The sequence below is a fragment of the Homalodisca vitripennis genome, unplaced genomic scaffold (assembly GCF_021130785.1).
Source record: "Homalodisca vitripennis isolate AUS2020 unplaced genomic scaffold, UT_GWSS_2.1 ScUCBcl_1351;HRSCAF=4864, whole genome shotgun sequence".
NCBI lineage: Eukaryota > Metazoa > Arthropoda > Insecta > Hemiptera > Cicadellidae > Homalodisca > Homalodisca vitripennis.
Window position 1 is genome coordinate 1 of NW_025777462.1, and position 72,089 is coordinate 72,089.

The 72,089-nt window shown below is 34.2% G+C and overlaps 1 pseudogene; it reads left to right on the forward strand.

Moving 5' to 3' along the window:
* The first annotated feature begins 738 nt into the window (after positions 1–738).
* On the forward strand, positions 739–52,909 carry LOC124371385 (annotated as a pseudogene).
* Positions 52,910–72,089: the final 19,180 nt, after the last annotated feature.

The following is a 72,089-nucleotide window of genomic DNA, read 5'->3' on the forward strand; positions in this document are numbered from 1 at the left end:
TTCAATTATTTTTTGTATATTGGCCTTATCCGTCACATATGTGTTTAAATTAAGCCAACTTCAATCATTATAGATCGGAAGACCGAATATAACCTGTCCAAACGACTTTTTATTTACGTTAAACTAGTATATAATAGGGCAATAGCCTTTATTTTAATTTCCAATAAAACAATTGAATCGCTAAAAAGTCCAACTTCGAGCTCCCGGACCGGGAGTCGAACCCGGAATCTTCCTCAACTTGCCGGGTGAAATATGTGGTTAAACCAATTACAATCCAACAGAAGCGCTTACTTTTTCTGATTCAATTATATTTTTGTATTTGGCCTTATCCGTCAAAAAAACAAATGGGGGTTTTTTAATATAATATATATATACACATAATGTGGTTTTACAACACTAAGCCAACTAACATATTGATCGGAAGAACCAAATGACCTGTCCAAATCGCACGGACTTTTTATTTTACGTTAAATAGCATATAATAATGTGCTCTCATATAATTTGTTTAATTTTAATTAAAACACCCCCCCACCCCCTTTTAAAAAAGACATCCTTGTAATTTTTACAAGAACAAGTAATTCTAAAGGCTTCTCATCAAGTTATTTATAAGTTTCCATCAATTTTAACATCTTTCAATTCTAGAAATCTCGCTGTACCGAGAAAACCGCCTGGAAGAATAAAATAATTAGAAATCATCCAATACTAAAAATATGTATTTAAGTTAAACCTCACAATCAGTTATTAGGTACAGGAACGGTGTCCATCATAGTATCAGATATCAACGATATGCCGCCTGCCTTCACCAAAGATGAGTGGGTAACGGAGGTCAGCGAATCAGAAGACGGCAGGATACCAGACCACGCCATCCTGACCGTTAATGTTTATCGATTAAGATGAGACCAACGACTTCTATTACAAGGTTTCGTCAATAACAACGTTTTAATGTATTGATCTAACGCCAAAGTGTACAAAGAATACTTGTGTAGGTTTCCAGACCACTAAGTATACAAATATGATTACGTTATAATGGTATTTTATGTTAAATATTCCCTAAAATATCTTACTTTTAGAACAGTTGGTTTTTATATGGCGTATTGAAAACACTTATGAAAATAAAACATACGTTCCTACCGCTAATGTTAGATGACCTCAGGTGGTTGAAGGCAGGTGTCTGGGCACAGACAAGTTCATGATGGTGCGCAATCCTGATGGTACAGGTTCTCTCAGGGTTACCAACCCCCTGGATTACGAGGACCCGTTGCAGAGTTTCGGGCTTCCGGATTCAAATACAGGTGAATGACCAGGTGAATTGCCTCTCTGACTTTCATCGTGTTTCCACATCACTGTTTTGTACTGTAAGGTATTTGATAATGTCTGAATTATTAGTTAAACATTACCTAGTAATTTGTTTTATCCATACTAAAAACATATTTGTGGTTTGAATAAAGTATAATGCCGTTTAAAAATTACCTACGCAGTTTTCAGTAAAGAGGTTTGCATTATAAGCAATTAATCTAGGTTTTTTGTATAACATATATTTCTAATGTTATTTTAAAAACGTAGTTGATATATGATAACAATTGGATTTCTTATGTCCATACTAAGTAAAACCTATTATGCCAAATTTAAATATGTATAAGTTAACCATAATATTGGAGAAGTAAATTAGTAAATACAAATATGGTCTATAACATTTATTTTCTACCCTTATAAGTTAATTACAATTGCGACATTTATTTGTATACATAGACAACAATGACAATCTAATTTATTGCTCATAACTGGAAAACTTATCCGTTACCTATAGCATATTATTAAATATTATACACTTTATGGCTAGTATAATGACTAATATGAAGTTCATTGAGAAACATTAACTGGTCTAGGGACCGAACAGTACGGAAGATAAGAACCACGTGGCGAGCTCCTGGGTGGTTGTGAGGCTCCGTGACATTAACGATAACAGTCCACGTTTCGACAAGACGAGCTCGACTGTGTCGCTTCAGGAGGACGGGGAGGTGGGCACACCTGGTGGATACCTTCCTTGCTTGAGACCCGGACCAAGGAGGGCAGGGGAGAGTGACCTAACAGAATTCATCGCGAGAGCGATAGGAGGCGACACTTCCACGTCAGGGAGGACGGCAGAATCACTGTGCAGAGACCGCTTGACAGGGAGAGAAGTGCTATTCATAAGGTAAATACTGTGTTGTTTCTACTAAAATATCTTATTATTACAGCTAAAGTGAAAGATAGTGTGAAACGCAGACATGACAAAGAATGGTTATAACTAAACTTTTGACGTTCACGAGGGGTAAATTTCCTGACGACAGAAATGGTAAACACACGGTGGCTTGAAAGCGGTTTAGGGTTATAATAGGAATCTTTGATATCATAAGGAATTGAGTGGAGATTAGCATAATAAATGCAAGGGAACTGCATAATTTTTTTAGCAGAAGAGAGAGTGTTTGAGGTTTCAATTTTGAAACTCATAATCTTCTATAGGCGTGGGCCGAGAGTGTTCAAGCTTTTTATTTACCTGTGATAAAGCTTATCCAACAAATGTGCAGAAAGTACAGCTTTATTTGCAATAATTTTGCACTGCAAGTACTTTAAGACTAGAGGTATCTTTACCTTGAACGAATTAAAAAAAACAAGCATTGGCTTGACAGTTCCATCACAGATAGTATGGTGGTCTAGTATGTGATTCATAATGCAGGATAGTGAAGAGTCTAGATATAAGATACATTTCATGCAATGAGTTATACACTATTAAGTAAGCGGGCGCAGTTTTGTTTATATATCTCAGTAAATTAAGAAGCTGCTCTTTTAAGAAAGTCTAAACATACTGCCCTTATCAGGTGGATACTGCAATAAATTTGTGACAATGGTTAAACTAGAGTTCCGGTGGATACTCTAAACGTTTTTATGAACGATACACAGTGTATTGGACGTCCTTCAATGTAATATTAGATGTAATTTCCGAAGTTTAATATTACAACAGAATATAACAGTCAGCTCATGCTGATTCATGAAGTTTTCTTAGCATTATCTTTATGAACACTTTCATTCCTCTCAATCCTTGGACGTATAAATCATTCGTATGGTCATGTCCTAAGAGAGAACTGCTCCATTTTCGTCACATTAATTGATAAACGCCAAAAAATAGTCTCTAATTATCTACATCTTTTGGAAATTTTCGCATCGTAAGTCATAATTGTTTGAAGTGGAACTTGAGAGAGTTGCGGGTGCGAGACTTCAATCTTTGACACAACCTAGCTGCCCTTAGTAAGTCACCCCTAAATGCCGTCAGTTGACTTGTGGCAAGTCACAAATTTAAAATAACGTAGCATGGTCGCCAGTATTTAAGAACAGTAAAATACAAAACAATAAAACACAATGAAGCAAAATAATAAGGCGATTTATAACTCTGGCCAGTATACATGCAATAAGCAAAGGTAATACCTAAAAAATTATTAAATTCAACATACGCTAAAGATATAAGTTTGTCTAGTGCTGAGGTGTGAACGAAAAAATCTAATAATATTTCATTATTAAGGTTATAAAAAATTATAAAATCATATTGCCAAGCCATTCGTTTTAATTAGAATTTCTTTTTATTTATACTATTAGTCTCGTTTGGGTGATTGTTCTACAAAAATATATTTCTTTATTAACATATGTATAGTAAACCAACTGGGTCAGACTACAGAAGCAGTTAAATGTTTACAGTTATTTTTAGAAATAACTACTTAACTTTGATTATAGCAGCACCCTATTTAACCTGTCATGTTAGGAACTAAACTTTCTCAAATATATGAACAGTTATTTTTACATCAAGATATTTTGCCGCTTGTGGTTGATGAGAAACTAAACTCCAAAGGTCAACTTGTAATCAGCTTCTGCATCGGTAAGCTTTCTGCTCTTGTGAGCTTATGGAGGCTTTCCCTTGTCTGTCATACATGTTACTGTGACGGGCTTAAACAGTACAAACAGACCGGTACCTTATCGGAACTTTAATTCCACAACAGCTCTCTCAAAGCTTTGTGTGATGTTCAATATGTATAGGTAGTGTTCGATAAATATTTATAGATGCAGTATTTATAGGTATATAAAAGGAGTATATCTTTTACTATACTATGAACAAAAGCTTTCTAGCCAGTTATGTGTGGAATATTTGTAAATTATATACAGAAATAAAAACTTTATTAATAAAAGGGAAGGAGAATTATCTTATTCCCGGTTATACCCGTCTGGTTAAATTGATTTTCAAATTATTGGTATGCAATTTCAATATTTCTTAAATGAAAAAATAGTCCTTTTGAAGGAATTTAGAACTAAACGGCTGAAACAATTCTGTTGTTCATTTTGATTGTCCTTGGATCATATGAGCATTATAATGTTTACTCATAATGTTTACAAAAAAATCAAATTTATGATTGGTCAATGCTTACTAATAATGTATAATTTGGCAATATACCGTTTGGGAACTGAACCTCCAGGCTAGTTAATAAATTATTTTTATTTTCGTGCAATCAATGTTACTGACTTCGCGCTGTGCAACTTTAAAAAAATATCGATTTAAATTTTACATACTCCGTTATTACATAATACGAAGGTTTAATTTTATAAAACCCATTTTTAAATGCTAAGAAAAATTTTAGTAGAATACAATTTATATTTATATATTTTATGATACCTTAGTTATTGTACCTGTAAATAATGTTTCTGCTATTATCATACAAAATGTAAAATAATCATACTGGAATGTCAAAAATTGAGATGAAATCAACATATCGGTTTTATGATATATACAGAAAAAAATTTTAGGAGGCAACAAATTATATACTATAAACGTTACATTCTAGTGTTATGCCTCTGTCTGAAAATCATGAAAATCAATACAACCGATACTTAAATACTTTATAAATTAGCCTCAAATTTTACTATTGGAGTGGCCACTGCTATTTTAAAATTCAATAGGTATGGATTTATAAAACATATACTTTTTTTCAGATTCTTATAACGGCTTCGGATGATGGAGACCCACCGCGGACGGCGACAGCCACTCTGACCGTGAACGTTCTGGACGTAAATGACAATGCTCCCCGTCTGCTCGTAGGAATATCGTCCCATCCCTGCTGGAGAACACAGCGCCTCGCACACTGTTGGAGTTATTCGCACAAGATATGGATGACCATGCCAAAGGGAACGGACCTCCCTATACATTTCACTTGGACCCTGCCGCTAACCATTCCCTGAACCGGCTCTTCTCTGTCGATACTAAGCCGAGTTAGTCATGAAATTGGCTTTTATGAGTGAATTAATATTACATATAGTGCATGATATACACCATTTACATAAATTGTATCAATTATACGTTACACAATTTTTGTTAGATGAAAAATAACCCTATACTCATTAACTTGTAATAGCTGTATATTTATGTTCTAGAACCCAGGTTTTTAAAGGTTATTATATACGTTATAAAGTTAACCTTTTGAACAATTTGGTAACAAATATTACTTTCACTACCTTTCAAAGTTTGTTTGTTAAAGGCATTAACAGTTAAAGGCATTCTTACATACATTCTACGTTTATTAATTTGCTTGTCGTTTTTTATTCGAAGACAGAAATTTTATTCAAGATAGTTTTCTAATAATAGAGGACCACGTGCATGCTGATATACCTATATAAAATAATTACATGAAAGTATTTGCAAAATTATTATTTTAAATTATTATAATTTATGTATTCAGTCTTCCACAAATTTCAGGAGGAGACAATGGCCATGGCGTGGCAATTGTATCATCTCTTGTCAGTTTTGATCGTGAACGCCACAAAGAGTACCATTTACCCATCACCATACAGGACTCCGGAGATCCGTTAATGATAGGCAACATCTACTCTCACTGTAGTCATTGGTGATGTGAATGACAACAGAATGGCTGCCGGGGCACAGACATTCTTGTATATAAGTTAAAGGTGAGTAGGCCATTATGCATTATTGTATATCAATTATATGATTTCTTAATATTGAGAATTAGACCTTTGCCATTTGGGCATTAAGCTTATATGATTGCCCTCTCAGATCTCCGGATCACTATGGCTGTTCTCTTCGTCAGGTTTACCGATTGAACACTACGTCCTGGCCCTCAGCTAATTTAGTTACAACTTGAGGCCCTCGCTGATTTACATTTCAGTTTGTAAGGCTACTACTTGCAGCCTACCGTAATGAGACGAAAGTCGCTCATAAATGGCTTTTTTTGTGATTATCACTGTAGCCGTAGCTGCTATAGCGTATGTAATAATTTAGTTTAAATATTTTAGTGCAGTTAGTGGAGACGTAATCTCAAACTAATGGAATGAGTTTGTACTCTGTTAGTACTAAAAGACCCTACTGAGTTTTATTCTGAAAAAAATTTACGCTAAAAACAAATCGGCCTGTAACTTAAAATTTCATCCAAATAAAAAAATCATTAAATACCAATTAATAACGTTTTAATATTGAATCTGAACAAGTTTATTATTATTAGAAAATTTAATTTCTATTTACAGTTACTTAAAGATCCAATGGTAAAATAATGACTATTTAATCTAAGTTAATGGGACGTTACGTGGTTACAAATTGCCTCACAGAATCACAGCCAGACACCACCATGGTCTGGAGGGCTAACAGAACCACACATCTGAGAAAGTCAAGCTTCATGAGCGACAAGGTTCAGCCGAATTATCGGCCTCTGAGTCGATTAATAACCATCGTTGTTTTAGCTCTGAAATTTTGTAGCATTAGTTTTGGTTCAAACATTTTTAATCTATGAAAATATTGCACTAAAATCTAAAAATCTTGGTTGTACTATGCTGTAAGAGTAATTATTAGTATGTGTATCAAATTAAATCCTACTGATGGTCAGTGTATGTTTACGAACACATGAATAATAAATTAAACATGACCGATAATTATTTTCTAAATAAACTGAATTTAAGGGAAGCAGAGAAGACATGGAAGTGGGCCGAGTGTACGTAGAGGATAAGGACGATTGGGACCTGCCGGACAAGAGTTTCTACTGGGAGTCGAGTCCGTCTCCACAGTTTCACTTTGGACCAGGAGACTGGGACCCTCAGGATATTCCGGTGATACGGCGGAGGGGATTACCGGCTGAGGGTCAGGGTGCGGGACTCCAGACACTCCCTGGACACAGTCGTTTCCTCAGTAACTGTCATGGTGAGACAGATTACAATGGCAGACTGGTACCATTCAGAGGTCGTCACCTTCCAGGGAGTCACGTACCGAGATTTCATTGTGGTGAGGCGATACATTATTATTTGTAGTAAATAAATATAATAACTGTAATGTACATAAATATTTAGAACAACAATCTTTACAGTACAATACTTATTATAATTAATGAAGTTCCTTATTGAAAAATAAAACTTATGGGTAGAATAGTACTAATCATTTTATTATTCAAATACTGTGTTAATCTCCTACAGTTACAGCCAATCAAGCTTAGTCTTCAAAGGGATAAAGTAATGTTGAACCCGTACGTAAAGTATTAAACGGACTAATATGTGCCATCGTTTTATCTAAAAAGAAGAGAGCTTTATGAATTATGGATTGAAATTAATCCTCTTCTTTAGTTGTCAATAATAGCTATATCTTAAGGTGGAATAAAATGTCAAAAAATACATATAATAAATGTATGATCATTTAGCGCTGTTCCTGTTAAATTACTTATGCATGTATATCACGTCAAGACTAATCCAACTACGTTACTGCAGGAATAAGGATAAATAATACGTACTGCACACAAGACGTATTAGGTATGGAGACTGTAGGAAAATCATTGTAAACTGCCCTATACTGTCATATAAAACAAAAATTAATGTGATGCAATGATTCCGAGGAGGGATAACAAGCAGATGCATTAGGCCTTACGTTTATATTTTTGGTCTAAAAATCATATTTGGATTATTCCATTCACAGACGTCTAAAAGGTGTCACTGGAGGTAAAGGATAATAGGATTTACCGAATAAAGCTTGTGTATTATATGGGACATGGTAAACCAATCTCAGCCTTTAAGGGCTTTTAGGACTCTTACATGTTCACAGTTTCTTGATAATCCTTTTATTTTTTTACATATAACACCTCGCCTCTCTATATAGGCTTGGACTTAATGATTAATTGCGACAAAACACGCTTATATAATATTTAATAGTTAATGTTTCGTTACTTTTTAATGTTTTAAATGTTTTAAAATTCTAAAATTTTCAATTTCGCATGTAAGTTGTTAATATATTATATTGATACATATAGATGAGGGTAACAAGGCAAACTCAGCTGTGCCATCGGAAATCACGTATTATTTATTTTTAAACCAAAAATCTACGATAAAACGCCGAACCTTATATAAGAATTAGTCTAACCTTTGATCGTCTCACCATGAACACTGATAGATATGTGCCTCATTTTATGCCTATTTTAGTTTAAAAAAAATATCGCAGTGGACCATTATATTACATCATTAGTGCTTTTTACAAAGTACTTTACGGACTTGTATTAAAAAAATTGCTTGCAAAAATTTAAGGTAACAGATTTAGGAGTATAAGAATAATTTAAGTATCTCAAAAAGCATTCTTACTAAACTATAATCCAATATTTTTACGAAATTATCAATTGTATAACAAACCAAAACCAGTAGACTATTTCGTTACAAGAGAATCAACAAAACTACCATTTTAAATAAACTATAATTATTAATATTTGAAATAATATACAAACATGCACATAAACGTTTATTCTTTAAAATAATTCAGCCATAGAAGGATGAACGCGGTTTGAGGTTTAAAAATTCTATTTAACTTTTCCCGCTAATGATTACCATATAATTTAACTCAAAACCTGCAGTTATTTAAAAACTATAAAATACGTTCAACTAGGAAACTCGGCAATTATAAGCTTTGTTAGCAATAAAAATAAGAGTAAAATTATAAAGAATAAATCTTTTTATATAATTAGGAAGTTTATTTTAAATTATTTTTACTTCAAATAAGTTTTAAACAGATTTTCAAGCATGCAAGAAACGTAAACATGTTACTTGTTTATATTACAACTAGATTTATCATCTGTAAATAAAAAGTTTTATTATATTAAAAAGTCTGTTACATTTTGTTGCAAATGATCAATAAAAATTAACTATAAATCACCAGTAATATATTCAACAACAATATAATATTCGCGGTTAATATAGTTACATTGGAAACTTTTAATTAATTATTTAAATCTCAATCCTTTGGTTTGGAGGGTATTTCTTTTAGGATTCGAGAGCTTAATTACAAGGATAAGTGGCGTGATTGTATAAGTGTGTGAGAGGTTCCAAACCCCATAATAAACCGATAAAATGTTGGTTAAATTAAGTTTATATTCTTTTTATCATTTATTAATCACCACATTATCACATTATCATTTCTCAGGTTGTGATATGGTTGCCATCTTATTGTCAAACACTTGCTTTGTTGTAGCTATGATGTATTTGTTTTTTCTTATATTACGAGTATACATAAGTTGTATTTCATGTTGTTATTACATTGTTTTTTCCATTCGAAAGATTTTACGTACGGTACTTATTATGTTGATGAGTGCATATTCATGCTGCTGATCGCCGTCTCGATCTCCAAACACAGGCTACGCCCAATGTGGAAATCATTTTCCTGTTCGTGCATGTAGGTTTGAGATCTTTGTATCTATGCGGAAATAAATTATAACGTTTAATCGGGTCAGGGATAGTTTATAAAAATATATAACCCTAAGACACCGGATAGAACAGTCGAGAGGGGTAAAATCCAGGGTTTCGAAAGGGAGAGGTAGTTTCCAAGTTCAGCTCAGAAACCGAATTAATGTGAAACCAAAAGCCGAAGCAAATACAGCACCGATGATCAACGGATCAACATGCTTTCATCATCGCAGACTCGGAAACGAAAGGGAATAAAGGGAAGGCGTCAGCATTTGCTTTAGGATGACTGTTCCACTACTCTAAAACGTCCCCCTAATACGACAGTTGTTAGTTCAACTGAAGCTCTAAAAAAACGAGGAACGCTGGAGCCAACTTACGACAAAGCGACCCAGCGGCCAAAAAAGAGAAATTATAACTAAATAAATCTAAATGCGAACACTAGTTCGCTCGAAATCACACATAGCTAGCTCGACTAGAGCTCGAAACTAAGGAAACGCTGGTGCCAACGTACGTCAAGCGACCCAACGGCCCTCGAAAAGAATCGATGAACTGAATAAAAACTAAATGTAAAACACTAGTTCACTCAAAATTCGCGCCTAGATCGACTCGAGCTCGAAACTAAGGAACGCTGGTGCCAACGTACGTCAAGCGACCCAGCGGCCTCGAAAAGAATCGATGAACTAAATAAAACTAAATTAAATTACGCCTAGCCCGAAGCTCAGGAACGCTGGTGCCAACGTACGTCAAGCGACCCAGTGGCCTTGAAAAGAAACGATAAACTAAATTAAACTACGTTCAATCCTAGTCCAAAATTCAGGAACGCTGGTGCCAACGTACGTACGTCAAGCGACCCAGCGACCTCGAAAAGAAACGATAATTAAGTAAAACTAAATTAAAATTACGCCTAGCCCCTAAGTTCAGGAACACTGGTGCCAACGTACGTCAAGCGACCCAGCGGCCTCGAAAAGAAACGATAAATTGAGTAAAACTAAATTAAATTACGCCTAGCCCGAAGTTCAGGAACACTGGTGCCAACGTACGTCAAGCAAACCAGTGGCCTCGAAAAGAAACGATAAACTAAATTAAACTCTTCTTTACTAGTAATAGAATCTAATCCTAGTTCGTACTGATCTATTTTCTTGCTACACTTTATATCTATAATTATATTCTGTTAGCAGCTTAAGTACGTAATGTCATGTACTTATCCTATCGTTAGTGACTAGGCAAGTTCAGGTAAAAAGCGTGTTTTGGCAGGTAAATAAGTACCTACTTACTTGCACCTTATCGTGGCGTGTGTGGGGGCAGCGACTCCGACTCGACGACTTCGACTGCAATCACCGACCGAAAGACAGCGACCGAGAGACAGCGACCGAGAGACAGCGATCGAGAGACAGCGACCGAGAGAGCGAGCCAGCCAGGCACAGCGTACTTACGTACTGTAGTACATGAGTTGTCCGCTGTAAGGCGCTTCAGCCCTTGAAGCGAACTCAGGCGGATGTATCCTGAAACTCCGCCTTACCGGTCGAGTCGGACCCCGCCAGCTGACGTCTCCCCGCGATGGTGTTGAGGTATTGGAGTATAATTGTAGGTGGAAGAAATGAAAATCATAACATGTCATTAAACTAAAAACATATTTTCCTCTCAAAAAAATAAAAAAGCCTTATTTAAACCCCCTGTAAAAATGACGTGATACATCCCCCACCCACTTCGGGGAAACAAAATGAGAAAAAAGTTAAACTTTCGATTTCTATCAGTTGGATCCCGTATACTTTTTCACGTCTTTTACGTGGGCCGTTTGAGTTTTGTTTGTCGAACGGTCTTTCAAACTCGACGATATTTGGGCCTTTAAACCTAATTACTTCGAAAGGGCCTACAAAACGGGGCGCTAGCTTCGATGCATACGCGTCAGGAGCTGAAGATAGGGTGTGATGTCTTTTCCAGACCAACTGTCCAACACGGAGATTATGATCTCGTCGCCTGAGGTCATAATATCGTGACTGCCTCTGGAAGGCACGGGCTAAATTGCGATGACAGCTTTGATAAATCCTTTTAAATTCTTCCATTCGTTGTTCGTGTCGTTCTTCTCGTGTAGTCGTTTCCTGGTCGACGGAGTACTCAAATGCAGGTCCACATATTGCTTTAGGCAGTCTCAGCTCGCGTCCAAAGTTAAGCATGGCTGGCGTGAATTTTGTCGATTCATGGTTCGCTGTATTTAAAGCATACCTAAACTCACTTAGTTTAGCATCCCACGATCGGTGGTCTTCACCAACGAATTGCGATATCAAGGTTTTGATGACGCGGGTAGAACGTTCTAACTGGATTGCTCTGAGGACTATAAGGGGCCGTCAGTTGACAGTCGACGTTCCAGTCCCTACAAAGATCCCGAAAAAATTTTCGAAACAAATTGTGACCCATTATCGGTTATTAAAACGCTGGGTGCACCGTATCTGAACAAAATCATCTCTTTGAAATTCTTTACCACATTAGCTGCCGTGGCCGATCTAAGTGGACTAAATTCTAACCACTTGCTGTAGTAATCTTGACATACTAATATAAACCGATTTCCTTTCTTCGATCGTGGTAAGGGGCCCACTATATCTGCGGTAAACCGTGTACCACGGACCTTGTGGCTTACGAAAATACATCTTCCCGGCGGGCTTCGTTTGTTCAACCTTATATCGTTGACATATCAGACATTTTTTTACGTATGCCTTTACATCACGAAACCAACCTGGCCAGTAATAACATTGGGAGAGCTTTAAGGCGGTTTTTCTAACACCTAAATGACCTGCAGTTTCTTTATCGTGATTTTCTTGCAGTACTTTCGGGCGGTCTTCTTCGCGAACACACATTTTCCAGTGGGCTTGTCTGCGTCCGTTATTTCCTTTTACTACTATTCGACGATAGAGGTTCCCATCTTTTATAATTAGATTTGAGTCACCCTTTGTGGTCATCTTGTATAGCCTTTTATACCATAGGTTCCTATCAACTATCCCTACATCATTGGATTCATCCGTAATTTCTTCCTGACGTGGTCTTCTGTTTACCTGCCTTCTTTTCTGAGCTGAACAATTTTCAGCCGTAAAGGATCCTATATGTTCAATTGGTTGCTCATGGACCGGGTTCCGAGACAGAGCGTCAGCCACTTTGTTTAGGGCTCCTTTTCGGTATCGTATCTCCATATCGTGTTGCTGGAGTTCCAACACCCTGCGGGCCAGCCGACCAGAAGGAGTCTCTAACTTTTGTAACCATCTCAAAGCCTGATGGTCCGATTCTGCGAAAAAGTGATATCCCTCTAGGTATGGGCGAAATTTTTTTACGGCCCAGACTAGCGCTAAACATTCTTTTTCTGTGACTGAGAATTTGCGTTCATGTCCCGTCAACAATCTGCTACTGTACGCAATCACAACTTCTTTTCCGTTCTGTGTTTGTGTTAACGATGCTCCAAGGCCATCGCCCGAGGCGTCCACTCTTAAAACAAACGTTTGTCCAAAATCAGGACAGGCTAGGATAGGCGTAGTCGTTAATTTTTCCTTAAGAGTCTTGAATGAACTCTCCTGTTCTTCCGTCCATTGCCATCTAGTCTTTCTTCAACAGTCTCGTGAGGGGGGTGGTCAGAGATGCGAAGTTGGGGACGAACCTCCGATACCACGAGGCCATACCAAGGAAGCCTCTTAGAGTTTTCAAATTGGACGGCCTAGGAAATTCTACAATGGCTCGAACTTTCTCTGGATCTGTCTTAATGCACCCTGTCGTTCACAACGTGACCCAAATACTTCAGTTCAGTTTTGCAGAAGTGACATTTGGCAGGGTTAAGTTTCAGACCTGCTCTTCTTAGTCGTTGAAAAACCTCTTGAAGAAGCTCTAGATGAGCCTCAAAGTTAGGGCTCACGATAACCAGGTCATCCAGATAGGCAAACACTTTAGGTTCCAATTCTGGTCCTATAACGGTGTCCAAGAGGCGCTGGAAGGTAGCCCCAGCCGAATGCAAACCAAATGGCATGACGCGAAATTGGAACAATCCTTTTCCAGGTACAGTGAATGCTGTCAGCGGCCGACTTTCCTCTGATAAAGGGACCTGCCAATATCCATCTTTGAGGTCGATGGTCGAAATATAGCGGGCTTCCTTGAGTTTTTTCTAGAATGGGGTTGATTTGTGGCAAGGGGTAAGCATCCTTCACCGTGACTGCATTTAGACGCCGAAAATCGATACATACTCTGTATGCACCAGATGGTTTTTTGGTAAGTACAATCGGTGAGCTCCACGGGCTCGAAGACGGTTCGATCACTTCAGCTTCGATCATACGCTCTAACTCTTTTTCTAGTACAGCCTGCATTGCCGGATTTCTCGTATAGTACCTTTGTTAATAGGTGTATTATCGATCAGGCGAATCTTGTGTTCAACTAGTGCTGTTTTACCCGTAACATCATCGAATTTAGGCAACTCCTCTGTTAGAAATTTTTCTAAGACCTCTTGTTCATCTTCTGATAGCTGATTCAATCCGCTAACATCCCCTACATCACTCCTCTTTAAGAAGATATTACGTTCATGTCGCGTCTGGGAAGGGAAATCATATGTCAGCAACCCCAACGATTCAATCGAATCGACACCAACTATCAGGTCCGAAGTAAGTGACGGCACGCAAAGTGCTTCGAACGTATGCGTTCGTATCTCTATAGGAGATCAAGCCTTCGAACGTATAATATTCTTCTAACGATGTCTGTGAGCCATCAGCCATCCGGATTTTCATCGGGCGTTTAAATGGTACATTTCCGTTTCTTCTCAAATGCTCAGCTAGTCTCTTTCCCACAATTGAAATCGTTGCTCTAGTATCTATTAGAGCAGAAAATATGCTACCGTAGATTTCTATTTCGATGTGTGGTCTGCTGTCCATATTTCTGCTGCTCTGTACTGATCCAGAAAAATTCGCTATTGTGCGAAGCCAACTCTGCCAGTCTTCTGGGGTCGTTCTTAATTTCTTCGGTTGGGACTCAGGTGACCCCTTCTCGGCTGAGTCCACCGACCGTTTCCCGTCTGGCAATTGCAAGCGGTAGTTGCTATACCTTGTCGCTTACAATAAAAACACCTCAAGGTCTTGGGCCTCTGGCATTCTCGAAAAAAATGCCCCCTTTTTTCGCAGTTCCAACATATGGTGTCGTCGCGTATACGCCTCACCGTGTTAACTGGGGTTTGGAACCTCACGTTAAGCTCACGTTTATCTTTTTGAACGTTAGGTTTGACAATTTTGGTTTCTGTCGTCCGTCTTTGCGTGTGGTTCGCCTCGCCATGAATGGTGCAACTCATTTCATTTCCTACTTGAGCGGGTTTTGTCTTTGTAACGCCTTTATTGCTAACCGCAGACGCTTCGTGAGATTTATCACACTTCTTCTTTGCATAGTATGCCGTCTCTGGCACTAGGGCGAGTGATGGCAGTGGAGGAGGCCGGTAAGTGTTTCGGGCCCTCAAATATTCTTCATACTGCTCAGCCTGGTGAAATCATATCCGATATGGTCCTACATTCTTGTCGTTTCATCGTAAGTTTATACTCGGGACGCATGTTTGAATATAAAATATTGAGTTTTTCGTCTAATGTTAACGAACCTCTTCTGCGCATTAATGTCATTAAAGCTACGACAAAGTCTTTAAATTGCTCCTCTTGACCTTGTGTACGCTTCCGGATCTCGTCGTCAAGATTTTGTTTGTATCCAGGAGGAAGAAAACTGTGTTTCAAAGTCCCTCCGAAAATCCACATAATTTGTTCCAAAAGTCCTTATTGTTCCTATACCACAGAAGTGCAGAGTTTTGGAAAATCTCTGGCAAGGCTGTAAGGATATCGTTTCGTTCAATGCCGTACGGCGTCGAGTAGCTCATCCAATCTCTCTAAGAACGAGATCGGTCCTTTCACTCCGTCAAAACGAAGATTCCATTTCCTTACTAGGTTGCATAAGTTAGGCGAGTCATTCTGCAGATCGAAACAACCTGGTCGTTTTTGTAGTCCGACCGGATTCGTTTGTTTGTAAGTCGGAAGTGAATAGTCCGGTAACATCGATTGGTGGCTATGTACATTTGTGTGCGGAGTTCCCATCGTGCCATTAGCTGAAGGCTGGGATTCTCTAGTGGTTTTTAACGATTAAAATCATTTCTCTTAGAGTTTTGCTGTCAGCGTTAGGAGGGAGTCCAAGAATTTCACGAAGAGCCATGCTTTCGTTTTGCTCGTTGCCGCTCAGTACCCTGTGGGTGTGAGATACGGAATTGCCTTCTAATACGCCCGCATAGTCCATCCAATTATTTTCGTTCTCGACCTCACGCTCTGAAGTCGTTAATTTATCCGACCGTAAATATGCTACGTATCGTTTCCTTAATTCGTCGACTTTTCCCTCACTATCAAGATTGTATTTTAATAATTCGTTACGTAGTTGCGTTTTGTCTAAGCGATAGACCCATCCAACATATGGGTCATTTTCCGTTGGGGATTAATCTTTTATTGTTTTCCGGTTGCCTAGTGGGGACATTAAGTGTGGCCGAAGGTCGAGTTTCTGTTGACAATGGTACAGGGGTATCTTTTATCACCCTTAATATCGTTAGCCTTATCTAAATCGACCCTTTGTTTGTTTGAGGTTGGCAAGATATAAAATACTCCCAACAGGCCCAGCGTAAAACTGCAAAGAACTTGCAACATATAACGTTTTCAAACATTTTTTAAACTAATTTCCTTAAATAATCAGAAAACTAAATTAAATTTTCAAATAATCTATCGTTTAATTTCGTCCAATTGTTCGGGCGCGCCAAATTTATAACGTTTAATCGGGTCAGGGATAGTTTATAAAAATATATAACCCTAAGACACTGGATAGAACAGTCGAGAGGGGGTAAAATCCAGGGTTCGAAAGGGAGAGGTAGTTTCCAAGTTCAGCTCAGAACCGAATTAATGTGAAACCAAAAGCCGAAGCAAATACAGCACCGATGATCAACGGCATCAACATGCTTTCATCATCGCAGACTCGGAAACGAAAGGGAATAAAGGGAAGGCGTCAGCATTTGCTTTAAGATGACTGTTTCCACTACCTAAACGTCCCCTAATACGACAGTTGTTAGTTCAACTGAAGCTCGAAAACGAGGAACGCTGGAGCCAACTTACGACAAGCGACCCAGCGGCCAAAAAAGAGAAATTATAACTAAATAAATCTAAATGCGAACACTAGTTCGCTCGAAATCACACATAGCTCGACTAGAGCTCGAAAACTAAGGAACGCTGGTGCCAACGTACGTCAAGCGACCCAACGGCCTCGAAAAGAATCGATGAACTGAATAAAAACTAAATGTAAACACTAGTTCACTCAAATTCGCGCCTAGCTCGACTCGAGCTCGAAACTAAGGAACGCTGGTGCCAAACGTACGTCAAGCGACCCAGCGGCCTCGAAAGGATCGATGAACTAAATAAAACTAAATTAAATTACGCCTAGCCTGAAGTTCAGGAACACTGGTGCCAACGTACGTCAAGCAACCCAGTGGCCTCGAAAAGAAACGATAAACTAAATTAAACTCTTCTTTACTAGTAATAGAATCTAATCCTATTCGTACTGATCTATTTTCTTGCTACACTTTATATCTATAATTATATTCTGTTAGCAGCTTAAGTACGTAATGTCATGTACTTATCCTATCGTTAGTGACTAGGCAAGTTCAGGTAAAAGCGTGTTTTGGCAGGTAAATAAGTACCTACTTACTTGCACCTTATCGTGGCGTGTGTGGGGGCAGCGACTCCGACTCGACGACTTCGACTGCAATCACCGACCGAAAGACAGCGACCGAGAGACAGCAACCGAGAGACAGCGACCGAGAGAGCGAGCCAGCCAGGCACAGCGTACTTACGTACTGTAGTACATGAGTTGTCCGCTGTAAGGCGCTTCAGCCCTTGAAAGCGAACTCCGGCGGATGTATCCTGAAACTCCGCCTTACCCGGTCGAGTCGGACCCCGCCAGCTGACGTCTCCCGCGATGGTGTTGAGGTATTGGAGTATAATTGTAGGTGGAAGAAATGAAAATCATAACATGTCATTAAACTAAAAACATATTTTCCTCTCAAAAAAATAAAAAAGCCTTATTTAAACCCCCTGTAAAAATGACATGTTACAAAATAAATATTTATTTATTCATTTATAATAATTTTAGTCAATTTACGGAAACTGTTAAATAAACTATAATACAGTATAACTAAAACGTAATAATTAATATTTAAAAGTAAATGCAACATGTTATTCTCAATAAAGACAATATCACATTTTTAAAATTAATAAGTTCATGTTGGACTAAAACCAAAATATCTGTTCACTTAAAAAATTCCAAGAATTATGAATTAATTCAATTTCAATTGAATTGGAAACAATTTATATAATATATTGTATAATTTGATTAAATATCTGTTAAATAATACATGGAAAAAATCTTGTTATTGATTTTCAGAAAGGAAATTCCACCGTAAGCAGGCTGGAAAACATTCAGAGAGGTAGTCGGACAGTTACTAGAGACAGATACAGATAACGTGTTAGTGTTCAGTGTACAGCCCAGCCCTGGGGACAGTAGCGGAGGCGGCAAGCTATACACCGGAGTCCGCTTCTGTGTCAAGGAGCACTCAGAATACTTTAAGCCTGTCAGACTACTCGGGGAAATGTTGTTAAACAGAAACACAGTGAGTCGTTTAAATTTAATTTTACATATCTTAAAGTTTGCATGTACTCTATATCTAACAAATATAAAATGTCATGCACATTCTAGTACTTTGGTTGTTTATGAGTTGAGAAATATGTGCGATTTCTTTTAATAAATAGGAAGAAATCACTATTTATAGTCACTATCAATTGAATTAATAGAATCATTATTAATTCATAGTTAATTATCTTAAAAATGTTAAGCAATTTCGTAACAAATAATTGGTGTGTTAAGTTTACATTGAAGAATACGTTCTTATATAAAAAAATCCAGCGACTCGTTCTTATATAATCTATATTAAAGTAACCGGATTTAAGTTAACTTTATATGAAAAAATAACTACAGAAATTGTCATGAAAGTTTTATAAATGAATCCCATATTACTAATAACAGGCGTTAGTTTATACTTTTACATTTATTGAAAACCTATTTTATTTATTTCATGATTTATTCATTTATAGCATATAAATGACACACTACAAACAATGTGTAAAATCATTTTCTAAAAATTTTATAACTTATTAAATACGTCTTCTTGAATCGCTAGTTTCAAAATTAAATTTTGTTTATATATTTTTATGTTATATAGAAACATGTTTAAGTTAATATATGTATAGTTTTATAAAATTTGGGGTTTTCAAATCCGACATTTATCTGAAGCAGTGTTACTCACATAAATGTGTTTTTTTGTATTATTTCCATATTAAAGATATTCTCCTGTTAAAACACATAAATTATCATTGCAGATAGAAAGCGCACTTTCTGCGAACATATTTTCTATCGGAGAGGAGCAATGTCAAGACGAGGAGCTGTGTGAAGGAGACAGTGGATGTAGGACAGGGAGGACTATCCTGCCAGCTCTGCACATAGTGAACGGTAACACCACCGTCCTGGCGGGTCCGAGGGTCGAGGAGACGGCTGAGTGTGTTTGTGACGCCAGGGACTTCAGTGTCCCGGAGAGCTGCAGTACCCACTCTTGTCTAAACGGCGGCACGTGCTACGACGACACGAGGCAAGGACCGAGGTAAGGCTCAAGCATGTGAATTATTGTGTTAAAATAATGAAATTTGTATCAAATACATTTTAAATTATAAATCGTGCTATAATAAATACGCTTAGAAAAAAATCGTATATTACTAAAATAAAACTTTTTCATTAATCTTATAAAACAAAGTTCGCCCCAGGCAACTACCGTGAGGAACACCTTTTTTCGCTGAGTTCTCCCCATTTAATACGACGAGAATCCCTATAGCGAATTGTCATCTAAATGATAAAATATAAGCTTTGCTAACAACAATTAAGTTAACTTACTGAATCAAAAGCTTGAAAAATCCAAACTAGCAACCAAGCTCTAATATCTTTAAAATGTTTTGTGGTAGTCAAAGCTTTGTTTACATAATTGAAATACATATAGATAAATAATTAAATATGTCATAGGATACATTTTTATATTAGAAAATTAGCTTTAAAAATGTTTTATAAACACTTGAAACACGTTTTACTTTTAACATTACTGTAACATATTTTTTTATCAAATATCTCAATTAATATTGAAAACTATACTGTTATATAACGACTACTATTACGTCATCTTTTAGCATCAGAAAGTATTAAAAGCAAGAATTATCCTTCTGGGAACGTCATAGTTTAAAGTATAGAAAGATAGCTCAAAGCAATACACAAAAATCAAGTAACGCAACACAGAATATTAATTAGAATATTTTACATGGTATAAGATAACGCCCAGAAGAATGCACTAAAAATATATTTAGGTGATTCTCATTCCCGGAGTATCAACATGATTATCTGATCGGTTGGCGAGGCGTGGTTACGATGTAGTATTGTGTGTTGATCTGATAGTGGGAGCAGAATTGTTACTTCTCATTAAATCATAGTTCACCTAGTTAGTTAATTATTTACTTATATAATGCTTATACATTTCGTATTCATCAAGTATCTTTATTTTGATGCAATTCCAACATAGGTGAACATTTTCAAAATTGACATTAGTAAAATGAAACTAATAAATGTATTGTATGGTACTCAATTAGTATATATTCAACAGACAGTAAAATTTGTATTTTTATTTTAGGTTTTGAGAAACTCTCTTTAAAACTTGGCTTAACAACCTGTCTATTATTGTCCAATGTAAACACTAAGGCTGTCAGTAAAATATACAAGTAAAAATTGAAAAGTATATAATACAGTGAAGTTAAGGACAAACTAATTTTTTTTAGTTTGTTAATAGGCTATAATTTACTGTTATCACGGCAAAAGTGCACTCGCAAAAAACATTGTAAATGATAATCACCAAAAGGTTCTGCTCTCTCAGTCGATATTTACCGGAAAGTAAGTTTGACAGCTCTCCTTTGAAGTTCAATGCTTTTTGACGTGATAGACTTTAAAATTAATAAGTTCATGTTGGACTAAAACCAAAATATCTGTTCACTTAAAAAATTCCAAGAATTATGAATTAATTCAATTTCAATTGAATTGGAAACAATTTATATAATATATTGTATAATTTGATTAAATATCTGTTAAATAATACATGGAAAAAATCTTGTTATTGATTTTCAGAAAGGAAATTCCACCGTAAGCAGGCTGGAAACATTCAGAGAGGTAGTCGGACAGTTACTAGAGACAGATACAGATAACGTGTTTAGTGTTCAGTGTACAGCCCAGCCCTGGGGACAGTAGCGGAGGCGGCAAGCTATACACCGGAGTCCGCTTCTGTGTCAAGGAGCACTCAGAATACTTTAAGCCTGTCAGACTACTAGGGGAAATGTTGTTTAAACAGAAACACAGTGAGTCGTTTAAATTTAATTTTACATATCTTAAAGTTTTGCATGTACTCTATATCTAACAAATATAAAATGTCATGCACATTCTAGTACTTTGGTTGTTTATGAGTTGAGAAATATGTGCGATTTCTTTTAATAAATAGGAAGAAATCACTATTTATAGTCACTATCAATTGAATTAATAGAATCATTATTAATTCATAGTTAATTATCTTAAAAATGTTAAGCAATTTTCGTAACAAATAATTGGTGTGTTAAGTTTACATTGAAGAATACGTTTCTTATATAAAAAAATCCAGCGACTCGTTCTTATATAATCTATATTAAAGTAACCGGATTTAAGTTAACTTTATATGAAAAATAACTACAGAAATTGTCATGAAAGTTTTATAAATGAATCCCATATTACTAATAACAGGCGTTAGTTTATACTTTTACATTTATTGAAAACCTATTTTATTTATTTCATGATTTATTCATTATAGCATATAAATGACACACTACAAACAATGTGTAAAATCATTTTCTAAAAATTTTATAACTTATTAAATACGTCTTCTTGAATCGCTAGTTTCAAAATTAAATTTTGTTTATATATTTTTATGTTATATAGAAACATGTTTAAGTTAATATATGTATAGTTTTATAAAATTTGGGGTTTCAAATCCGACATTTATCTGAAGCAGTGTTACTCACATAAATGTGTTTTTTTGTATTATTTTCCATATTAAAGATATTCTCCTGTTAAAACATATAAATTATCATTGCAGATAGAAAGCGCACTTTCTGCGAACATATTTTCTATCGGAGAGGAGCAATGTCAAGACGAGGAGCTGTGTGAAGGAGACAGTGGGATGTAGGACAGGGAGGACTATCCTGCCAGCTCTGCACATAGTGAACGGTAACACCACCGTCCTGGCGGGTCCGAGGGTCGAGGAGACGGCTGAGTGTGTTTGTGACGCCAGGGACTTCAGTGTCCCGGAGAGCTGCAGTACCCACTCTTGTCTAAACGGCGGCACGTGCTACGACACGAGGCAAGGACCGAGGTAAGGCTCAAGCATGTGAATTATTGTGTTAAAATAATGAAATTTGTATCAAATACATTTTAAATTATAAATCGTGCTAATAATAAATACGCTTAGAAAAAAATCGTATATTACTAAAATAAAACTTTTTCATTAATCTTATAAAACAAAGTTTCGCCCCAGGCAACTACCGTGAGGAACACCTTTTTTCGCTGAGTTCTCCCCATTTAATACGACGAGAATCCCTATAGCGAATTGTCATCTAAATGATAAAATATAAGCTTTGCTAACAACAATTAAGTTAACTTACTGAATCAAAAGCTTGAAAAATCCAAACTAGCAACCAAGCTCTAATATCTTTAAAATGTTTTGTGGTAGTCAAAGCTTTGTTTACATAATTGAAATACATATAGATAAATAATTAAATATGTCATAGGATACATTTTTATATTAGAAAATTAGCTTTAAAAATGTTTTATAACACTTGAAACACGTTTTACTTTTAACATTACTGTAACGTATTTTTTTATCAAATATCTCAATTAATATTGAAAACTATACTGTTTATAACGACTACTATTACGTCATCTTTTAGCATCAGAAAGTATTAAAAGCAAGAATTATCCTTCTGGGAACGTCATAGTTTAAAGTATAGAAAGATAGCTCAAAGCAATACACAAAAATCAAGTAACGCAACACAGAATATTAATTAGAATATTTTACATGGTATAAGATAACGCCCAGAAGAATGCACTAAAACTATATTTAGGTGATTCTCATTCCCGGAGTATCAACATGATTATCTGATCGGTTGGCGAGGCGTGGTTACGATGTAGTATTGTGTGTTGATCTGATAGTGGGAGCAGAATTGTTACTTCTCATTAAATCATAGTTCACCTAGTTAGTTAATTATTTACTTATATAATGCTTATACATTTCGTATTCATCAAGTATCTTTATTTTGATGCAATTCCAACATAGGTGAACATTTTCAAAATTGACATTAGTAAAATGAAACTAATAAATGTATTGTATGGTACTCAATTAGTATATATTCAACAGACAGTAAAATTTGTATTTTTATTTTAGGTTTTGAGAAACTCTCTTTAAAACTTGGCTTAACAACCTGTCTATTATTGTCCAATGTAAACACTAAGGCTGTCAGTAAAATATACAAGTAAAAATTGAAAAGTATATAATACAGTGAAGTTAAGACAAACTAACTTTTTTTAGTTTGTTAATAGGCTATAATTTACTGTTATCACGGCAAAAGTGCACTCGCAAAAACATTGTAAATGATAATCACCAAAAGGTTCTGCTCTCTCAGTCGATATTTACCGGAAAGTAAGTTTGACAGCTCTCCTTTGAAGTTCAATGCTTTTTGACGTGATAGACTTTAAAATTAATAAGTTCATGTTGGACTAAAACCAAAATATCTGTTCACTTAAAAAAATTCCAAGAATTATGAATTAATTCAATTTCAATTGAATTGGAAACAATTTATATAATATATTGTATAATTTGATTAAATATCTGTTAAATAATACATGGAAAAAATCTTGTTATTGATTTTCAGAAAGGAAATTTCCACCGTAAGCAGGCTGGAAACATTCAGAGAGGTTAGTCGGACAGTTACTAGAGACAGATACAGATAACGTGTTAGTGTTCAGTGTACAGCCCAGCCCTGGGGACAGTAGCGGAGGCGGCAAGCTATACACCGGAGTCCGCTTCTGTGTCAAGGAGCACTCAGAATACTTTAAGCCTGTCAGACTACTAGGGGAAATGTTGTTAAACAGAAACACAGTGAGTCGTTTTAAATTTAATTTTACATATCTTAAAGTTTGCATGTACTCTATATCTAACAAATATAAAATGTCATGCACATTCTAGTACTTTGGTTGTTTATGAGTTGAGAAATATGTGCGATTTCTTTTAATAAATAGGAAGAAATCACTATTTATAGTCACTATCAATTGAATTAATAGAATCATTATTAATTCATAGTTAATTATCTTAAAAATGTTAAGCAATTTCGTAACAAATAATTTGGTGTGTTAAGTTTACATTGAAGAATACGTTCTTATATAAAAAAATCCAGCGACTCGTTTCTTATATAATCTATATTAAAGTAACCGGATTTAAGTTAACTTTATATGAAAAATAAACTACAGAAATTGTCATGAAAGTTTTATAAAATGAATCCCATATTACTAATAAACAGGCGTTAGTTTATACTTTTACATTTATTGAAAACCTATTTTATTTATTTCATGATTTATTCATTATAGCATATAAATGACACAACTACAAACAATGTGTAAAATCATTTTCTAAACATTTTATAACTTATTAAATACGTCTTCTTGAATCGCTAGTTTCAAAATTAAATTTTGTTTATATATTTTTATGTTATATAGAAACATGTTTAAGTTAATATATGTATAGTTTTATAAAATTTGGGGTTTCAAATCCGACATTTATCTGAAGCAGTGTTACTCACATAAATGTGTTTTTTTTGTATTATTTCCATATTAAAGATATTCTCCTGTTAAAAACATATAAATTATCATTGCAGATAGAAAGCGCACTTTCTGCGAACATATTTTCTATCGGAGAGGAGCAATGTCAAGACGAGGAGCTGTGTGAAGGAGACAGTGGATGTAGGACAGGGAGGACTATCCTGCCAGCTCTGCACATAGTGAACGGTAACACCACCGTCCTGGCGGGTCCCGAGGGTCGAGGAGACGGCTGAGTGTGTTTGTGACGCCAGGGACTTCAGTGTCCCGGAGAGCTGCAGTACCCACTCTTGTCTAAACGGCGGCACGTGCTACGACACGAGGCAAGGACCGAGGTAAGGCTCAAGCATGTGAATTATTGTGTTAAAATAATGAAATTTGTATCAAATACATTTTAAATTATAAATCGTGCTATAATAAATACGCTTAGAAAAAAATCGTATATTACTAAAATAAAACTTTTTCATTAATCTTATAAAACAAAGTTCGCCCCAGGCAACTACCGTGAGGAACACCTTTTTTCGCTGAGTTCTCCCCATTTAATACGACGAGAATCCCTATAGCGAATTGTCATCTAAATGATAAAATATAAGCTTTGCTAACAACAATTAAGTTAACTTACTGAATCAAAAGCTTGAAAAATCCAAACTAGCAACCAAGCTCTAATATCTTTAAAATGTTTTGTGGTAGTCAAAGCTTTGTTTACATAATTGAAATACATATAGATAAATAATTAAATATGTCATAGGATACATTTTTATATTAGAAAATTAGCTTTAAAAATGTTTTATAACACTTGAAACACGTTTTACTTTTAACATTACTGTAACATATTTTTTTATCAAATATCTCAATTAATATTGAAAACTATACTGTTATAACGACTACTATTACGTCATCTTTTAGCATCAGAAAGTATTAAAAGCAAGAATTATCCTTCTGGGAACGTCATAGTTTAAAGTATAGAAAGATAGCTCAAAGCAATACACAAAAATCAAGTAACGCAACACAGAATATTAATTAGAATATTTTACATGGTATAAGATAACGCCCAGAAGAATGCACTAAAAATATATTTAGGTGATTCTCATTCCCGGAGTATCAACATGATTATCTGATCGGTTGGCGAGGCGTGGTTACGATGTAGTATTGTGTGTTGATCTGATAGTGGGAGCAGAATTGTTACTTCTCATTAAATCATAGTTCACCTAGTTAGTTAATTATTTACTTATATAATGCTTATACATTTCGTATTCATCAAGTATCTTTATTTTGATGCAATTCCAACATAGGTGAACATTTTCAAAATTGACATTAGTAAAATGAAACTAATAAATGTATTGTATGGTACTCAATTAGTATATATTCAACAGACAGTAAAATTTGTATTTTTATTTTAGGTTTTGAGAAACTCTCTTTAAAACTTGGCTTAACAACCTGTCTATTATTGTCCAATGTAAACACTAAGGCTGTCAGTAAAATATACAAGTAAAAATTGAAAAGTATATAATACAGTGAAGTTAAGACAAACTAACTTTTTTTAGTTTGTTAATAGGCTATAATTTACTGTTATCACGGCAAAAGTGCACTCGCAAAAACATTGTAAATGATAATCACCAAAAGGTTCTGCTCTCTCAGTCGATATTTACCGGAAAGTAAGTTTTGACAGCTCTCCTTTGAAGTTCAATGCTTTTTGACGTGATAGACTTTGAGCGTATATGAAACTAAAAATTACAAAGAGGTATTGACAAGGTATGTTGATCGGAAAAGTAACATTTAAAATACATCTACGAAGATAACAGTATTTTTCTATTTATTAGCTTCATGCGCTTGGAAAATCAGATGTATGGAAAGACAAAACTTAGTATTCCATATTTTTGTGTAACTACTATTTCATACAAACATTAACGGGATTCTAAGACATAATTACTTTAAGAAAATATCGAGTAATCTCAGTAAAAATATTAAAAATTAATTTCAGGTGTCCTTTTGAGAACCATTCTAAGTTATGTTTCCTCTATTCGATTTATGATGTCCCTTATCTTAGATTAAGGCACATTCCCAAATAGTGCAGGCAGGACGTATATATATGTATACCGGGTGAGTTTTTTAAAGTGATCCAATAGCTAACCTTTTTATTACATGACTTAGCACCACAGTTTAAATATGGAACTTGCTCAATTTTAAGTTTTATTTAAGAATACACTTTAATATTTTTTGAAGGTGGCCGCCATTTTCCAATATGGTGGCCTACTTTAAAATCGTTTATAGAACACCCTGTATTTTATGTTGTTTTTTATATTCTAGTCTAAAAAATAAGACATTTTTGCCATTGAGAGTTTTTCAATATCTCTAATGGTTCAGGAGCTACATGGAGTGGAAGTTTTCACCATCAGTGGCATGAACTCTTAAAGCACGTTCAATCAATGTTAGTTTTATGTGTTCTTAGTGTTTTGTTATGTGTGTAGTTTGTAGGTGTTTTGATATTAGACTTATACGCTGAGCATTAATCATTTTGCTTTGATATTCATTTAACTTTTCGACTAAATGTTTAGTAAAAACAGATTTGAGATAAAACAAGATTTCAGAAGCAGCGACTGAGATGGATCAGCGACAACCTTAAACGATCCCAGTTGTACGTTATATGGCCAAGGGGCCAAGGGGTTTTGATACGGCCATAAATCAACCCAAATGCACAGCAGCGAGTAAAATACTTTACACTTCAACAGCTATGTTTGTTTAATGTCTTCTGTTATTTATGAAATCAGAATTATTCAATACTTGTACTAATTTGATAAATAATAATTTGATAATTTATTATTTAGTTATAACTTTGAATTCCAACTAAGAAGCCTTAACTGACTAATAACCATCTTGATTGTCTACCTGCAGGTGTTTCATGCCCTGAGTATCACGATGGTCCAGGGTGCCAGCAGATGACCAGAGGGTTTCAGGGTGATGGATGGGCGTGGTACCCTTCTCTACAGGCTTGCTTGTCGTCACATCTCAACCTAGAGTTTCTTACAACAGCAACGCATGGTCAGCTACTCTACAATGGGCCTTTGGGCCCTCCAAACCCTAATAGATTTTTCGTTACTGGTATGTATCCTAGCATTTGCACTACTTACACGCTCTCTTAAGCATATGTAGTCTTAATTTTGCGTTTATAATTTGACCAACGTCAGTAAGAAACTAGTGTTTAAATTTTGTATTCTCAACACATCGTATTGTAGCTATCTTCAGCTATCTTAATATATTATAGCAGAATTTGAAAAGAGCTACATTAAAAAATTATATTAAATAAGCTCTTCCCACCAAAGAACGCTGTGCGTGGAAATTGTTTTGAACTGACTGTAGTTTCAATTTCGTTTTACTAATACGAGAATAGTGTTTAAGCTAAAAGAATAGTTAGCTTAGTTTTATATATATATATATATGTATATATATATATATATATATAATATATATATATATATATATATCTTGACATTACCATAAATACTACCTAGAAATGTCTGTTTGTAGCATGGGTCTTCTTAAAAATATTTTCCAAGAATCGTATTTAAAATTTGGTGCAATTTTTAGTCCTGTATACAAGTTTTGCGTTTCAATACATAAATAGTATTTATTGCAGATATATATTAGTACATCGCAAAATTTTGTTAAATTAGTTTAAATGCAATGCCTAAATTAAAGCTGCGAATTTCGTAAGTCATGATTTGGGTACTCGTTTCCAGATTTTATCTCAGTGGAGCTGGTAGACGGGATGCCACAAACTTTTGCTTGATCTCGGATCTGGGACTGTCAAGCTAACACTGGGGTCACGTCTGGACGATGGCGACTGGCACCGCATAGACGTCATGTGGGACTCGGAGGTCGTCATTTTAATTTGAACTAGATTTCTTTACAACTGTAAGGTCAAACATGTTTAGAAATGTTTCGTGAATCAAAATCAAAGAACCATTTAAAATCAAATATTATATGTTATTCAAAATTAAAGGTTCATTTTAATTTTTCATATTTTTTGTATAAGTTGCCAATACATGTCAGCCCGTTACAAAATAATGATAATTTTTTAAATATTCGTTATTACTTTTTTATACATTTACCATGTCTTTTAATAACTTATAATATGATTTTTACAAAATAAACATATGCTATCAACTAGGGAATAATTAATACATATGTATTTTACAGATTATTCCTGCACGATATATAATACCTTTTAATGTATATAATACAATTCAACGTAAATAATACATAATAAAAAAATCAATTCCCTTTGGTTTCGAGCGGACTCACAAAAACAATTGTATTGGGAAAGTGTTTGTATCAGTAACATTTACTGCAAGGCATACTATGTTGAATCTTTTTAGGTAAAGAGAATATTTGATATGTATTTGTCATTAAAAGTTGGCTTGGGTTCTTTCACAAATTCAGCTATAATCGCAGCTATTCCTTATCATAAAATATCAAAGAAATGTATGTGTACACTTAAGCATCAGTCACTAAATATATTACACAGGAGGTGCGTCTGATTGTCGACCAATGTCGAAACCGCAACGTTACGGATGCAATGGACCGGGAGGTGACAGACGATGATCTGACGGAGTGCCAGGCTGTCACCGCCCTACCACCATTTAGCAGTCAGCTCAACGTCCACACTCCGCTTCAGATCGGAGGTTGGCGGATCCAACCGTTTCTCCTCCCCGGACAGTATGGTTGGAGCGCGGCGCCCAAAGGGGTTGGCTTTAACGGATGTATCAAGAATATATTCTACAATGTTCAAGTAAGTTTTGTTATTAACAATACTTAATAAGCTCGTAAGTTATTTAGTTTTTATGTTGTATAGGTTTTTTTAGATTCCACACCTGCCCATTAAATAATAACTTGTAATAATTCTCCTCATCATTTGTTAAAGAGTTTTGTGCGTATTAAGTGACAGCAAATATATTTATGTTATTAGGAATATTCTACAATGACTTCCAAGATGGAGACGGTTTTGTATGTCAGTTTACACATATTTAAGTTTACTTTACGAACGCAGTAACTCCTTGCTCAGCAATATATGTTTGTGATGACAACGTATGTCACTTAGGTGGATGTTTTCTTGTGAACACATCGATGAGCTGTAACAGGTTGTGAAGCTACAGATGGCCTCCTATGTTTTTACCATAACAACTAAAGAAACAATTATTGTTTCGCTCCATTAGCTACCTCTCTAACAGGCTTGGTACTATATTTATTTTGCAATAATATTTTGTTCCTATAACTTTTAATAACAATTTTTTAGTAATGTTCTACGTACTTAATCAAACATCAAGCACAGAGTAATCACAAAACTTGTTTCAAAAGATTAAAATCGTATTGATACAACGTTTGTGTACTATATAACTGGATTAGTATTGTTTGGCGGAGTTTGGCGAAGCCACAGACCGATGGTAATAAGGCTGAATATCACATGGCCGGTAACATTGACTCCCCTCCCAACACTTCTGTGTTTCGTGTGGCTACCGTACTTATAGGCTTTTGTATTTACTAAGCTACTAATAACACTATAAACATTAAAAATTAGATATTTGGTGTTATGAAAGATAGTTTTAATGATATTTTTTTCCTTTTGATTTTGTTTTCTTCCTTTTCTTTTACGGAATACGTCTACGTAACTTTACATCAGATGGTAACATTACAGTAAATAAAGTTGTATAGCACATATAATTAACTACTAAATCGATAATAATTACAAGTGCCATAATTTGGATAGGTTATACCTTTTTAAACTGTATAGTCATTGTGGACCTGATTTAAACAAACATGTTTAATGAATGGTTGAAGTATACTGTGTGAAAAAGGACACATTTGAGAACCCACTATTTATCCTTATCCACGGGGATATTCAAAACATGTTAAAATATTGATATCGTTTTGTTAACTACAAGCAACACAGTGTAAGTTGTGTCAGTATCAGTGACTATTTACAGAAGTTAAAGATCCTTGACTAACCCCTTATTGGTAATCTCAATTCGCTTAATTCTATTGAAATGAGGAATTCACTCAGACAAATCATCTTCTCAAAGGAAGGTTAAAGCGGTGGTTTTAGGCACACACTTAAATAAATAAAAAAAGGTTTGCGTCATGGAACGTTGTGAACGTGTACCGTGGTGGAAGCGAGGCGGACAAAAACCACAAACCTCCAGAGAGTCCGGGGCGTGTAAACATTACGAAACTTAGAACGGGAATGCCTGCAGTAGAATGCCAGGTGGGCCACAGGAGACACTAATACAGCCCCTGGGTGGTCCTGGCAGTATTTTGTGCAAAACATATGGTGATCTCCGTCCAACCGGAGACTGGGGAGAAAATTATACGTGCGTGTGCTTGTCCCACCAGTAAGTGCAATCCTATATATTAACGTTAGACTTAATTTATCAGGATAAGGTGTGACATATGCCACACCTTACTTTAGAACGTATAAAGTATTCGTGTAAATATTTTACGCGTACTGCAAGTTTAGACACAGATCATGAAAAGAATGAATTTTGGTTATGAGAACCGTTAGATAATATTTTAGAGGCTCGATTAAGAAGGACCACTTCACACTAGGCAGTGAAGACGCCGAACACACTGATTTTAACAAGAGTTCACTAGGTCACACATAATGAGTTTATGAACAGTGCATATTCAAATAAAGTGCAGAAAATAAACAGTTACCTTTGTTTTCATGAGAGGTACCTAACCGTAGTCTGCTGTTGTTGATGGCCAGGTTGTGATCAGTAAGTGTGGAAATAGGCTGCTGTCTTGTCGGCAGGCGTGAAGACGGAAGATGTCCTTCACGGATTCACTCACGCACAATACGACCGCAAACGAATAGTTCATAACACTGTGGCCAGTCCTGTAGAGCACGGTAGACGCGGGTGTCCGGGAGTAGAGATTGCCAATCCAGAGCACTGACTTTAATGTTAATGTAAATGTACAACAAATAGAGATAAACTAATATTTAAATAAGAGAGTAACACATGGGGGAGAGAGTAAGTATGGTAAGCAGTGGCTAGAGAGTACATAAGTGCCCCAGGCGGGACCGAGAGTATAATGAGCAAGCGTGCCGTCGCTTGCAAGGTAGGCAATTGATAAATCAACCATTGTGATTAGTTGGTGAGTTTATAGTAAACAGCTGATTCGTGAAACAATGGTTCATTGGTCTGTCACTGTACGTGAATATTTTAATCAAGTAAGGAATGGTATTGTAGGCACCAGGCCGCAGAAAGAGATATGGAATTAATGTAGTATATACAGTTTAGTAAATAAAGGCAAATATAGAGTATAAATTGCACAAAAAATATATACATAATTATTATTCAATAAAAGTAGCCTTTTCATATTAGGCAATAAAAAACAAGTTATTTAATGCAATAAATACTTAACATACCGGCCGCCTTGAATCACCTTGGGATTCAATGAAAGAGCAACATAGGCTCAAATTACAAAGGTTATAGGCGGTGGTAGAGAGACAGTTAATTAATTGTAGAGGTGAGGTAAAAGAAGCACCTTCACTGCTGGACGAGTGAGAGTTCCACTTGAGGTCTTGAGATGTACCACTCGAACTGTACCATCTTGTCCTGGAGTGACATCAGTGACCCGTGCACGGGGCCAAGAGAGAGCGGGAGTATCCTGATGCACCAGGACGAGGTCTCCAGGTTGGAGGTTGCGGGAAGGAGAGCTCCACTTGAGGCGCTGCTGAAGAGTCTGGAGATATTCTCGCTGACAACGCTTCCAGATACGTTGGTGCAGCGCTTGAACCAGCTGCCAGTGAGAAAGGCGGTTCGTGGGTATGTCCAGCAAGTTCTCTTCAGGCACGGAAACCAGAGGAGAGCCGATCAAGAAGTGTCCAGGCGTCAGTGGGAGAAGGTCGTTGGGATCACTGGAGAGAGCGGTGAGCGGGCGGGAGTTGAGCATCGCTTCAACCTGACTTGTGAGCGTCATGAATTGAGACAAAGTTAGTATTTGGAGTCCCATGATACGTTTTAAATGGTGTTTAGCACTCTTGATGGCACTTTCCCAAATTACAACTTGATGGGGAGCAGCAGGAGGGTTGAAGTGGAATCGAATTGAACGGTCAGCAGCAAAGTCTTGGACTTTGCGCTGGTCAGCCGTGAGGATTTTGTGTAGGGCATTTTTAGCACCTACGAAGTTTGTGCCACAGTCACTATAAAGGTCTGTGCACAGGCCACGACGAGAAACGAAGTGAGTGAGAGCACCAAGGAAAGCTTCGGTGGACAGGTCCGTCACCACCTCAATGTGAACGGCCTTCGTAACCATACAAACAAAAATACAAATATAGGCCTTAATAATGCGGACAGAGCGTAAATTATGGACCTTGAGCGAAAAAGGGGCCACCATAGTCCATGCCGGTGGAGAGAAAAGCTCGGGCTGGAGTAATGCGAGCTTTGGGGAGGTCGCCCATGAGAGGGGCGTTATTTTTAGGCCGATTCTTAAAACATGTGAGGCATCTAAAAATGCGAGATCTCACCACGCTGCGTGCAGAGAGGATCCAGACTTGCTGGGAGAGGAGAGAGAGAGTATGCTGCGCGCCAGCGTGGAGATGTTTGACATGGACATGGTCAATGAGGAGGTCCACGACAGGGTGCTTTTTGGGCAGGATGCACGGGTGAGACATGTTCGGCGGGAGGTCAGCGTGGCACAGTCTGCCGCCGACGCGGAGAAGTCCATCCGGACCCTGGAATGGGGCGAGGCGTTGAAGTCTGGTAGAACACGTCTTTCGGTCCCGCAGTAGAGCCAGATCGTCAGTGAAAGCTTCCTCTTGCACGGTCTTGAAAATTCGCAGCTGGGCGGAGTCCCGTTCTGTCTTGGAGAGAGGTCCGAAGTGGCGGTTTGGTGAACGACATTTGTGGATAAAACGCAAGACGTAGGCCATCACGTGCAACAATTTCCTCCAGGAAGAGTACTGGATGAGGAGGTCCCACGTAGGCGGTGCTGTGGCCAAGGCAATGACAGGAGTGGAATGCTTCAGCTCCCCTAGCTCCTCCAGAGAGACCGAGTCCAGGCTGGAATCAGTATCTGGCCAGGCCGAGGAAGGGAGACGTAACCAGTCGGGTCCATGCCACCAAAGGGGATGATCCACCAATTGAGAGGGAAGGATCCCACGGGAGGCGCAGTCAGCAGGATTGGAAGCACTGGGTATGTAGCGCCAGCACTCCACAGCCACAAGCTCTTGAGTTTGCGCCACACGATTAGCCACATAGGTTTTGAGGCGATAAGAAGGTGTTTTGATCCACGCGAGGGTCGCAGTAGAGTCGCACCAGCAAACAATAGAACCAAACTTGCGGGTGGGAGCTAATTGAGTAACACAATATTTCACAAGTTGGGCCAGGAGATGAGCTGCGCATAGCTCCAGTCGGGGCAGCGTCACTCTTTTGAGAGGAGCGACGCGAGTTTTAAGCCATAACTTGGCTTACGTGCACCGTGTCATTGGAGGTAGAGCGGATGTAGACTACAGCAGCATAGCCTAGTTCTGAGGCGTCAGAGAAACCGTGCAAGTCCCAGTGAGTAGTAGCAGAGTAGGGGATAGCACGAGGAATTGTAATAGTGGCAACGTGCTTAAGTTCAAATAAAAAGGCGTTGCCATTTTTGGTATATTTCTGGAGGGAGCGCATCATCCCAATCTATGCCAGAAATCCATACGAGTTACATGTTATTTTTTGCGAGCATTATACAAGGCGCCAAAAAACCACAGGGGTCATAGACTTGAGAAATGAGACTTAAAACTTTACGCTTAGTGGGGTTTTCACAAGAAAAAATTAAAATTAAACCTAAAAAGTGTCAGTCAGAGGGGTCCATTTAAGGCCCAAAATAGAGAAATGAGGCTCCTGAGAGGGTTGCAGAAAAACTGGGATTTCCCGATGATCTTCAGGAAGGTGTTGCAGAAGTCTCGGAGAGTTCAAGACCCACTTCCGGAGCTCAAAGCCACCGAGCCGAAGGAGTTTGATGAGTTGATCTTGAAGTTCTTCAGTCTCAGCTCCGCAGATCAGGTCGTCGACGTAGCTCTGGTGCTTGAGAATCTAAGCAGCATGGGGGTAGCGGTGACCTTCGTCTTCTGCCAATTGATGTAGCGTTTTGATGGCCAAGTAGGGTGAACAGTTCAGGCCGTAGGTAACTGTCGTGAGCTTGAACGTGGACATCAAGTTGGTGGGGTGATCACGCCATAAGATCGGTTGGAAATGTTGATCGTCAGGATGCACCTTAATTTGGCGGTACATCTGTCTGATGTCACAAGAGAACACTACGTTCTGAAGGCGGAAGCGCAGAAGAATGTCACAAATATTATTTTGCAGTTTAGGTCCGGTCAACAGAGTGTCGTTGAGAGAGAGTCCGGAACTGGTTTTGGCACTGGCGTCAAAAACGACGCGTAGTTTGGTGGTGCTACTTTGTGCCTTAAAACACCGTGGTGTGGCAGAAAGTAGTGGGGAGTGCTTAAGTCAGGAGTAGGGCAGCCCTGCATATGGATTAGAGAGAGACAGTCATGTATAAAATCAGAATATAAATTATAATACTCCACATTAGTGGGAGCGTGGAGCTTGCGCTCGAGTGAATAGAGTCTACTTTCAGCATGAACTTTGGAATTTCCCAGATGAGTACTGGTGTTCTTGAAAGGGAGGCGGACCATATATCGACCCTCACGGTCCCTGGAGTGCGTGGTAGAAAAATATTCATCGCACTGAGTTTCCTCTGCAGACCTTTTACTGGGAGCAGGCAGTTCCTCTTGTATCCAGAAACGCTGCAGAGAGGCGTGGAGGTCCACCTTAGCAGTCGAGAGAAGAGAGACAGCCATAGTAGAGACAGACTGCGTCAGTGGTGTGCAGGGAGCCGTCCCCATCAGCACGAAACCAAAACAGGTGCCCAGGGCGTGAGGTAAATTGAGACCAAGAGAGTAGGTCTCGTGAGTAAGAATATGTGGAAATAGCGCTCCACCAATAAGCACGTCAATGCCACCAGGGAGGTGGAAGGTTGGATCAGCCAGTGTAATATTTTTAACCTTATTCATGACCTCCTGAGATATTTGTACTCGTGGGAGATCTACAGTGATTTGTGGCAATATGTGGAACGAGTGCGGGGTGGCAAACTGGGTGGCCAGCAAGAGTTTCCACGCCCAGAGTTAAAAAATTCCGCGTGTCTGTGTGAGCAGAGGTTTGAGAAAGGCCGGCGACATTAATAGTGGCTGGACGGCGCAGTGTACCCAACAGTTGGGAGGCTTTCTTGCTAATAAAATTTAGCATGCTTCCTGAATCAATTAACGCACGAAAGACATAAGCTTGTCCGTTAGAGACGGTGAGCTTGACAAGAGAAGTACCCAGAAGAACCGTGGTACTAGGGGCGAGGTCTCGATGCAGTGTGCCATGAGCGTGTAGTGTGGTGTGTTCGGCCGGGCTAGGAGGTGAGAGCGCTGTGGTCGCAGGCGGAGGGCGGACAGCAGGTGAAGGTGTTGCAGGCCGGCCGCCGTCACGGCCGTTCTCCACAACGGGAAGAACGCGGTCCGACGTACTAACACTGGACCGTGTTGGCCGATCAGTGAAGTGTAGCAAGGTATGATGACGACCACGACATGTTCGACACGTGAATTTAGACTGACATTCACTTAATCTGTGCGTCCCCAAACAAGAATAACAGCGGTTGTGCTGTTTAATAATCCCGTGCCGTTCTTGAGGTGTCTTTTGGCCGAAGCTGGGACAGCCATAAATTTTATGACCGCTCTGATGGCAATAAAAACATGATGGGCCTTGTTTATAGGCCGAGGAGGGTGGATAGGAAGCCGCTAACAAGCTCACGTTTTTAAGAGACGATTTGGGTTTATCAAATCTGGGTTTTGACCCAAGATAAGAACTTGAAGCGTTCTTGGGGTCCACAATATTGTCATGTAGACTACTGTCCTCAATGTGGCTGCATTCCAGGTTGAGAAACTCAATTATTTGTTCAACTGAGGGCAAAGTATGAAGCTCTTCCTTTTTTCGAAAACTGTTCTAGGCGGGTGACCATCCGATTATCAATCTTGCGTAATAACAAGGCTGAGAGAAGTGGGTTGTTACTGGTGATGTCATTGTTTAATGCTTTAAAGTGATTGCGTATGTTCGTGAAAAAGATTAAGGAAAGCACGGATATTCTTCACAGATGTGCTGGAGATGACAGGAAGGTCTAGTATTTGATTTAAATGTAGTGTGAGTAGACGCCTAGTATTATGGTAGCGATCCTTCAGCAGCTGATAAGCGATTGCATAATTTTGCTCAGTTATATTTAGCGACTTTATCAGAGAGAGTGGTTCGCCTGAAAGCACGCTCAAGAGATATTGAAATTTCATTACATCGCTTAAGTGCGCATTGTTGTGTACGGCTCGTTCATAAACGTTGATGAACGTACAGAAGTCCAAAGCAGCTCCGTCTAAAGTTTTTTAATTCCAATTTCGGTAGCCGGACGTTGACTTGAGGGGAGGCAGGCGGAATAGTTTCGCTTTTATTAGCTTTAGCTTGTCTCTTGATCTCAATCATAAGCACGTTAGCAGAAATGTTATCAACTAACTCGTCCACGCTCGCTAATGCGGAATAGTTAGGTATATAGTCGGCATCTACTTTTAATTCCAACTCGTGGCACAAGTCTAATATTGCTGAAAATTCCTGTCTAAGTCTCTGAATAGATTTAGCTCTGACAAGCAACTGCTGAAGTATATTTGGATCGGAAGTCTTCTTAGTTAAATCATAGATACTTTGTATCTGAGAAAAGAGGTGTTCTCGCTTTGCATTGGCCACTTTAAGAGACATCGCCATGTTGAAAGTGTTTGTAGAAAATTAATCAATTTGAGTAAAACTTCAAAGGTGAAAATTAAACAAAATATTGTCCTCTTGAACTGAGACAGTGATAAAAATAGAAACTAAATTATTTTCCTCTGAAGTATTTTCACCAAGAAATAAGAAGTATCTAAACAATATAATACAATGAAACACAATTTAAAAATATTTATGATACAATATAAATAAACCTTTTAACACTTTTTGTAAACTTTTATTTTTGTTACTATGTACATTTAGAAATCATTGATTTCATCTTCAGGTACCAATTGTTTAGTTTTTTGAGGTAAAAACTCAATAATAATGCAATAAGTAGAGTAGGCTCGTATAGGCCTATAGTATAGTTTTGTTTTGAGAAAATAAAATACACTGTTATTATGGCAAAACGTAAACAAGTTGTTATTAAATAATAAATAACAATTAAGGTTATTGTTGAGCTAAATTCAGCTATAATGTAGCAGGGGCTCTGGAAACATTATGCGCACGTACTACACGTCAACTGTCAGTGGTAAAGTATGGTAGTGTTGTGACAGTAACCATAAACCATGCATACATATGCGTGAGCAATGTTCAAATAGAAATTATAATAAACAATTGTGAGCAGTAAGTAGCTTTTTTCTTTTTAAGCTGAGACTAGAATATAGTGTTGACAAAATAAACATTGAATTTTACAATAAGGGTGCTCGTACGTATAGAGTCCTGCTCAAGGTAAAGTGTCAATAACCAAGATTGTTTATATTTAACCTACTTAGAATAATGAGTATTACAAGCAGGGCTGATAACCAACAAGTATTGAGAAGCGGTAACCATTAAACACAGTAATCAGTTCACCTGTGCTGTAACAGTCTGAAACCTTGTTTGTCAACAAAACAATACAGTCGACAGAGCACCACAGCTGATATGATCAGACGTCACAGCTGATATGACTGGAGAGGGGACTGGAAAATCGATATGCACGGACTTTGCAATCGTGAAAGAACCTGAAACCACACTTTGAAATATGCACTGTATATAGCTTATAAGAGTTGAGATTGCACTGATATTCACCAATGGACTAAAGTTCTTATTATCCGGCCCGGAGGACCATGAAAAGAATGGATTTTGGTTATGAGAACCGTTAGATAATATTTTAGAGGCTCGATTAAGAAGGACCACTTCACACTAGGCAGTGAAGACGCCGAACACACTGATTTTAACAAGAGTTCACTAGGTTACACATAATGAGTTTATGAACAGTGCATATTCAAATAAAGTGCAGAAAATAAGTAGTTACCTTTGTTTTCATGAGAGGTACCTAACCGTAGTCTGCTGTTGTTGAGGGCCAGGTTGTGATCAGTAAGTGTGGAAATAGGCTGCTGTCTTGTCGGCAGGCGTAAAGACGGAAGATGTCCTTCACGGATTCACTCACGCACAATACGACCGCAAACGAATAGTTCATAACACTGTGGCCAGTCCTGTAGAGCACGGTAGACGCGGGTGTCCGGGAGAAGAGACGTTCTGGTAGAGATTGCCAATCCAGAGCACTGACTTTAATGTTAATGTAAATGTACAACAAATAGAGATAAACTAATATTTAAATAATAGAGTAACACATGGGGGAGAGAGTAAGTATGGTAAGCAGTGGCTAGAGAGTACATAAGTGTGCCCCAGGCGGGACCGAGAGTATAATGAGCAAGCGTGCCGTCGCTTGCAAGGTAGGCAATTGATAAGTCAACCGTTGTGATTGGTTGGTGAGTTTATAGTAAACAGCTGATTCGGGAAACAATGGTTCATTGGTCTGTCACTGTACGTGAATATTTTAATCCAGTAAGGAATGGTATTGTAGGCACCAGGCCGCAGAAAGAGATATGGAATTAATGTAGTATATACAGTTTAGTAAATAAAGGCAAATATAGAGTATAAGTTGCACAAAATATATATACATAATTATTATTCAATAAAAGTAGCCTTTTCATATTAGGCAATAAAAAACAAGTTATTTAATGCAATAAATACTTAACAGATCATATCGTCTTTATGCAGAACACCAAATGTGAAACATATGTTAAGTCTTAGATAATATTAGTAGTTATGTTTGCCGTATTGTTCACAGCTGCAACAACTCGATAATTTAACAACTTTTGATATATTACTGATAATATATAACAATATAACTGATGATCAAATAATGGCATTTGCATAAATAAAACTGTGTAGGCTACAATTTATAAGGGTTGTATTCCCATATCTATATTGCAGATTTGCCATATAACGCACGATGCTATCATCAGGCGAATTGACGCTATATGTTGCCCTCTCTAGAAGATTAAGTCTTTTCAAGCTAATAGGATTGTAACGCTAGTGCTCTTGTTATAAAGTGATGAAAGTAGTTTTATATAACATATAATAAGCTTACTTGTCGATCCTGATTTTGTCGAAAAACTGTTTTAAAACAAACCAACGGAATTCCGTAGTGTGTCTATGTATACGTTACAACAGTTGCAAAGTATTGGAATTCGTAACACGTTGGAAATAAAATAAATGAATCTTATAGTAAAACAAAGAATACAAATAAATTGCGGAGTTCCATGGGGAAATAGTTTTCCTAATTTCTCCGTGGGCTTGGTTTTTATGGAACTCACGGAATAAACACTAGTAGCCTGTTTGAAATAAAACATAGCCTTAAAAAAGACAATAAAATTTTGTTCAAAATTTCAATAAAATAAATAAACATTAGTGATAAATAATTTTTTGCCTACACCTAGTTTTCGCGGAATTGATTTAGTGTTATTTCAGTGTTTAAGTTAGAGAGGATGGGTGAAGACTACAATTTAATTCTTAGCTTACCTATCCCATTATATAAACATTTAATACTGTCATTCAATATAATATTTCAAGAAATTATGAATTCTATAATAATTTTTCACAGAGAAAAGTTTAATTTTATATAAATGCCACCAACCAACCACTACTACCAACCCACCAACTCGATAACACAATAGTGAAAAAGTGAAGAGCTCTCCATGATCTAATGAAAGTTAGGTATATATTATACTGTCTCCTTGGACACATTTAATATAAGATTCTCTTTAAACTAATTTAAAATCCACAACATTTAAAACCTACAAACCTAATGTAAAGCAAGGTAAACATTATCATTCCAAATGTTATGTATGTAGAAATAAAATGTAATGTTACATTCCAATAATTTAATGCAAATGCGTGTTTAGTTAAAAACTTCAGTAATATTGAAAAAATAAAAATAATAAAATCTTAAGACATTTTCTAAATGTTTATTCCTGTCAAACGAAATTTAATGTTACTATTGAAGGTTTTATCTCTTGCCGTTCTAGTAATATCTATCTGAAAATAGGGTATTTAAAAAGAAATCAATGGAACTGTTATTATTATTATATTAGCTAATAACTTGTCGCAGATAGTGGACTTGGCTGCACCCGCTATGTTCAAAGGCTCCAGCCCCGGATGTCCTCTCACACAAGCCGCATGCGGAACATGCTCACCTTGGAGCGTATGCGAAGCTTCTCTTATGTTTCCCGGCCATCGGTGTAGATGTCGCCCTGGCTATTCGGGACCTTCATGCTCCTCGCCTACCGTGCCTTCAACATTTCTTCAGGACAGCTTCGTGAAGTTTGCTCTTAACTTTGAGCCCCGTCGGTTCTCAACCACCCTCCAGCTGCGGTTCCGCACGCGAGAAGAGACTGGAGAACTATGTCGTCTGGTGGATCGGCACCATCGCGAGTACATAATTCTAGAGGTTAGTGTCTGTCTAGTTTATGCTTTTTATTACCTCTGATATTTTCATTAATAATTAATCTAAGAAATAATTTTGGTTTAAAAGAGCAATCCACACATATTCCTATTCCTTGTTGTTCATTAATTATTCATGGCTTCCACGTATCGTTTCGTTACTACAAGATCGATTGAACCAGTAAATTCTATTTCCTGACGTGTTAAATTTACTTGTCAGTATTACCTGTCCAAATATAAGTTATTTCATATTAAAGTAATAAATATAATATGTACTTTAGGAGCAAATAAAGGTTTATAGTACAGTAGACTCCCGCTTATCCGAATCCCGATTAACCGAGGCTACGGGTTTACCTGAGGCCTTCAAAGACAAAACATGTCTTTTTATAGATCAAGCAGTTACAGTACAATATTAATATAATGAGTTTATGAATAGCGGCTATATCAATTGTTGATGCGTGTACTCTAGCTGTTGCTAGATCTAGTAGTGTTATATTACGTATCCTCTTGGTGACGTAAGAGTTGCTAATTTATGATCGGTAGTCCGACGTTTATTGGAAGAAGGCTTCTCTGAGCGTAGCCTATAGGTGTGAACTTTCACTGAGTGAGGCTGCAACGTTGCCATATTTCTAGAACGCCACAAGCGTTTCTACTAATAGTCAGTCGCACAGGTTACTTGGATGGGTTCGTTTAGTTTGTTATTTTTGTTACTGAGGTCTAATGGGGTTTTTAGCTTTGGAACGTGTTTATTGATAGAGTTACAGAATGAGTGGAAAACGAAAAAGGCGTGTGATTTCTTTGGAAGAAAAAATGAAAGCATTAAACACGTTTAGACAACGGCGAGACATTTAAAATGGTGGCTGCAGATCTAAAAGCTGGTGATTGGAGACGAAACTGACCAGTTAAAAAATGTGTGAGTGGGGGGACCGGTTTATAGTAAAAAACGATGAAGAAAGGCAAATATGAGCTGACATCAGAAGCCCTTTTTATGGTTTACTGAAATGCGGAGTTTGGGCACCCCATTAACCGGCGTAATACTAGAAGCAAAGGCGAATTTAACCAAACGTTTAGGGATAGTGATGACAGTTTACATCCAGCGATGGACAGGTAAATAGGTGGGAAAAGTGGCACGGTATTAGGCAGCTTAATATTTTTTGTGAAAAATTATCGGCGGATTCTTTAGAAACTACAAAATTTGTAAATAAATTGGCACAAGTTGTTTTGAAGTCTGGTATACATCTGACCAAATATTTTACTGCGATGAGACTGGGCTCAATATGTCTTTGCTGTAGACTAAAACTTTGGCGGCCAATTCTGAAAAATCCGCTCCATGATTAAAGAAGATCAAAGAGTGTGTTTCCAATTCTTAGCATGCTCCAATTTATCAGAAACATTTAAACTGAGACCTCTACTGATAAGAAAGGCCCATAAACCCAGGGCCTTTAAACACATCAATGTTAAATGTTTGTCCACCATGTACTGAAACCAAAAAAGCACATGGATTAACAGCCAGATATTTAAGGAATGGTTTTATAATAAGTTTGTCCCTGTTGTCATGGAACATAAACAAATGTATCAAAAGAAGACAATGAAAGCCTATCTGAATTACCGCAACTGGCTAATCAGCTTCCTTGTAATCAGCAAATAGAAAATGAATATATCTTTGTGGGTGCAATGAAGATGTTCAAATGGACCTTAGTGGTGACGCAATTGTGCACATTGTCAACAATCCGCATGAGCCTGAAGAACCTGACACAGACGATATCACCCCTAAAGTGTCTCGTTCCGATGGACTGAAGTCGATCGACAATACCATTGCCTACATCGGACAGCGAGAGTCCATGCTACTTGACCTCCTAACACTACAGCAGTGACGCTACATCAAGGCGACCAAAAGGGGAAAGAGGTTAGCGGAAAAATAAATACAAGACTTTGTCACAACTTCAACGATTTTTTATACTTTCTATATTTCTGTATATTCTATAACAACTACTGTTTGTAATTAATTGTAAATACGAATTTTGGCACATCCATAGCAATTTCTTTAAAATCCAACATGTTTGTTGTTATTTATAAACTATTCCACATTGTCTCTGGATTATTCGAGTTTTCCGTAACCGAGGTAGTTTCGGTCCCATTCACCGCGGATAAGCAGGATTCTAGCGTATACTTTGTAAGTATATTAATATCTAGACACTTTTATAATATCTTAAATAAAACATCTAAATATTCAGAGAGAACAGTGTAATTTTAATTCAAGAGCACGTAAACATTCTGCTTTCAATGCAGCAAATATTTGGTACTAGTACCTTTTTTTGCTTTATACTAGAAATCTAATTAGTCGAGAATTGGCTGTTTATTATAAATTAGTGCAGGGTCAGTAGTAAAATAAGAGAAAACAGGGGCTGAAAGTCTAAGAACCAACTGGTAACCTGTAGAGTACTAATTAACCAACAGCTTGTTCCACAGTGAGTTGACAAGTAATCTGAACAGCCACATGTGTTTGTGCTTAACCTCAGCTCTTGATCCTTTCTTTTGACTGCAACGCTCACTCCCAGCAGACAGCGTTGTCAATAGTGACTATATTTACTGGTACAGTAATTGACCACACTTAACAATTAGAGCGTGTTAGAAATTGTTTATGTTTGATTGGAGAGTTACTACGATACGTCTATCGTCTGTAAAACTGGGAGTACTATAGATTTATCAACCTACATTTAATATTTTCGGCGCTGACGACTTGTTTTTTTTAAATGAGTCTATGCTTCGCCTCTGCATACAAAGATACACATCACTGTACTCTAGTTTTCTCAGTTAGAATATCAAGGGAATGCTCTATCTTCCGAGAATGATCACAGTCTCAGTATAGGATATAAATACAAGTACTGCTTCATAATGTCATAAAACATCGTGCTTATTACTGAAAACATCTACAAATCAAAAATTATTGAATGTTTCATAATTGGTACTTATATTATTTTAATTATCTTGGGTATAATTGTGTTTAGATAATTGACAAAACAATCCAGGTGAGGATGAATCTACACGGGTTAAGACCAAGAGAGGAAGTGATCAGCTTGGATCATGTAAATGTCAGTGATGGAGCGTGGCATGCAGTAAAGGTAAATTTTGAAATATTTTGCAGTTTAATATACTTGATTTATTTTAGTTTATTAATGGAAAAGGCTAATTGAATCCATAACGACGAAAAGTACTACTAAGTTATATTGTGAAATTCAAAAAATGTGTAATTTTTCCACTAGGTCAGTCGCCACGGATCTACACTGATGCTCCAGCTAGATGGAGGGGAAGGACGGAAGTACAACGAGAGTTTCCGTTTCCGGGGACATCAACTCTTCACAGTCGACAAACAGGAGGGGGTGTACGCTGGGGGACCCAAGGACCAGCTAGGCGCCAAGTTTAACTCTGTCCTGACTGGATTCAACCAAGGTAAGGCCGGCTTTTATCAAACGGTGTAAAAATACTATTCATTAAACTTCTATTTGGTAAAAGCTTTATTTATGAACAGCATCATGAAACGCCTGATAAACAATTACGAGTTATGTTTATAATGTAGTTTTTATCGTATGAGGTTAGCAACGTTTTGTTTATGTTAGAAACTATTATGACTGATCCATTCATTTTCATATTTTGAGAATTTGGGGTTTTAGTGTCTGTATTTTTTATATATTGCATAACAATTTTATTTATAAGCAATCTAGATTGAAGTTATTTTACATTTATTAAATTACTCCTTGTATGATTGTATATTTTTTCACATACTTTATAGTTACAAACATTTATTCTTTAACTCATACGTAAACCAATAATTTATAATTTTGCTTAGTTTCATTTTAAAACGTGGGTAAGAGGCGTTCAAAAAAGTGTTTTAATGAAATATCAGAACAAGATTTATAAAATATTTACTTACAATTTATCTGTTGTCCGTCAGAATATATTATTCCTTTGCTAAGTCTCATTTTAAACTTGTTTTATAAGAGTATTTTTAGTGTGGCAAATTAACTGTGGATGGTCATGATGTTAAATCTTAAATAAATTTTTACTATATAATTTGGACATACTACTTGTTATTTGTTCAAGATCGGTAAATACAAAATTATTCTCTTATAGGTATTCTTTTTAATCTGTTACTCTATTAACCTAAAATCTAAGATAAATATTTCAGATTTTGTTTTCTTTTAATGATAAGTAACTTGATTTTGATTAAACTTTTAACTACAGGATTATAAAATGTAGCTTTTTCACGTATGGAATTAGAAGAAATTTCGTTAGTTTAATATGTAAAAGCACTACCTATTTAGAGACTAAACTATTGTTTTCTGGACATTGCAGTAAACATTGTGAGTTTTTGAAAAAAATTCATAGATATTTAAAGCCAACATCTCTATGGACAGGTTGTTTAGACGATATCCGACTGGATGGCCGTCTGCTCCCACTTCCACCAGGAACCAATGGGAGCCAGTGGGGTCAAGGCTCTGTAACTCGCGGTCTCCAGCGACACTGCCATTCCAGAAATGTCTGTGCCGATGTGAAATGTCCAGACACTTTCTTATGTCAGGATATCTGGAATGATCACATCTGCTCGTAAGTTATTTGCAGCACGGTTTTAAAATAAATATATGTATATAATTTTCTGTAGATTTATTCTATTAGATCTATTTAATTATAGTATAAGTAAAGATCTAACGTATGAATACTAGTTTATCACATGTGTAAATAAAAAAAAATATATATTGAGGCGACCGTATTTTATTCAATAAAAATTAACTACAACGCATATAATAATCACTATTTTTAGTTCTGCACTATTAAAAACCAGTTTTTTAATTGATTCATTAAAACAATTTCGGTGTGATTTTTACGCGTTATATTGATTTGCCTCCATTTCCAAGCGGGCTCCAATTTTATTAAAACTTGGGGTTAAATCTAACCAAACTTTTCCTTAGGTACTGCAATGGACCTTATAGATGCTACTACGTTACTACATTACCACAACGTTCATGTTAGCTTCTTTAATGACAATGAGTATAATTTATATAGACTAGAACCACATCTCTATCGTAATTGTATGCTATTTCCTCATCTTAGCACTACAAAATGAAATATACTCTAGTATATAAATGGCAAGTGGAAAGATGTTTGCAAGTTTGTAAATGGAACATTGAGTAAATTTATGGAAAGTCGTACACAGTGAATACAAAAGACAACATTACTGAAATTTTATGTCTTTAAGAATGTAGACCTGATATTATTTGGAAATATTATACATTTATCCTTATTATTGATAAATACGAATGACATAAATAGAAGATAGTAAAAATTTTATTCCTAATACTTTTACTCTCAATACTATTGCTTGTAATGAGATAGTGTGTTTTTATTCTACTACCAATCGTTTCTTAATACTTGGATAACCACAACATACGTCTATACCGTAACTATAATATCTATTAGAACCACAAGCATGGGAAAGCTAATAATAGTTATCAAATGCCTTAGATGTGGAGATGGAAAAGTGTCGACAAGTAGAGGATGTGAAGATAGAGATGAATGCCTCGACAACCCTTGCTTGAACGGTGGCTTCTGTGTAAACCAAGAGAGCAGAATACGGTATCGTTGCGAGTGCCCCGAGGGATTCTGGGGTCAGAAGTGCGAACTGGCCCAGGAGCGCCAGTCTATGCGTCTGGGTTTCGGAGCACTCTTTACCATTGTTGGTTTCATCATGTTTATCTAGTATTGTGATAAGTCGTCCATCTAGTGATCATATATTGTTATATAATGTACATACACATCTTTGCAAATCATTTTATAATTACAGAGCATTTCTAATTATAAGATTAATGATTATAATATTTAAAATTCAATATTGAGAGTCTTATGATAATATAACCTGATAAATTAAAATAAATACTGGAACACTATTGTATGTTTGTATATAACTAACTATTTATAAATTTTCAGGTTTTGACTAAAATTGTACGTTAACTCTCACGTGCTAACATGTTACGTTACTTAAAATAAAACCAAATAGATATAAAAAAAAATCTCGGTAAGATTCATGATTCTCTTATATGAAGCTCAGAAGATGCAATTTTATAAAATGTTATATAAAATAATGTAATTAAAATAATTTCAATTTTCAAAGTTATTTTTTAAAGAATAAAATTATGTTTCTTCTTTCAGTTTCACCTGTAAACTATCACAAAAATATGTAGCTTTTTTATCTAGACGGACTATTAAAAAACAAAAAATTCATGTCAAAGTCAAAAATAGTATGAAATACTTACACTATATCATCTGCCATTGAAAATATGTGCAGAAATCTGTCCACGAGGATCTTGCTCTAAGAGCCGAGAATCTATATACAGACTAAATTAACTTTTTACAATTATATTACACATTACTTACATTAATGACAAATTTATTAATTAACAGAAACATTAGCTATACCATATAAAGTTGATTAATACTTAAATTGCTAATTTCAGTAACCAAAGCCATGTTTTAAATTTTGGAAAAATAAGTTGTACTTCTGATTCAGTATCATCCTGGATTAAACATAATGTATGGAAATAAAAAAGAAACCACCAACACAACTTTAAAACAATTTTTTGAAATAAAGCATTAAAACTAGACCTTTTAAAACTTTAATTAAAAGTTCACCAAGTGAAAAACAATATTACTTATTCCAAAACATTTTCAAAATAACTACGGTTATCAAAACTTTAAACACACATGCCATTATGACACATTTTTACAGAGTTTCATTTCCAGAAATAATGATCTGATGTAGATCATATCACTTGTAACAGTGAAAATGTAGTTTGTAAATTAACCTGTAAACAAGGCCCTAAAGACTTCAATGGAGGTACACAAACTTTCCTAAGGGTAAACAATTGTTGGGCTGATATTCGACATAAAAAAACGTGTCTGCACATGTTATGCAACATAATCAAACCTTTGAAAATGTCTTCTCTCTAATTGGCAAACACAATTTGCTTAGTTTCTTTAAAACATTCTCTCTCTCACACACACGCACACATACACATTATGTAATTTTGTATTTGAGTAAGTTTTCTATATTAATATATATATATATATTTATTCTTTTCCAGATTCAGGTATTGATAGATATTTATTATTACTATCATTCACACACGCACACACACTCGCGCGCGCCCGCGCGCGCGCTTACGTACACAATTGTGTAATTTTGTTGAGTAAGTTTTAGATATTAGTATTCCTTTACATTCTTTAACAAGGGAACTACACTTTAGTATAAAATAACTGACAGTACGTCATGTACATAATTTACCGTAATGACGGTAAGTTGTCTTCCAAGATCAAACTCTAAAAGCAAATAATGTTTTAGTAAAGAAGACTTTCTCTTGTTCATAATGAAAAATTTCTATAACATATAAACGTATCTTAGAACCTAATATAAAAAACTTATATTAATATTTGAATTAAGTCTTATGCTTTAGAATATGATATTAAGAATATTGAATTATAATAAGATTCCCTCATAATATTGATCAAGAATTAGTATTATTCAGAGTTATACTATTTTTTCAGTGCTGGTCGCTCTGGTTGTGGCGTACAACAGACGCAGGGAAGCACCTACAATGAAGAAGCCCGGACCGGACGATGACGTCAGGGAGAATATCATCAGTTATAATGACGAGGGAGGAGGAGAGGACGACTTGAACGCTTTTGATCTTCTACCACTTAAGGTTCCTGTTAAAGGGTTGAGCTCAGAGAACAAAAAACAACAAGGTGTGTTAGTTATCTGAGCCGCACAATGTGGTTAGGCAAGTTGTAATTAAGGAAAACTTTTTCAGGCAAGTCCAAGATCAAAGGTTTCTTACTGAGAGAATGATTTCTTCATTTATAGTGGTTTTGTACTTTTCTGAGCAACGCGACTCGTTTACAGTTCACTTTCCATAGACTGTTTCTTGTAAATTGTTTGTAATACAAAGTTAATGATCAATGTAACTTTAAATGACATTGTATAGCAAGTTCTTATTGTTCATATATTCCATAAAATTTTTAATCTATCAGAGTTTAGATTATTTTATGATTATATTGGATTACATTAAATCATAAATTATTAACTAAAATAAATAGTGATTCTGACTATAACATAAATCCTAACAAATCTAACAATCTAGGATATGTAGGACTCATTAATTATTGATAGTTTTTATAACCCGTATGCAACTTTCTTTCCAGTCCCAGAACTCGTTGAAGGTACGGGGTTAGAGGCCAGGATAGAAGGCCGCAGAAAAAGAGCTGATCTCGAGCACACAGCACCGCCTTACGATGACCTTCGTAACTACGCTTTCGAGGGAAATTGTGATAGCGTAGTCGGTTCACTTTCATCTTTAGAGTCTTGTAAGTAAAATGTAATTCATGACAAGTATTTTAGCACAATATATATATATATATATATATATATATATATATATATATATATATATATATATATATATATATATTCCTCCATTTATATGGTTTAGGCTACAGCTTATTCTGTCTTCAATGTTTGGTTATCTTTAATGCGTTTTGCTATATTTATTTGGGCTTTTTAAAACTGTCCGAGATAAGTTTTTCAGGCAGCATTCTCCCTAGTTTTGTTTATTTCTCCTGCTGTGATTTAGACCATTATTCCAATCTACCATCATAACAGGTACAAAATACATCCACAAATACACATAAGTTGTGCTTACAATATTTCCAACCAAAGGTTTTCTTCAAACAGATAATTCTAGAATAATGATTATTATTCTTTATATAAATTTAACTTATACAACTAAATTCACTTGTAATTAAAATCAACACTTCTACTTACATGATTTTGATTCACTAAAGTATATTTGTACTCATAAATCATCTACCTTTTTAACAACATACTATTGATTTTTCTTTATAATAATTTTTCACTATTACAATTCCCGAAACTATCTTCCAATGAGTTCAATAACCTAATTGAATGAGTATGAAAAGAATTTGTATATATTACTGTTCTATGTAAAGGATATTGCAAGGTGTTTTCCACCAAATCTTGTCTGGCGTAAATGTCTCTCATGACTTTATATACCTCACATATAGGCATCCTGACTCCTCTATTTTAAGTGTATTGTAATCTAAAGACAGCGTATTATACTCTAATTTCTCTTTTATTTTCATAACATCCAATTGCCTATAATAATTAGTTACATGTTAATTGAATCTTAGTTTGAAAATAAATCTTATAGAAGCATTTTGAGCTCTCTGTAACTTACTTAAAAGAGTATTATTTACATCACAAAAAGCAACACTATCGTAAACAAAAAGTAAAATCACTAATGACAAAACTAACATCTTTCAAACTTTTTCCGTTGGATTAAAACATAAACGTCTAAACTGATATAAACATTGGAACACTTTGTATGTAATCTACTTGTCTGACCACTTATTTATTATTCTTAAACCTTTAATAATCTACATGTACTCAAGATTATTGGTTTTACACTTTGCAATATTAAGTTTTAAGCCATGGTTAATGCACCATTGAAAAAGTGTACTTAAATCTGAATTCAAGTAATTAAGAGCATCAACTATTATATTTATAGAAGAATAAATATACAATTATAAGTCATCTGCATAAAGCATTGTTTTAGTGAAAACTAAAGAATCCCATATCCTATTGTGTGTGTGTGTGTGTGTGTGTGTGTGTGTGTGTGTGTGTGTGTGTGTGTGTGTGTGTGTGTGTGTGTGTGTGTGTGTGTGTGTGTGTGTGTGTGTGTGTGTGTGAGTGTGTGTGTGTGTGTGTGTGAGAGAGAGAGAGAGAGAGAGAGAGAGAGAGAGAGAGAGAGAGAGAGAGAGAGAGAGAGAGAGAGAGAGAGAGAGGATTTTATTCAGGGTTTATTGCTTATAGTACCTGACAAAATTTTTTCTCTCTAAATTCAATTATTATTAAGTTGGGGTGATGTACTTTACCCTTGTCTAACACCATGTTCTGCTTCAATTGCATCAGTTATTTATTTAAATTGTGCTACAATCCATCTATGTTGTACCACAAACATATTTTAGAATCAGCAAAAGATGTTTCATATATCCCCTTCTTTTTAAGATGTCCTATTTTTTATTTCAAGTTTTGTTGATAAATAAGTTTACTCTCTATTTCACTTACTTTCAAATAAAACGTTTATATTACCGATAGCAGGATCCGTAGGTTTCAGAGTTTTGACTTTTGTGTTAAAACTAACACTAGTTGATACCTTGTGTGAAATATTTGTATCTCTACCAGTGCTAAAACCGTGAGTTTTAATGACTCTACTCTTTATACTTAGGATTTAGATCCTTGCATAAGTTTCATTGAGAATATTAAGAATATAATAAGTAATTTTCGTTGGAAGCATGAACTATTTTTTTAGTTCTTGGAGGTGTTCTATTAATTCTAATAAATACATGCCTTACCTGAAGATGTGATTTGTCCAAAACATTATCTCGTTAATTAGTTACACGTAGACTAATGAATGTTATCTTTAGGGTGTTCACCAACGCACAGAATATCGCACATGAATTGTTTCATTTGAACAATATAAACAGAACTGTAACATAAACATAATTCAGAGATGCTTGGTCTCTTTGTCTACTTAGTTTATATTTTCTATTCAGATAACAGTTGGGAATAAAATAAAAATGGGATAAAATCATTAATAAAATAATAAGTTATTTTATTTTTATTTTGCCTATAGTAATAACATTTAATTTCAGAAAATTAGGATTTGGGTTATTTTGCGCAGCATAAAAAAACTTGCCGCATAAGAATTATAGTTGTATTGGCAAATATAAAAATTATAACTTTCTAAATTATATGGGGACTTGGTATGAGGAAATTATAAATTCGCTTTTTCTTACAAACATTAAGCTTAAAAAACCCTAGCTCTGTATTATACAAATCTATAATCTGTTTATCCATTGAGGGCTATACATGGAAAATAAATTAGACAGTCAAATGTACATACATTTTAATAATATTAACCCTAGTCAGAACGCTGAATGTATTATTACATTTTCTCTTGTTAACGATTTCAGTTAGCACACGTGTTGTATTAAAGTTTTAAAATATTAATTAAATATTTATTAATGCAAGTGATGATGTGATGGTTTTTGCAGGTTCTGATCCCGATGATGCAGTGAGATACGTGGTGCTCGGGCCTCGGTTTGCGAGACTCGTAGATATCTACTCTGCTCACCTGGAAATTTCTGATGACTCAACGCTAGAGGCTACTGTTTAGAAGAACTTGTTTTATATAATTGTTATTTGTAACGTAGTATAAGTGTTCTTACAAAACACTTTACATTTGAGGTCGAAATTTAATCTTTTAGTATAATAAAAAGTATTAATTTGGTAAGACTATACATCTACACTAATGAATAAATCTTTTTTTTTAGTTCAATTGAATTTGTGATAAAATTCTACGATAATGCTCTGTTTTCCGTAATATAAAAATTTGCAGAAAGTGAAGTTTTATATTGAAAAATATTCTTACTTTGATTATAACATTTAAGTCTACAGGTAAAAATATAAAGGAGATAATTAAATATTATCAACATATATTGAATATACAGTTAAAACAATATATATGTAAATTTCTTTTGGACGGAATAATACGATTTGATATCTAAATTTTACGCCTATTTATTCGTCTACATTTGTGTTAGAAAGGCCACTAAACATAACGTGTTGATTTATACTACACTGTAATGTAATTTTCATTGATTATAATACTTATATTCAAAATTTAGGAATTATAAGTTCTTGTCATATATTTACAAGATTGGAATGTTACATCTTGTAAACATGTTTTTAATTTGAAATGTTATTTTTGTAACATATATGTTTATAAACATTGTACATATGTGTATAAAGTTGTTTTTTTGTATTTATGTATTAAAAATGTTAAATATTTGTACCTAATTAGTGAATAAAATATTTTTGTTCATTTACTCTGGTTTTGTTATTGCAGTTTTCCTAAAAAGTAATTGTAGCACTACAACAATAAATAAGGTCAATTTAAGTAGATATTGTTTGGGTTTTTATTTCCGGTAGTCTGTATATGTGATATATTTCATTCAATTAATATTAATGATAGGTAAAAAATATCCTATCATGAAAGACGTTTTCGTGAAAGGACAATAAAGCTTTTCATAAAACCGATAACTGTCTACAATTGAAATTAAACACCCTGGTGACATATTATGTAACAATGTTATAAAACCTGCATAAATGGGCAAATTAGTGATTGTTTTTACACATGGTCCACTAAAATAGTGGGTTTCCTTGATATTTAAATATGCCATTTTTAACAGTAATGTAAGGATACCCTGGGAAATAAACCCTAACATGCATCAACAATATAATCTTTCACCCTTACTACAATCCGAAAAACAAAAATGCTTTAAAACACAGACAATAATAACGATTATGTTCGAAAACTACGTGAACCTAATAGAAATTTCAGGAAATAGATAATTAGTAGGTAGGGTTTCCTTAAGAGCCGTAACAGGCTTCTCAGTTCTACGCATGTACAAATATGTCCTTATCGAGACAAGATGACAAACTAAATTATGGTAAATATGTTAACATATGTAGCAAGGACTATATGGCAATTAAACGCTTTCTGACCAAAGTAGTATTCCGAAACCTATGTATTTGTTTGAGTAGAACCAGAAATAATCAAATACATGGAAAACATGATAAGAAATGTTGAACACAGATCCTTTTAACCATAAACATGAATTAATATGTACCTGATGTAAGTTATTTTATGTTTGTAGAATTCCATAGAGCTCCATCATAATTAATTATAACTGTTCTCGATAAGTATTATAAGGACTTTTATATTTCATATCGGATGAAAAGCTGAGGGTAACAGCTAGTTAAAAATTAAAAGTATTTAAACTCTTGTTAGCTGAAATGTGTACTATTATACTATCATCCAAGTTTATATGATTGAGTGATGGTATGTTAATGTATCCAACAGTTTTATAAATTACTTAAAAGAACACTTTATAGAATAATTATGTTACACTTAAAAGAAATATTAAAACAAATATTTGTTACTTGTTTTTAAACGGAAATAAATCAATAAATATAATCACTGTAAAATCTATTACAACATTTTTACATACTGAAATTATTAGCTAGACGTATTATAATTTTTAATTAGTTATTTAAAACATCCCTAAATCCGGTTGTTTGAATATATTTTATGACATTTTATCGCCCCCTCCTATTTACATATGGATGATAAAACTCAATTGGTGCACCGAAAACCAATTATTTATTTATATATGGGTTATCCCATGGATGTCCAAGATTGGTTAATCACTAAACGCAGATTTTGTGGAAGGGTGCATTTATAGGTAAAGTATACTACAGAAGATGATCGTTATAGAAAATAAAGCACCCTTAGCGTCTAAGTGTGCGGTGGCTTGACCGCCGCAGTATTCATATGACCGGCCTCAGTCAGCTGGCTATATAGGATAACCGATACGAATGTCATAGATCAGGACATTGTTGGTAGTTGTGGTGATCTGAACGAAGCGTCGTTAAGAAAGGAAGGAGAAGTAAATCACGCGGCCTATATATCTGCCACGTAGCAGTCAGGTAGCAATGACAACGTACTACTGTTGCTGGATAATTACCACTTTTTATTTTTTCATATTTTTAATCTTTCAATTTTTCTATTCATCATTATTGTTATTTTTCAACATGTATTGCTAAATTGCATATAGTTAGGTTGATGGAAGTGGTTGTGTGGTTCTTTTGTTACCTGTGAAATATTTGAATTGTATACAAAATTTTGAATCTGTACGTTGGAACAAAGCAGGCATTCTGTTGTTCTAAGGTGACTTAAATGAGCTATAAAATATTTTACTTATAAAATGTAATTAACAGAAATAAAGGTATGTGGTAATAGATAAAATAAATTAATCAATGATTAAAGATCGATTAATAGATCAGTCAGTATCACTTTGTATAATTTATTCTTTATATAGCATCAATCAATGTCAGAAGGCCTTATCCAAATGAATGGGGCGAACAGTATATTGGATTTAATGAATTTTTTAGAAACAGTGTTTAATTCGTTACACATTCAATATAAACAATTATGTAAGTTATTAATTCTGACATCCCAATTTCAATTTTAAATTTATTAAACTTTTAAACATATAACTTGTGATAGACCTATTAAAATGTTTTACTATTAACGATTATTTTGGTTACTAGTGGATAAAATTGCAATTATTAAATATAAAAATTTAAATAATATATCAATTAAAATTAAATGCTCAATACTTGAAAAAAAACGTTTTAAAACTATGGTTACTATGACATTTATAGTTGCTATGAAATTTCCAATTGTTAAGTTTATAAAGAGATACAAAGATACAGATTGTCACTGAAATAAAAAGGAAAGCATAATTTATAAGGGTCTTTCTTTATAATTTATTCAACTACAGACCTACATGTACTCCAGTGTTGGCAAGACACGTCTCTAACCACTGTCGTGCATCTTCCTTCCACTGAAGCTTGCAGCAAGTGTGCTGAATTGTTGTGCTAACACTCTGTTTTAGATATTTGGTACTAGTTTTTAGCCTGGTTTTGAACTTTTCTTCTTGAAAATTTAAAAACGCGATAAAAAATAAATAAATTATTTGATTACAAAATATATTCCGGTATACCCACTCCAAGCCTGTGGCAGGTATACAACGGCTGTTAGAAAAATTTGATGCCAGCATCGGGGTATATTTTATAAATTATTAAATGAGTTATTAGATATATGCCTCATGAATTAAAACTTTTATGTCACAACACAACATATTTCAACACTGATAAATACATTTTAATAGTTTTCACATAATTTTAAATCCAAGATTAAGTTAGTTTATTAATAAACAAATTCCTAAAAATGTTTCAAAACCTCCTTAAAAAAGAATTTTTTTTTATTTGCTAGTGATACCCATTTGATTAATTGTTTGATTACTAAGCAACAGACTAGACTTGGAATCTCAATAAGAGACATTTGTGTCAGGCTTTGTGTCCTCTATAATGGTGTCATATTTGTTACAGTGTTAGACGTAGTTTACATCGCTACACACAATTTTGGTTTAGCCACATAGTCATTTTGGTTTGTATAAATTTTGTCGCGTGTGAAACAACATTTAAAAGCGAATTTATATTGTGTAAGCACAAAAAATAGTTTTTATTAAAATGTTTTTTATAAAACGTATCACAGCTTGGTAATTTTGAACAGGTACAATCATTATTTATAGCGCTTTGTGCTGCTTCAGCCAGCCTTTCGGTGATGTAATTGTTGTTCTTTTTTAGCTTTTAAACACCACCAATGAATCCTTACTGCAAGTTTTAATTTTTAACCTATCGCGGGTCTTACACGTATCACTACGTGGTTTCATAAATTTTGCTTTAGGAAAATCATTGCGAAAGACAGTAGCATAAAATTGGTAGGATACATTACTTCCTGGGTTCTTGTCTTTGATCGCCCTGTATAACCGTTAAGGTTTAGATCTTGACTTATGTGGTTCATTGTCATCTTCTTTTCTGTTATAGTGACTAGGCTCAGTAGGTATTGATTGTATGTGGTTCTTAACTACATTTTGATCAGCGAGGGTAAACTTAAAATGTTTTATACCTCCCCTCTTTTCTGATACAGAATTACATCCTATTTTCTTATTTTTCACCAAAATTTGTATTCGCTTGGAGGACTTAACACCATAGATGGCCATAAAAATCTTTTTAAATACCTTAACATGTCCCCCGTTACCATCAGGTACCATGAAGTTCACAGTACACTGTCTGAGGCTAAAGAGCCTGTGTTATACATACCATGACGTCTTCTTTGAATGGGAATCACCGTAAGCAGGCCAAGTAATTAGTTGTTTTTGGGCTGTCCCATCCAAACTTCAACTTATGGTCATCTGATAACTGACTGCAACTACAGGTATTCTTGCACTTGCAATGCTCCTGAAATTAAAAGTTTATTGATAGAAATTAGTTTTAGTTTATTATTATTAAACTTGGTTATTCGGTACACAAACCAAGTATTTGTACCAGATATAAACAAAAATAAGGAACAAGAGTAGATTACGTACACAGGTTTACTTAGGATATACAGGCCAACCTAGTAAGAAAACGCCGAGGCCTACTAGTTACAACCAGAAATACAATGAATTCAAGCGGGTTAGACTGAGGGAAATTTTTGTTTAAAACTAGTATACCAGTATACGAGACAAAGAGTAGGTATGTACTAAATTGTATATTTGTACTTATAAAATGTTTTATAACAATAAACAGAATAATAAAGTTAAGCATCACTTGGAATTAAACATAACCAAAATTACCTTTACATACTCAGGATCCTTGGCTAGAATATTTTTATATCCTTTCTTCTTTGTTCCGATTTTGTAGGCTTGGCCACTCCTCACGAAGTTTTCTTTGTGTTATTTTAAAAGAAGTTTTTGGTACATCATTTATTAACAGGAAAAGCTTTCATGGTATTATCCATTGTCTGATTGATACCGGTACAGAAAAAAAAACAGAGCATCTCTAGTGCAGGCTAGTGTCCAGTGGCAGCACTTAGCTCCAATGGACTGGGAGAGCCTGCTCAGTTACAACCAGCGCATTCTTCGAGCAAGAATATGAACTAACTAGAAAAGGAATTGGCAATTAGATCTTTTAGATATGGATTCCCGTTGGCACATAAAAAAAATCACTTTAAACAAATTTGGCACTTAGCTCCTTTTGAAAAAAAAAATTCATATATAGATCGTCATCTTAGACATTTTTTAGTTATATGGATAACGTGAAGGTTTGCCAATTTGGTTTAAACAATCTTCTAAGACTTTTTTAATATAACACTTAGCCTGGTAGCCCTAAAACCATCCGTTGGAAAGTTTTACATACGTTCTGTCAGTACCAATCAGCCTTATAAAGAACTTTAAAGTGGCTAATAATTGGTTTTTTTTGTTCTCTGACATATCTTCAACTATTATTTTTGTGCCTCACGGGCGTATAAAGTGTATTTAGCTCCGAAATAAGTAGTGAAATAACCTTATTTTTTTAATTACTTTTAAACCGTCCCATTTCGACACTAGTCTAAATTACCGTGGCTGTCAATAAGTTTTTGCGGAAAAGTTCCTTAATAAAATTAAAAGCACACAGTTGATGTGCTGAAATAGTAAATATTGCATCACTGCTCTTACAATATGTACCGTAAATGCATAGTTTTTATTAATTTAGTTTAATAAGTAATATAGTATTAGTATACCTCGTAATATATGGGTTCGTGTGATAAAAGGATGGTAAAAAATAAGCTTCAAACATTGAAACGTGGGTTGTTGTTAAAATAGTTTTAAAGATCGTTAAAAAATTTTTCTATTCATTTGACTAGCACAAATTATTAATAAGTAATGAGCTTAAAACTTTTAGAGGTGGTTGAAATATTTAAATGTATGGTTTATTTTGTCACGATTATTAGAGAAACGTTTTGAATAAATAAATCATTAGGCATAAAAGTATTAACAATCACAAATATTAGTCGGTAGTGCAAGTAATTTTAAGAATAAATAGAGAATAGGAACGTACAAGAGCTGCATATTTATGTACTCCACTGGTACAAATTTCTGTATGGAGGAAGAATCTTAATACATGTTACGAGAAGAATTATGATCTTATTGATATCAAACGTTTTCTGTGTTAAAAAGTCTGACAGAAAATTAGCTGTCATTCAACGCTATCTTCTAAGATTAAAAGATATAGAGACCTCAAAGATTACAACTTTCAATATACAGAAAAAATCCAATAAAACTAGTAATAAGTTTCTTGCGAATTAAACCCATTAATGTACAGGCATCCAATAAAGTTAGGTTGATTTATTATATTAATTTTATTAGCCATTCCATGTATTTATAAAAGGTAATCGATTTACGAGTACACGTGTGAAAATGTTCATTTAAATATTATATACATGACATAATTTATTCAGTCTGAATAAACTCAGCATTGTATCTGCGTTAAAAGAAAATGTAATGAACCACCATCTTAAAAACAGAATGGACAAGGACTAGGTGGAGCTCATTAGCCACCATTCCAGACCCGCTGATTATCGCGGTGCTGTCAAAGTTCTCCCCTCATTATAACTATATGACTTCAAACGGGTCACCCTAAATTGTTGTTTGTAAATACCAAAGAAACTTGAAATAAGACGATAGTTGAAAAACCATTTGGATTTATACACTTTTGATGTTTATCTTGTAAACGGTCAACCAATTTGTTGCAATGGCGCTTACTTTTAATTTCATTATATTAATTACGATTATAGTTTTTCTTCCTCGTGTCATATCACTATTACAATGATAATTTATAAATATATGTTAACTATAATGAAAGTTAAAATACTTGAAATATAAACAATCAGTACAGTTGGTCCATACACTTGTTGATTAATCCCAGCGCATTACACAATATACCCATTTAATAGATTTACGTGCATTATACGTCTCAGGTATTACGAAACATGTATACCCAGTGTAATCTAAATCTAAATTTCAACGTATTGTAAACAGCTGTGATTTTCTTAGATAACTAACCGCTAAAGCTATAAACTTCACAGTCTTAATTAATTTTAGATTTTCCTGGATTCTTACTTTTCTTCAATTTATTGTCTCTCTGAACCAATGTGATTCCTCATAATAAAATTGGAGAACAAGCATATCTTTATGGACGTTGTAGTTTTGTAAAACCATGCAGTTTAGACTGCATATTTGACATAATGCTCATATAGTTTTAAAAATTTACATCTAGATTTATATTTTTATCTTTCTTGTCTTTAGTTGGCAAAATGTTTACTAATATGCTTCGTTGCACTAACATTTCATACAAGCTACAATATCCCATTAGCAATCAGCATCATAATGCTTGGTTTCATAGCAAGATTCTCCAGAGGCATCGACAACCGTTTCTGCTCTTCGCTCTCTGTATTGTTCCCTTGTAAGACAGCTTGTGGAATATGCAAGTCCCGTGTGGTCGCCTTACACTGTTGGCAATATGACGAGACTGGAGGCTCTACAAAGGCGTTTTCTTCGCTTGGTTGGTGTCCGGCTGGGTTTTGCCTATCTTGATGTGCCTGTGGAGGAACTGTCCAGCAATCTGAACTTGTCACCTCTTGCCCTGCGAAGTGACGTGGCTGATGTTGTTCTTCTCTGGAAGATAGTGAATGGTCACATGAACTGTCCAGATCTCCTAGCTGAAATCGACCTCAGAGTTCCTGCAAACAAAAGATCTCGAGATCTACTGGGTCGATGATACCACTCAACCAACTTCGACTTCAACAGTCCTTTCGCAAGGTTTATTCGCCTGCGAAATCAAGTTGCGTCTGAGTGCGACCTGTTCTTCGATGGACTTCACCAGGTTCGTCGGCAGGCCTCCTCTCTTCTTCTTTCTGTGAAAGACTAGAAATTAAGACCTAGTTAGCCTTAAGCTGTGTTAAGTGCATGTTCATTGCATTATATGTTGTATTTATTGAATTTCTACTGTTATTTGTTAAATATTATATATTATATTTTAATATATTAGCACTATTTATTTATTTATGTTTGCTCTTATCAATCTTATACTTTCGTTAGCTAGTTGATTGCTTGTACCTGTTTGCACAAAAATTTTTTATAAATGTTTTTTCTTTTACGTAATTATTTATTATTCTAAATTTGTTGATATCTACCTATACTTTAGTTGTTTTTTATTGTTTTTTTATGTAAATTACAATTTTATTTAAATCAATTTTCTGAGTTGTTTCCATACTTCAGTAATTATTGTTGTTTGTTAATATTTATTTTTATGTTTTTGGATATTTATAAATTGTTATATTCTTTGGATACTTATTATTTATTATAAAATTTTTGTATACCTATTTTGTTACTTTATGTAGATTTTTCATCTGATTGTATTAATTTTATTTTCCGCTGTATTCTATCATCTATGCTTGTCTTTGTAAATTGGCTGCTGCCGTTGGAAATAAAATAAAATAATAAAACCAACATAGTGATAAGAGGTCAGACACAGATTTTAAAGTGTTATTCGGTATTAAACTATACGGTTTTTGTGATGATTTTAACCTGCGAGGTTAGTAAACAATATTTTCATGGCTGTTGTGTTAAGGAAGTTTTGGAACTCACAATTCTGAAGTTCAATTTTACATGAAGCTGTAAGATAACAATAGTATTGAAACAAGGGCATATTGCATTAAAACATTTTTTATTTAACCATACTGCATGTAACTTTGAAAACATTGATCTTTCAAACTAATTTATTAATTTTCACAATCTATTCATTTGAAATTGTAATATTATAATGGTGTCATAGCAGTGCAATCCCAAGTAAAAACTAAATTATCAAATCTTAAATTAGAAATTTTAGGCACTATGCACAAAATATGTATGCCTTTCCTAACTTCTCACTAAAAAATATTGTGTTTAAAAAATAAATTAAATAAGTCTAAAAAATAATAAAACTGTATATTTTAATTTTTGTAGGAAAGAAGTTGTTAATACTGAAATTGAGTTGGTATTATTAGTTCTCTGAGCATAGTTAAGATGTATTTTCAACTAAATATTTTGCATCTTTCTGCGCATAGAGAAAAAGTCTTTAATATTGATTAATTTAAATTAAGCTGCTTTCGATACGTCAGTTCAGACAGAAGGATTGTGACTTGCCAACAACGCTCCTCTAAGCTCTATTTACCAGTCTGAAATGTTGCAGAAAATATAAATTACAATCTGGAGCTTCCATCACAAGGATTTCAGACCGCTCCTCTGGCGGCTTTGGAAAAAAAATCAGCCTCGAATAATTTTCTATTACTATTTAATTTTTTCTATGATTAGAGGCCGTAAAAAGGGATACAGTTTGTTTATTAATTTCTTGTAGATCAATTGAGGTTATATCTGCACGAACAGAAACAGACAACAAATACATAATTTTAACTTTTATATTAACTAATTAATTGATGTCAGTTATGCTATGTACAAAGATATTTATTTTTCAAACAAATAAAAAAGCAGTAGAAACATATTATTGTACCAACTTACACTAAAAATATAACATTTTATAAAAACTATACATACATAATCTGTAAATATACAGAGATATAATATATTTAAATTTAACTGGTTGAGCGTATAATCAATTGCTTATCCTAAAAAAACATAATTTAAATAAAACCTATCACATTTAATAATAATTATTACTTAATACAAGTATTGTGTATTAGAAAACGAATGGAAACTTAGTAAAAATAAAGAGTGATGCTGAGAACACAATGTAAAATATATATTAGAAGATATTTGTGTATTATTTATAATCGTGAACTATTTAGGAGTAATAATAAATTATAACATTTAATTGACAAAAATAAAATATGTAGTAGTAGATATAAGTTAATTGATGAGCAACCGATAGCCCATTGGTAAAAAAATTCTTTATAGCATCAGCAGACCGTATCTAAATTATTGGAGTATTATTATAGTACAATGGATTCGGTGGATTTGGAAGAAAACTGTTTTATTCGTGTGTGGCTGATAATCTACATATATAAAATGAGAACAAATTTTTGTATTTTGTAATTATAAAATCTATATGTCAGTTGATATTAATTCAATTTTAGAACAAAAATGCTGTGATAGTACAAAACAATTGCGATATTTTTTAATTCAATTCGGTTTGCGAGTAAAACTATTAGAAACCTATAAGTGTATATATGAAACAAAGTTAAATGATGGTTTATAGCATATAAATTCCGTTAATTTTGTAATACTGGAAAAGTTAACCTATTATATTTTATAACATTTGTTGTTAATTCATATAGAGTAACAATCTGGAAAAGTTTTCGGACAGTGATATGGGCTTTAAATGGCAAAATAAATGTATGAACAATCGTAAGTCTTCCTTAAAATTATAAATTTAATACGATTAAACTGCCATAACTATGATTACAAGGCAGGAAAGAAAAAAACCACGAGGGTTTTTACGGTTTTATTGAAGGACTTATTAAGAATACCTGTATATGATATTAAAAATGAAGTAAGTTATGTTATTTAATAACTCCTCTTTCCGTCATAATATACGTTCTTTCACTAACCCGTAAGTAATCATTTTAAATACATTTTGTAGACCTTACATGTAAATCACGTAAAAGTTTTTTCAATGAAAGCTATTAAGGAAAAATCTATTGTGTATTACTTAAATACAAATTGCACAATTTAACACAATACAATTACGTATTTTTTTACATCTACAGACCTATATATATATATATATATATAGTGTTATAATTATTGTATATATATATATATATATACATAATATAAAAGTTAAAATTATGTATTTGTTGTCTGTTTCTGTTCGTGCAGATATAACCTCAATTGATCTACAAGAAATTAATAACAAACTGTAACACGTAAAAGTTTTTTCAATGAAAGCTATTAAGGAAAAATCTATTGTGTATTACTTAAAATACAAATTGGCACAATTTAACACAATACAATTACGTATTTTTTTACATCTACAGACCTATATATATATATATATATATAGTGTTATAATTATTGTATATATATATATATATATACATAATATAAAAGTTTAAAATTATGTATTTGTTGTCTGTTTCTGTTCGTGCAGATATAACATCAATTGATCTACAAGAAATTAATAACAAACTGTATATGTATAAAGTAAGCGCGTGTGAACTTTGGTATTTTTTTATATTGTGGTTTTAAAAAATTGAAAAAGAGGTTCCAGAACAATTGACACCCTGTATATATATATATATATATAATATTTATATATATATATATATATATATATATATATATATATATTAGGACAATCCTGAAATCAGTCATGTAATTTGATTGATGGTTTAAATAATATAAGGTTTTAACTGAATTTTTTGTGTCGACTGGTAAAGATTGTATTACGCAATTATTTAGAATTATATAATGTGTCTTTTCATGCGAGTTTTGCGGTGGTTGTCGGAAATCTGTGGTGTATAAAACTTGTAATGCGTAAGATAATGAGAAGATGAATAGATGTGGAACTTTGTAAAATAATTGTATTAGCCAACATTAATGTACTAGTCACCTATGTAAAAAACAAAAACATCATTCAAAAGTTTTAGATTTATTCATATATAGGCCTATCATAAGCGGTTTTCCCAAAATATTTACCGATATCCTTTGTTCTTAAAGATGAATCAGGGTATTATAAAGCGTATCAGACCTCTAATATCTGACTCCTTATAGTTTAAAAACTCTATACTATAAATGCTACAAACAAGTGAAGAAAACTTGGATATATCTGATATAGTTATACATTTTGACTGTATTTATGGTAATAAAAGCTCTTTGACTTTAGGCTTGGTTTTCGTATTAAAACTACGAGTATTTTAAATACAGCTATTTTAGGATTTAAGAATATAGCAAGATTATATGCAAAGTTCCGTGAATGTAGCTCAAATGTTTCCTGATATATCGAGTGAAGGCAAAACAAACAATCAGTCTATGAGTTATACAAGCAGATGATGAAAATTTCTTAGAACCCTTAGTGACAACAAATATACAAAATAATATCAAGTTGTAACTTTACAAGCAGTTTCCAGTAACGAATGACAACAAATTTCGTAAGCTTTACACGTGTATGAGAGCACTTCTCCTGTGAATGAATTATATTTCTAACGCCAATGTTTGGTTTTCTCGTTGCCACGATGAAGAACATCTGTATTGGTATATTTGTATTGTATTGTATTGGTATGTCACAAAACGGACTTCAAAAGTGGATTCATTCAGTAGTTTATAGCTATTTGAATTTTAAAACAATTAAACAATTTAAATTATTAAGTAATTACAAGTAAACACCAATTTTTAAGTACCTGTGGTCAAAGTAAGTGTTCGAAATGTTTCCCCTCCCATCGTCTGGCAATGTCCTAGGTGGTTGTAAAAGCCATCCACTGCATTTTGAAGGTAGTCACGAGGAATATCTTGAGCTTTCTTGGACTATGAGATATTTAGGTGCGCCAAATCTCGAGGCTTAGTACGATAAACTTTATCTTTGAGGTATCCCCAAAGAAAAAATTTCAGCGGAGATAAATCAGGGAAACGAGCATGCCACTCTACTGCACCATGTCTTCCAATCCATCTGCGAAGGAATATTGTATCCAAGTATTCTCTAACAAGGAGAGCAAAGTGTGGTGGCGCGCCATCTTGTTTGGAAATAAATTCTTTGAAATTGTCGAACAAGAGCAGCTTGTAGTGCAGGAATTATCTCATTTTGGAACATTGCTAGATACAAGTCACCATTTAAATTACCATTGATAAATAATGGGCCCATAATTTGATTTCCTCTAATACCTGCCCAAACGTTAAGTTTCTGTGGATGCTGTGTATGACTCTATCTGCCACTTTTCACATTCTAACAGTAGTTGTGTTATTGGTAATAATTATAGATTCCTGGCTTCGATTATTACATTGTCAGATGATGGGAGGGGGAACATTTTGAACACTTACTTTGATCACAGGTACTTAAAAATTGGTGTTTACTTGTAATACTTAATAATTTACATTGTTCAATTGTTTTAAAATTCAAATAGCTATAACTACTAATATATATAGTAGGGTATTATTTTATTTATTCACTGTTTATTTACTTTCGTTTGTACTGTTTTATTTTATATTTTTATGTCTTATACAATTTTTCCATCTGAAGACGGTTTTCACCAAAATATAGTGCCAATGTTTTTAAAAACACTTTGTTTTAATTGTACAGTAATTTACTAAAAATAATATATATATATATGTGTGTTAAAAATTTTTATATCGAAAGTTTTTCAAGTTTATAGGCTTCAGAATTCTGTAGGACAGCCACTTGCTATAAGCCACAGAAGCACTAACGGGATCAAGTCGGGATGGGTTTAGTAGACAAAGGGTTTAAATCTCCTGTGATGAAAACCGCCAGATTGTAATTTCTATTATATATAACAGCGAAGACTGCTAAATAGAGGATTGGAGGGGAGTTTATGGCAGGCCACGATCCTTACTTAATCGTCTGCCTTAATCTAAGTTTCTTACCATACCTTATTTAAATTTACTATCACAACTTTTATATATTCCAGCTCCGTTAGCTAAACGACCAAGATCAAAATATCCATTGTACATATATAGCAGTTGCTGTTGTTTTGAAGAAAAAAAACAAAATTTAAATACAATAGATGTTTCCTCTATATAAAACATGTATTTTAATCTTCTTTCGTTTTTTATTTACACAAGTTTCCATACAGTAAAAGTTTGACTGTAACAATAAAACTATTTGTTTAAATATTTATAATGTATATTCACTTTTTTCTATTGAGCGAATCATATTTAATTTACTAAAAGTCATTAAAATTAATACTCGTTTAGGCATATATTCTGTAAAGCATAATGCATTCGTTAATTGCAAGAACAATGTTTATACTAAGGGGTGGTTAGGTTTGTATGGACACACGATATGATTTACATTTACTAATCTTAACATAAAAAAATGGGCATGGACTGCAAGGTGCATGCTAAAATATCTTTATTCCCATAATGAAAGGAAATGTGATATAAACAGTTTTTAATTTTTAAGGATGCGTTAAGTATGCTACTGTATATTAAAGAAAAATCCACGCTGTTATTCAGTGCGTCTTTAAAAATACAAACAGATAATATGAATTATTTTGCTCACTTAGCATTGTTTTATAAAGTTTCAGTACTAAACATGTTTAATATAACTATAAATATTTAAACATCTTCAACATAAGAAATTTATTTTTGGTAAAAAATATCTGACCAAAGGTAGATTTTTTGAATAAATCATTTAGTAGGCCTACACTATAGTAAAATAATTCATTATCTCACACGTTTCTCTAACCTAAGGAGTTTTGTTCAGGAATTGTTATATACTACTCTATCATATGTAATTAGTATGATTAATTATATTATTATAAATTCTTCTAATAATAAAAGCTAGAAAATTGGGGACTAAATAAATTAATATAAACTACTATTTTTATTATAAGAAATGGCCTGTAACATTACGTTTATGTTCCTTAAAACTAACAAACACACACACACACACACACAAAATATATATATGTATATATATATATATATATATATTAATATATATATATATATATATATACGTTAAATTGTATAAATGGCAATAGCCTTATTTAATTTCAATAAACATTGAATCAAAAAAAGTACTTGCTCCGCCGGGAGTCGAACCCGGATCTCTCACTTGCCGGGTGAATGTGCTACCATTACACCACAGAGCGCTTACTTTTTCCGATTCAATTATTTTGTATTTGGCCGTATCTGTCACATATGCGTTTAAATAAGCAAACTAACATATGATCAGAAGACCAAACACCTGTCAAACGACTTTTATTTACGTTAAATTGTATAAATGGCAATAGCCTTATTTAATTTCAATAAACATTGAATTACAAAAAGTACTTGCTCCGCCGGGAGTCGAACCCGGATCTCTCACTTGCCGGGTGAATGTGCTACCATTACACCACAGAGCGCTTACTTTTTTCCGATTCAATTATTTTGTATTTGGCCGTATCTGTCACATGTATATATATATATATATATATATATATATATATATATATAATATATATATATATATATATATATATATATATATGTATATAATATATATATATATATATATATATATATATATATTTATATATATATATGTATATATATATATATAAGTAGATATGAATATGGCAGTTCTAGCTCACTTTTGGGACAGACAGAAATTCCATACAAAATACTGTTTAAAGGACAATAAACGAATCTGTAAAATCAAACAGTAAGGCGGTTCTAGCTCACTTTTGGGACAGTCAGAAAATCAACGTAAAATACTGTTTAAAGGACAATAAACTAATCTGTAACTCACGAATGAAAAATTAACCGAATCTATAGCTGTTTTACTGTTCATTGTAGGCTTCTACATTTCTAAGCTGTTTTAATGAAAAAATCCAGAAAATCTTAATAAAAAATCTATAAACGGAAAATAATGAAATTTGCTAACAATCACTCGAGAAACCGGGGAGAATGTGAGTAAAACCGCATTCTTTTCACGAGGTTCTTCATTTACTTTCTCCAAATGTACTATAAAATCATCAAAGATTTTCAGGTTTAAAAATCGTATAAAAATTCAATGTCTAAATAGTGAAAGATTATAGGTAAAATCTTCTCATAATAAACGTGTGTATTTAAACCTACAAACCTAATGTATTCTTTGAAAAGGAAAATAATTTTGTCAACGGTTCCAAGAGATAAGTAAAAATTTTTGTTCTTTTTTTCTAAATTCTGAGACAAATTTTGTTTGCTTCTTATCTCCATATTGTAATTTTCTAAGCAGATTATTCAAATGTGTTAGCTTATTTCGAAATTTCTTAGGTTTAGGTCTTTCATACAAAATTAAATTACAATCTCTCTACAAACTAATCTTTTATCAATAATTTCTCCTCTATTATAACACTTGTAACAGTTGGCATTATACTCTTCCATTTACAAAAAGAATAAATGGAAGCTATGGAACTAAGTCTGCCGAGATATAAATTTTTCAGCGCAAATGTTTATGTTTATATTTCAACTACCGAGATAAAAAGAAATGATTTTATTTTATTATTCAACTATTTAGGATATTTTGTCTATGATTACAAAGATTATTACGGAAGAAATCGAGATTTTTCATCAGCGAAAGAGTATATTTTTAAAGTTTTAGAAGGAATGAAAGAGAACAATATGAACATCATTAACTACTGAATTTCTCTAATATCGTTCTTAATCACATCATAGGCTAAAAATTTCTCAGAAACCACAACCACATAACAAATCGCGTTTGTAACAGCATTTTGAAAATCCATATTGATAATTATATCGTTTCTTTGAACTAGAAATATTTGTCAAACTCTTTGTTGTATCAATGACATAAATGGGTCTATTTGCTATAAATTCTTTGGGGTTGTAATACATTTCCATATTTTTGTAGTAAACTTTCTTAAAATCTTGATACATCTGATACATGATTCTGAAAAGACCTCCGGAAATGTTTAAATTTTTGTAATTCATCTGGATAATAAGAACCGTTCAATTTTACTCTGATATTTTTTACATCCAAACTATCAAACTTTGAAGGATTTTTTTCTTGATTATTCTGTCTATCTGTTTGAAAACCAATGATAAACGAACTTGGGATTGAAGATATTTCTATAAATATTTGTGATATCGAACGAATAAGTTGTTCCGGAAATACCTTTTTGCTCAATACATTGCCAATCTAGAAAATTAAACGTGATGTTTTGAGATTTTGTTAATTTCATCAATCAACTGAATTTTACTCGTGGTTTTGTAATCAATCATCGGAACTCTAAATGAAAAACTCGTTAATTGTAATTTTGCCATCAACAGGCATAACATTTCCAGTTGCAGTCTTCAGAATCACATCATCGTCTTCAGCTCTTATGAAACTAATGTAAAATCCACCCTTATAGATTGGAAAATTTACATTTTCAAAAAATCCTAAGCCGAAATGTGCTAAATCACCGACCGCTTCAAATTGTCCAAATTTAAAAGTTGATTCAAAACTGTTTGAAAATACATCACTTTTTGGAATAACAAATGGTTTCCTTTAATAGTGCTTAATTGGCCACAGTTTTCGACTTCTTCTATCAATTTATTGTGTTTTCTTACTTCAATCTTAGAAAATAAAAACGGTATAAAAATTATCGATTAATCTAACATTATCAGTTCCAAGATATGCTTGACCATCTTGTTTTGTTAAAGTTCCAGAAATATAAAACTGGAAGTTAGACGAGCAAAAGTTATCTCCAAAATCAATATTTAAACTCAGTTCTTTTATTCGGTTCATTCAAATGTTGTTTACTAATTGGATAGAAATTTTTAAACTCCGCCCTTTCAATATCACTAGCATATTTTCTGTAGTCCGCCATTTTAATAAGAGAAAATTTAAACATCATGTATAAGTCGATAAGAAAAGATTTTAGTCATTTTTTAATGATCTACTTCGTCATATTCAGGATTCTGTTCCTTAAATTTTGCGATCTCGGTCACATATTTCAATAAAATCTGCACAGGATAGTAACCGCTATCTATAATATTGTTCCAATCAACTGTATCTTTATTTTCATCCAAAAATTTTATACTCAAGTGTTGATAGAGACAAAGAACAGACATATGATCTTTTAATTGATAATGTATATTTTCTTGAATGAACTCTGGGGACAGAGTTTGATATTTAGCAATGTTTATACCAATTCAATTTGTTTACGTATAATCTCATCATATCTTCGGATAATTCATATTTTTGAGAAATGTCATCCCAATGTTCTTTTTTCAAATCTCTTTCGTGTTGCATGATAAAAAGATCGAAAGCACTGTAATGTCCCGCCATCTCTATTTATTTAAGAAAAAATTTCAAGTTTTTATAAATTGACTCTTTTTTGAGTTACATTCAGCACATTTTCCCGAAATTCTTTTAACTCCATTGATGTTTGCATAGTATTTTATATCATTTGTTGCAGTTTTTTCTTTACATCTCACACAATATATGAGCGCCATTTAATATAAGGAAATTTTATCATGCATAAAAACCCTACGCGAATACCTATTTCAGTAAGATCTTCCTCCATATTATTAAGTTTTTTTTCTAATTTTTGAAATTTTGACAGCATAAGAATCATTGTATTCAACAAATTTATGACCAATATTCTCAAAAGTTTCGTAGCATCTAAACTAAACTTATCAAAAGACTCTTTAAATTTAGTAAGTTTTTCATTAATTTCACCAACATCGTCTACTGATCTTCTATTTCTGGCTTCTAACTTATCATAGACTTCTGTCGTAAAATCTTTAACATGCTGTTTATGATTCTCATAATTTTGTTTTAGTTCATTAAACATTTTTAATAGGATCTTCTAATTGAATCATTACAACAACATCAAATGGATTAATTCCTTTACTAACACCGCTAATTCTTTTTCCTTTAAAATCTAAGGCATTTTTAACATTCGGATCATGTAAATCAACAATATCGATGTTTTCTGATAATTTTAGAGGTTTTAAAATTTGTTCTTTAACAACAACATCATGTTTGTCAATACCAGGTCGAACACCGACAATTCTTTTTTTATTAGCCAAACTAACATAATTCTTTTCAACTTTGATCGCTTTCAGTAATTTTATCAGCTTTTTCGATATGAGACATTAAATTGGTAAATAATTTTTTTACACCATCATCAACTTCTTTTTCCAATGTTTTTATTTTATCAGCAACTTCATTTGAACTCATGAAATTTGCAAGTTTGTTATCATATTCTGCTTTAAAAATCTTCAATCTCGACAGCAAACATATCTGAATCTGGAAGGTTTTGTAATAAATTTTCTAACTTGTTATCGAACTCATTTCTCAAACTATCAAAAATTCAAACTATTATCTACATTTTGAATAATTTGTGTACCAAATACGTCAAAAAATATTTTGTGAATCCATATTTA